Source organism: Magnolia sinica, chromosome 7 (genome assembly GCF_029962835.1).
Source record: "Magnolia sinica isolate HGM2019 chromosome 7, MsV1, whole genome shotgun sequence".
NCBI lineage: Eukaryota > Viridiplantae > Streptophyta > Magnoliopsida > Magnoliales > Magnoliaceae > Magnolia > Magnolia sinica.
In genome coordinates, this window is record NC_080579.1 from 57,707,847 (window position 1) to 57,779,935 (window position 72,089).

Below are 72,089 nucleotides of genomic sequence, written 5' to 3' on the forward strand. Positions count from 1 at the left end.
TGGACCTTCATTTGATCGACTCGAATCGATGACCTATCAATTTGATTGACAGTTCTCTAAACCTCTTACGAGCTAGGGAGAATTTGAATATTCCTCAGCTTGGAAGATCTAAACATTGATTTTCCTATAAAGTCTAATCATGTAGATGGAAGTTGTTTTGGAAATAAGGGGTCTTCAAGACTTAATGTTGCACACCTTTAAGTCATCGATCTTTCAATGTCTTCCAATGGGGGCTCAACCAACTCAAGACATACAAACTCATATTATTAACAAACCAAGGCAATAACACTTCTAATATGTTATTTTTTCCTTCGAATTAAGGACTTTACTTTTGATCAGGCGCATGATTTTCTTTACATAGTTTAGAAATAGAAGAATATAATAAAAATAAATAATCTGAGCTAAAGCAGATCAATTAAATAAATAAGTTTTATCTACAATTTGCTAAAAAGAAAAGAAAAAGAAAACTAACAACAATATGTTCATAGCGAGACGATCGTTAGGAACTGCTATTTGTTCTTTACAAGAAGGTTGTCAAGCACAAAAATTGGATTGCCTACTCAATTAGCATCATAGTTGTGTGGTCATTAAGAACCAAAATTTTTTCATTAAGTGTTAAGCTTATTTATGTAGGACAACCGTGGTTTACGAGAAGGGTTATTGTTTATTCATCCTTCGATTGGCTTTGTAAATGGACAATTAATATGCAAATGTGTATTTGTTGTACAGGACAGTGTTCTATAACAAGATGCGCAATGCTAGCTAGATCTTCAATTGTTCATTCATCATATAATGAGGTTTCATGGCGAGACGGTCTTTGAGAAATGACAGTCCATTTGTTACTCCACAAGTTGAGCTTTGTGGGCAAGTTGGTCTATGTTCAAACAATTTACCACTTAACACTTAGCCATGTTAGTTTGTGGCAGGAAGGTCAGTGGGGTGACAACCTGATTGTCGCTTTGGGTCTTTGCTTCATAGTGAGATGGTCATGGGAATGACTATTTGTTTGTTGCTTCAATCCTGACTCCATGGACAAGGCTATCATGTGATGCATGCCTGATCGTCAGTCGACTGGGCTCCATGGCAAGACAATGTATTGAAATGGACAACTGTTCATAACTTGGTCAAACTTTGTGGTGAGAGGGTCAAGCCAAATCTCTAGGCATGTGGCAAAATGGGCCTGCTTGCCATCTGTTCGAGACCTAGATATCTTCCTAGGTCAGACTATGTCATCGATGACATAGAGTGCCTGACTAGCGTGTTCTAACATACTCAATTCTAGCTAGTTTTGCACCATTGTGGTAGTTTTGGCAATGGATGAGTTAGATTTAAGATTAATAAGAATAATGATAAGTGTTCATAAAAAAACGAAGGATAGGCAGCGTTGTGCTGAGAAGTAATGCTGTGTTGAATTGGAATGACGTGGGCCCTAAGCTCTTCATTCTCTTCTGAATTTATAGAGGTATAAGGTGGCTTGCAAGAGACACATATTAGAATCAGCCTCTAAGATGTTTTCTTGATCGATATTTGCAGATGTGGTCAATTACAATTCCAACTCCAGATGAGTTTGCGGAAAATTTTTCAGATCAGAAAATCAGCAAGCAAGAGTAGTAGATCCTATTTCTATCTTGAGACATGTCATCATAATTTTCGATAAACACGCTTAGCCAATCAGGTCGCAATGTGTGTCTCTATTGATCACCACCTTAGTTAATCACTAAACTAGAAAAAAATAATCCCGTGCTCACAGGTGCTCCTAGTCTCATCAAGAATGTTTCTAATACAATCAATCAATGCAGACTTTCCATGTGATTCATAACAGATACGGAATTCACACTAAACTAAAAAATAAAAAATAAAAATAAAAATTGGATGGTCAAAATCATCTCTCGTGGAATAGTTCCAAAAGAAAATAAATCAAAAACTTGTTTGGTTGCTAATTACAAATGAGTTCACCTCATTTTATTTAATCATAATTATGCATCAGATATATATATATATATATATATATATATATATATATATATATATATATATATATATATATTTGGAAATCTCATTTTTTAAAAAAAGATGTATATACATCAAATACGATACGTAAGTATGTAGTTGATTTTCATTGAAAAGAGATGACCTCGTTCTAAAGTATCAAAATTTTCAGACATCTATCCACAGCTTGGAAAACCGATCGGCACAAAAAATAGGATCACTTCATAGATATATAAGACTTTCTTCCTATTTTCTCAACAGAGAGACCATGAAATATGTGGAGTGTACATATGTCCTGATGCAAACTAGAAAACTAGAACATTTAGTGTTCAGAGAACACCGGGTCTTGTCTCTTTAAAAAGTATAAATAGAAATTAACGAGTCATTTTGCTTAAGGTGAATTCTTGAGGCATCCTTCGAGCCAGATAGGCACTAGGGAGGAGTTTCAAGAGTGGTCCCACGAGGGGGCCTTGGAGCTTTTACTGGTCCAGCGCCACATCCAGGATCAGTTCCCTTGTCGCGAGCAGGATTGTCCACGAGAACGCGTCCTTCCTGAAATTCCAAGAGCACAGTCAGAAGCAATGAAGTGGATTACCCATGTGTTACACGTTTGAAAGTGAGACGTGCTGACCCAGAGCACCTCCATGTCTGGCACCTGTTGGGTTGGACCAGGACTGAGGCTATTGGACGTCTAGGCTAGGCTCGAGCAGGAGATTTGAGGCCAGATAACTAATCACGTTGGGACCAGAGTTCTAAAATTGGGTGAATGTACTCCAAACTCAGCCGAATCCAAGTCTTCGTGGAACTACCTGGCAAGATCAACTTTGTTGAGACATGGCCAGACTCGTTGAGTTGGCTCAATGAGACTCAGCACCACTTGAATCTCTGAAATTTTAGAAAGAGTACTTAAGCAACTCCACCACCAAAGTTCACAATTCGTCGAAGACATTTTATTTCAATTTTCTATTCATAGTTATTAAATAGGTATGATTACTTCAAAATTCTTATTAAGTTTAGAATTCAATATTAAGTCCAATCCCATCTTGAACCTGACCCGACTTGCGTGGAAATCATGTTGAGTTTCAGATTTTGAACTATGGTTGAGACTAGGCTTGAATGGACAGCTCGCCCTCTATTTCATGATATTGGAATGGATACGCTGCTAGTGAGTCATATGGGATTGAATGTTGATGCTTGTCTTGACTAGTCAACCTCTTTGGCCATGTGCCCATGTGCATATATATATATATATATATATATATATATATATATATATATATATATATATATGAAGAAAGGTGGAAGCTCGCAACTTATATAACTCTGTTGGTTATCAGAAAATATATAACCTTTAGAGTGGGAACTAAAAAAAAAAAAAAAAACAATTGAGCCCAACACCAACTCTATAGCAACACGACAAAACAGCCCCCATCAACCTTTAAACAAGATCTGCAATAGCTATAAAAAAAACATCTTACGCTCGGCGGGGCACAGATTTACAAGTCTATTCGTAAAGTCAGAATGATGCCACTACTATTTATGCATTAGAGCCTGAAATTCTGAATGAATAGAAGATCTCCACAATCTATTTTCTTTAGAGTCGAACTGCTATATTTTATTACAAGCATCCATTTGATGCTCATATTTGGATGGTTTGGATTATCCGCATGGGTCACATGCGTTGGGCAGTCCATGTTGGGAGGCAAGCTTGATGGGAAGTGCGACGTATAAATTGTTGGGACTCGTGGAAGCACGCAGACCAAAATCAAGCAAAGTATTAAGATCGCACAAACAAACCTAACAAGAAGGCAATCCTAATTTTACATGGAAAAATCATTGCGGGAAAAATCATGGCACAATGCGATGAGTAACACACTATTAAAGGAATATTATAAGAGATAGTAGATCTTACTGATTGGAACAACTCTCGAATCTCCTTTGAATCCCTATGTATTCCCTTAAACCCTTTAGAACAACTTACAAAGCCCTAATCCTCTTAATCCCTTTCCTAATCCTGATTACACCTGGTATATATACTATCCGACCATAATAGGAAACAAATTGTATACTTATGCAATTTTACACGTGCCTTTGATAGGTCCTTCGATGGCATTGATAGCCATCGAGGACTAGCCGATGACATCAAAGATCCATCGATGCCTTCAAGTAGCAACCTCTAAAACTGTCTAACAATTAACTGGGATTTTTCCTTATTTTCTTGATGGGACCGAGCATCTGTCGATGGCATCGACATCTGCTCAATAGGATCGAGTGGTCCATCGATAACATCAATAGACTTTGTTACAGACAAATTTAAGACATTAAACAATAATGTCCACCATATCTTGAATCTTCATTCTCCATTGCTCCTTTGTTATCACCATCTCTAATTGCTTTCTATCATAGCTTCATCGTCGCTTCTAATGCATACCTCGTCCTCACTAAGGTATTGTCAAGCCTAGAAAAGTTACACAAAACTTGAACTTCTCTGTGGGAACCACCTTTGTAAGTATGCTAGCTGGATTCATACTTGTTTGTATCTTCTCAAGAGTCACGCCTCCCTCCTCAAGCACTTATCAGATAAAATAATGATGCACGTCAATATGATTAGTACATGAGTGGTAAACAAAGTTCTTTGCGAAATTAATCATGATTTTTCTATTACAATTAACTGGCATAGCCTCCTATTGAAGACTCAACTGATTTATCATTCCCCTCGAGCAAACTGCTTCTTTAAATACTTCTGTCACTCCCACATACTCAACTTCGGTTATGTAAAGAGCCACTACTGACTAAACCTTAAACATCCAACTGATCGCTCCACCTGCTAACACAAATAAATAAATGAAAGTCGACCTTCTTTTATCCATACTGATGCATAATCTGAATCCACATAATGTATTCACTTGTCCCCTGATTTTTATAATGTCAAAATATAGTCCTACATACCTCTAATATATCAAAGTAGTCATTTCACTACCTCCTGGTGTTGCTTAGCAAGGTTAGATATATATTTGCTAACAAGAAATATCTGGTCTTGTATAAACCATGTCATACATCAAGTTGTCAATTGTGCTTGAATATGACACACAAGAAATAATTTTCTTTTCTTCATATGTTTTAAGACATTCTTCAAAAGAAAGCCTAAAATGAGTTACATTGGGAACATTGACCGACTTTACCTTATCCATCTCATACATCACCAATACCTTCTTAAGGTATTTTGCCTGAGATAACAATTAGCTTTCTCCTCTTCTTGTCTATGTGTATATCAATGATGAGAACCCTCTTTACAGCCCCCAAATCTTTCATCACAAATGTTCCCTGATAGCTAAGTCTTCAATATGTTGATCTAAATCATGTTATGACTAGTGACAAGCATGTTCTCAACTTACACTACCAAGATAATGAACTTCTCATCAGTAAGTGTGTTGTAATAAACATAATGATCATAGTCACTCCTGTAAACCTCTGACTCACCATGAAAGAATCAAATTTCTTATACCACTACCTACATGACTGTTTCATGCCATACAATGACCTCTTTAACATGCAAACCTTGCATTTTGCCACTTATATTTTGAAATCTTCTAGTTGCTTCATGTAAATATGTTTTTTCAATTCCCCATGCCGAAAATCAGTCTTCACATCCATCTATTCCAACTTGAGATTGTATTGGGCAACCGATGCCAATATGAATCCGAGAGATACTTGCTTCACCACAGGTGTGAATATCTTAGTGAAGTCAATATCTTCTCTCTAAGTATATGCCTTCACTACCAACCTTTCGTTGCACCTATCATGTTTTTTTCTTGAAGATCCAGTTGCACTCAATCACTTTATGGCCGATGGAAACCTCCACTAGCTCCCACTTCTCATTCTTGTATTGGGAGTCCATCTCATTATGTATCATCGTTTTTCCCTTTTCAGTATCTACATCGTCAAGTGGCTCTTGAAAAGTAGATAGATCTGCCTCATTTATAATAAGGGTAAATGCAAAAATTGAGTCATACATGTATCTCGTTGGTAACATATGATCCCGTAATGAATTCCTTCTCATATGTAGCTACTCCACCTACTCCTGTACCTTTGCCGACATCTCAATATTAACCTATGTCTCATCTCTATCTATCTGAACACCCACAACTGACTTTTCATCCTTCTTGTGTTCATCCATAAGGACCAAGGATCCTTCATCAAATTTGTCGTCGCAATCAAGGATGTTTTTCGTGTGATCTGGTCATCTAGTTATAACCCTTCACACCATTACCCTGGACAACAAAGATGTATTTTTGTTTAGTCTAGCTTATCTCTCTCAATTGATGATACATGAAAGCAACCATCACAAACAAATATGCACACCCCGAGTAGTCTACTTGTTGACCACTTCACACTTCCTTTGCAATTTTATAATCTATAGACATAGAAGGGGACTGATTCACCAAGTGAGAAGCTATATTAATGACATAAGTCCAAATTTCCTTGCCTAACCCATCATTACTGATCATGCATTGGGTCCTATCCAAGAGAGTCTGATTCATCCGCTCAGCCACACGATTCTTCTCAGTTGTCCGATCCACTGTTTTGTGCTTCACGGTCCATTCATCTTTGTAAAATCCATTGAATTCACAGAAGTAAATTCTCATCGATATCTGTCCTCAAAACTTTCACCTTTCGCCTTGAGTGTTTTTCCACCATCACCTTCCACTTATTTAAGTTGGTGAAAACCTTAGATTTACTTTTCATAAAATAACCCACACCTTTCTGGAGTTGTTATCAATGAATATAACAAACCATGATGATCCTCTAACATAAACTACGGGCGATGACTCCCATACATCAGAATGCACATAATTCAGAACCCCCTCATATAAACATTTTCCAAACTTAAAAGACAACCTTGATTGTTTACCGTATATACAGTGCTCATATATACTAAAATTAATGCTTTTAAAAGTTGGATTTAAACATCGGTCAAAAAGAACATGAGTCATATGGCCTAAGTGCACATGCCACATACGTACAAATGTGGAATCTAGTACTATAACTATTGTTACTCCACCCAATGAAGTGCTTCCAATTAACTTGTAATGGTTACCATACCTTCGTACTTTCATGACTACGAGTGCCCCCTTTGAAATCTTAAGGACATGATTGAACCCTGTGAATTTACACCCAAGTGCCTCAAGAGAACCCAAAGATATCAACACTTCCTTAAATCAAGAATTTGTCACATATCAGTTAAGATACACTTGATGTCATTAAAGATCTTGATGCACACCGATCCAACACCAACCACGTTATAGGCATTGTCATTACCCATTAACACCTGGCCACCATTGTAATTACTATAACTGGTGAACCAACTCGTATGAGGGGTCATGTGATAGGAAGCCCCCATATCCAAAATCCATTCATTAGTAAAATACCTAGATTTTGATATGGTCAGCACGTCACTACCACTTACCTCCACATTGAATTCCATATTATTAGCCTCTCTAGAAGAACTCTTTGATTTATCATTCCCTGACTTAAGATTCTGACAATCCTTCTTCATGTGCCATGTCATGCCACAATTCCCACAGTTCAATTTGCCTTTGCCTTAGATTTTATGGGATTTTTTTTTATGGTTCTTGTTTTACAACTTTATCGAATGTATTCATGTTTAAATACTTGCCTTTGTATCACTTATGTGTTCACGTTACCATCAATTGAAATAAAAAAGTATTTTTTTAACTTTTTTTTTTTTTTCTTCATGGTATCAGAAAGATTCTTTAAATGACTCATACAATTCTAGAAGACAATTTAATATAATACATACTTGGTCTTCATCATTCATTGTCTCATCCACATCCAACAATTTACAAATAAGCCTATTGAAGTTATTATTGTGGGCCTCAATGTCAGCCCCTTCCGTCATCTTCAGATTAAACAACTGTAGCTTCAAATACAAGTCATTCTCAAGAGACTTATTCACATAGATGTTCTCTAATTTTGCCCATGTATCTGTTGTAGTTTTCTCTCTTAATATTATAAAGGACCTCATCCATTACACACAACTAGATTGAGATATTGGCATTTTTTCTAGCTTATTCCAGTCTTCTTTTCCATAGTTTCTTGTCTCTTTTCAATGAGTGCATCTTATAATCCTTGTTAAACTACCATGGCATTAATATTAACTTTGCATAGTTTAAATTGTTTTTAATGGAATACTTCTCTATATTAAACTTCATGTTAGATGCCATTAATACCTTACTTTCAATTTTAATCTGCTTCCCAATGTTAGCTCTAATACCACTTGTTGGGACCCGCGGAAACACAGAAAGTAAAATAAAATAAAGTGATCATAATCGCACAAACAAACCCAACAAAAAGGAAATCTGAATTTTAAGTGGAAAAACCCTTTACAGGATAAAACCACAGCACAAAGTGACAAGTAATGCACTATGAAAGTAATATTATAAGAGATAGTAAATCGTACCGATTCGAACAACCCTTGAATATCCTTTGAATCCTAGCTATCCCCTTGAACTCTTTAGAAAAACATAGAAAGTCTTAATCCTCTTTATTCTTGCCCTAGTCTCGATTACACCTAGTATATATACTATCCAACTAGAATAGAAAACAATTCGTGCACTTACACAATTTTGCGTGTGCCTTCAATGGGTCCTTCGATGAGATCGACAACCATCAAGGACTAGTTGATGATATCGAAGATCCTTAGATGCCATCAAGTAACAACTTCCAAAACTGTCCAACAATCAACTAAGAATTTTCTGGATTTTCTCAATGAGATTGAGCATTTGTCAATGGCATCGACACTACTTGATGAGATCGAGTGGTTTTTCAGTGACATTAATAAATTCTGTTAAAGACATAGTTAAGACATTAGATAACATAAATTGCATGTTTTCTTGGTTGCAAGTGGCTGGGAAGATTGGATTCTCTCTTTCCAAGTAGTATACATAAAATGCATAAATAGAAGTAAACGACTCATTTTATTGTAGATAAGCTCTTAAGAAACTATGGATTCTCAAGGGTCCTTATTGGGTTGTGGCACTGACCATTTGATATGCCCACCATCCTCTTTGGGATCTAAATATTCTGAAAGAGGAACTCAACATGACCACTTGCTTGGAATTTCAAGAGCACGATGAAAAACAGTGATATCGAAAAATGGTACCACCAGTAGAAGAGAACTACCAAGAGTAATACGATATGTAAGCTGCATACGAGGGAGGCATGATACATATAAACCCAAAAAATTGTACATAGCATATATCAACTCAAAAAAAAAAAATGTGTAGCCTGTTGAGGGTCAAATATTGCATATTATCCCCCATTTATATCTTGGTTTTATGAACATGATAATGCTTAATGTTTTATTTTACTCATGTTTGTATTGCAAGGTGAATTTAAGAGCTTGGATTGAAAAGGGTACTAAAAACATTAATTTGATACTCAGGAATCACCAAGGCAAGAGATGGATCTTAAGAAACAATGATTGAAGAATTCACATGCCAAAGATTTAAGAAAACTAAGTGAGGAATGAAGAGAATCAAAGATTTAAAGTGAAGAAAGGAATTCTGAAATCGTCTTAAAAAGGCATATTCTGAAACACTGGATTATTTTCTAAAGTTGTGCATAATGAAGTCTATTTTGGAAAACTGCGCAAAATGAAGTCTATTTTAGCAAACTACGTAAATTTGAGGTGGTTTTTAGAGTTTTCTAGCTAGGTGTGAAAGTTGGAGTTTGACAACTATAAATATCACTCCTTAGGATGCTCTAAGGCATCTTCTAAGGTTTAAGGAGTGGAGCAAAAGGGTGGAGAAGTCGTCGCTAAGAGTTTTTCTTCTTCTTCCTTAGTTATTTTCATATTTTTCTTAATAGACTTTGATCCAATCATGTCTATTATTGGCTAAACCTCTTAGATAGGGCTAAGAGGTGAAGCTTGTAGTATGATAGGATGTTTCTATTACTTTGATTCATGTTTATGTTGAAATCCATGGATTCTAATTTGATATTTTAGGAATACTTTCAGTTTTTAATGATTTATTGAGACTCAAATTATAGTAAATCTGCAATAGCTTTGAGTGTTTTCTTTTCCTGATTCGAGATTATGAAATTAATAAGTCCTGTTGTTTACCATCGTCCCTTGGGCATGGTAGGGTGATGGAATCCTTCCTAATCTTCACAATTCTCCTACTTTGAGATTAAAGGATTGGTAAATCATGTTGTTTGTCATCGTCTCCTGGGCATGGTTAGGTGATGGAATCCCTACCAATTATCATATTTCTCCTTCAATGAGAATTAGGTCAACAGAAGTTCAGATTTGGTTTTATCGATATATTTTTCAATTGGATAGGATAGGACTCCAATTCTAATTGTATTACTTGAATCACGCAAGATGATTCCCTGATCACTACAAGTGGATCCTTAACACCCTAGTTCCCACCTTTGAATTTCTTAAGTTTCTAATTAAATCTCTCACAATTACTTCCTTTTATTTCAGATTTAGATTCACATCTTTTTCTAGTTCTACTTGTAGTTGCTTTTAGAATACTCAAGAGATTAGTCCTTGTGGATTTGACCTCAGTCTCCCTGAGATTATTACTACACCATGACCGTACACTTGGGGTTTTGAACACAGCCCACTATCGCCTAGTCACAATCCCAAGATCAGATTTTATTAACTAAAAAAAAAGAGGCTAGATATGTTGTATTTGATGCCTTAAATCAAGTCAAATACAGGGTCTATCGATGCCATCGACTGTTTATTTGATGGCATCGAACAGTGCTCGATCTCATCGAGATATTTCGAATTTTCTCTAATTGGTCGCTGACCTTTCTGGGCACTTTTTTTGATGCCATCAATGGATGTTCGATTGAACCTTCGATGGCATCGAACATGGATTGATGCAATCGAGATTTTATGGAAAATCAGGTTTTACCTCTGGACGGTTTGGGTGTTAGTTCGATGCCATCGAAGGATAAGCTTCGATAATATCAAAGGGCGTTCAATGACATCGAATGTTTTGCGCAGAATTTTACGGATCCGCCGGATCTGTGAATTTTGTTTTCGATTTTATTTGGGATTCTCCCATGGGCTATAATTATGGGTGTAAATAGGATTGGGATGTATTCCAATGGTTTCTAAATAGTTCTATGTTTTTAAAGGGGTGGAGCAAAGGTGAGATTTTAGATTGTTCGAATCAGGTAAGCCTTATCTCTTTGTAATTTCTACTTTCATAGTGAATTTTTGTTGCTCTGTGCCATGGTTTTTTTCCAAAAGGGTTTTCCACGTTACATTATTGTGTTCTTCTTCCTTTTGTATTGGTGATTTTGGATCGCTATCCGAGATTTTTCTGTGTGATTCCACCGTTCTCTCAACAAGTGGTATCAGAGAAATCGTTGGGGCCCAGGCTTGAATCTGCATGATTAACATTAATGGGAAACACTAGGTATGACATTGAGAAGTACTCAGGTAAAAATAATTTTGAGCTATGGAAGATCAAGATGATCAGTTCCTTAACCAAGTAAGTTGAAGATGGTGCTCTTGAGTAGCAAAACCCGTCTATGAGTGATGATTATTGGAATACTCTTAATAAGAAGGTCTTATCCTCGATCCATTTGTGTCTCACGGATGAGGTTCCTATAATGTTTTGAGGAAGAAAACTGCAGCTGGTTTTTGGACAAAGTTAGAGGATATTTATATGAAAAAATTCACTAATAATTGCCTACACTTGAAGCTACAATTGTTCACCTTCAGGATGGCAAAGGGTGGAGATGTGGAGGCCCACATTAGTAACTTTAATAAATTGATTTGCAAGTTGCTGGATATGGTGGAAGTGGTCAAATATGAAGATCAGGCATGTATGTTGTTGAATTCTCTACCGACATCGTATGAGTAATTCAGGGACTCATTGTGCACCGAAAATAAAACCCTAAGTGTGGACACCATTATCTCAACCTTTCACGGAAAGGGCATGAGAAAGATAAACGGTGGCGTAGGGACATCTTCTGATGCACTGTTTACGAGAGGCAGTAATACTTATCGATGTACAGGATCTTTAAGAACTAGATCCAAATCCAAGGGCAACGACAAAGGAAAATAAAGTGCTAAAACGGTGGGATGACTGGACATGTGAAGAAGGATTGTATAAATCCTAAAGCGAAGAACAAAAATGAAGAGGCTTCTTTTAGGGAGGCCAATGTTGTCACATTTGATAAAGAGACAAGTGGAGGTGATGTTCTGTCTATTTTTATGATCGAACACTTGTACAACAATCGTAAAGATGAGTGGATCCTTGACACAGGAGCGTCATATCACATGACTCCTCATTGGAGTTGGTTCGCTAGTTACAGAGAATGCGATGGTGGACAGGTCTTTATGGGCAATGCAAATGCTTGTAATGTTGTGGCTATTGGGATGGTGAGCATCAAGATGTTTGATGGGATAAATTGTACTTTGACTGATATCAGGCACGTTTTAGATATGAAGAAGATCTGATTTCTTTTGGTGCACTCAAGGCTATAGGGTGCAAGTTCACCGGTCATAATGGTGTCCTTAAAGTTTCAAAAGGAGCAATCGTGGTTATGAGAGCGCAAAGGCAAGGAAACCTTTATAGGTTGATCAGGAGCACTTCAACAGGTGAAGTGGCAGCAGCTATTACAGATTCCATGACTGCTAGTATATGGCATGCTCGTTTGGGCCACATGAGCGAGCGGGTCATTAAGATACTATCTAATTGTTGTCTGATTCCAACTTTTAAGAATTTTGATCTACATATATGCGAGCATTGTATATATGGTAAACAATCTAGATTATCTTTTAAATTTGAAAAACACATATGTAAATGAGTACTTGATTATGTGCACTATGACATATGGGGCCCATCGTCAGAGGTTTCAATGGAGAGGGGGGGGGGGGTCGTCATAGTTTGTTTCATTCATTGATGACTACTCTCGAAATGTTTGGGTTTACTTCATTAAATGTAAATCCAAAGTTTTCACCATATTCAAACAATGGAAAGAAATGGTGGAAAAATAGTCAGGGTGAAAAATAAAGGTTTTAAGGACTGACAATGGTGGAGAATTTAGTTCCACTGAGTTTAATGAATATTGAAAGAATGAGGGGATCGTTAGGCTCAACATAGTGCGCCACACGTCCGAACAAAATGGTGTGGCTGCTCGGATGAATCGAACTCTCTTAAAAAGGGCCCGATGTATATTAAATAATGCTGTGTTGGGCAAGGACCTATGAACATATGTTGTTAACATGGCCTGCTATTTAGTGAATTAGTCTCCTTCTACGACAATTGAATGTAAAATTTCAAAGGAAATATAGAGTGGTCATAAGATGGACTCTCGAGATTTGTGCATATTTAGTTATGAGGCTTACTCGCATGTGCCGTTAGTTGAGAGAGATAAACTGGACCATAGAGCCAAAAAGTACATCTTTATTGGTTATGGTGTTAATGTGAAAGGTTATAGGTTATTCGACAAGGTCACACGCAAGGTCAACACTAGCCGTGACATCAAATTTGATGAAAGATCTATATTCCACAATAATGATCAAGAGCAAGATGAACCAGAAAGGTTGATCGTAAACGTCCAGATTGACATAAATGATACTTGGGCAGAGATAAATGCGCAGACAGAGGTATAGGAGCAGGTGGAGGAATCACCTGTGAGAAGGAATCCACTGCGTGATCAGAGGTTACCGACAAGATATAAGGATGACTCTAATATCGCATATGCCCTCATTACAAATGAGGGGGACCCATGTACTATTCAGGGGGCTCTTGATGAGTCTGATATAGAAAACTGGAAGGCAACTATGGATGAAGAGATGGACTCTTTGTATAAGAACCACGTATGGGTGTTGTTGATGGAGCTTCCAGTGGGATGGAAAGCGATCGGATGCAAGTGGTCATTCAAAAGAAAACATGATAGATACAAAACGAGGCTGGTAGTGAAGGGGTATGCTCAGAGAGAAGAAATCGACTTCACAAAGATTTTCACGTCAGTGGTTAAGCAAGTATCTATAGATTTGTGTTGGCGTTAGTAGCCTAATACGATCTCGAACTGAAACAGATGGATTTCAAGACTGCATTCATGCAACGGGAGTTGGAAGAGAAGATCTATATGAAGCAAATGGAGGGCTACGAAGTATAGGGGTAGAGAAAAAGGTTTGCATGTTAATGAGGTCATTGTACGGCCTAAAGCAGTCACCTAGGTTGTGGTAAAAAAAATTGATTATTTCATGTTAAGTTAGAAATTTACTCGAAGTGAATGCGATCACTGTGTTTATTACAAGACACTGAGATGAAAGATCCTAGTATTTTACATTGATAATATGTTAATCGTCAGTCATGATATGTCAGAAACCAACGTACTGAATACTCAGTTATCAGGGACTTTCGAAATAAAAGATCTGGGAGCTGAAAAGAGGGTTCTTGGCACAAATATTCATAGAGATATGAAGAGGAGCAAGCTTTGGTTATCACAGGCAGAATACCTTGAAAATGTAATGATCATGTATGGGATGGACCAGGCAAATCCGGTGAGTGTTCCCCACATAGCTCACTTTAAGCTTTCCTCAGAACAATGTCTTAAATCAAATGAGGAAAAACAGGTTATGTCTCATGTGCCTTGTTCGAATGCAGTCAGTAGTTAATGTATGCCATGGTTTGTATGAGACCAGATATTTTACAGGAAGTCGGTGTTGTGAGAAGATACATGTCAAACCCCGGCAAGCAACATTTGGAAGTGGTGAAATGGCTACTTCGATATATTCGAGGTATAAAAGATTACATCTTAACTTTTGAGAAGACAGGGGCAAAGTTGGTAAGGTATATGGATTCAGACTATGCAAGTAGTGTAGATCCCAAAAAGTTGACTTCAGGATACTCGTTTGTTATAGCGGGTGGAGCAATTTGTTGGGTGTCGAAGCTTCAGTCCATAGTGCCTCTTTCCATGACCGAATAAGATATATGGCAATGATACAAGCATCTAAGGAAGGTGTTTTGTTGAGAGGCATGATAAATCAATTGGGGCTTCAACAGGAAGTTGTGCTAGTTAATCGTGACAACAAAAGCGCTATAAATTTAGCTAAAATTTTTGTTTATCACTCTCATACTAAACACATTGATGTTCGTCATGACTTTATCCGATAGGTGCTTGAAGAAGGAGGCGTGACTCTGAAGAAGATTCACAACAGCATGAATCTAGGGGACATGCTCACCAAGGTTGTTCCTACAAAGAAGTTCAAGTTCTTTACAAATTCTTTAGGTTTGGTGATGACGTAAAAGGAATACGGAGTGTGCACGAGAAGAGTTGATGGAGCTATGATGAAAGGTAGAGATAAGAGGAGAGGACAAGATGCTACACGTTTGAAGATAGAAGACATTGTGGAGATTGTTTTATTTAATATCTTAATTGAAGTCAGATACATGGTCTGTCGATGCTATCGACAGTCTGTTCGATGGCATCAAATAGTACTTGATCCCATCGAGATTTTTCAGATTTCTCCAGTTAGTTGCTGACCTATCTGGGCACTTTTTCCAATGCCATCGCTGAATATTTGATTGAACCTTCGATAACATCAAACATGGATCAATGCAATCAAGATTTTATAAAAAAATGGGTTTTATCTCTAGACATTTTGGGTGTTAGTTCGATGCCATCGAAGGATGTTCGATGACATCTAACGCTTTACACAGAATTTTGTGTATCCGCCTAATCTGTGAAATTTGTTTTCGATTTTATTTGGGATTCTCCCATGGGCTATAAGTATGGGTGTAAACGAGATTAGGATGTATTTCAAGGGTTTCTAAATAGTTATATTATTTTAAAGGGGGTAGAGCAAGGGTGAGATTCGAGGTTGTTCAAATCGGGTAAGCCTTTCTCTTTGTAATTTTTACTTTCATAGTGAATTTTTGTTGCTTCGTGCCGTGGTTTTTTTCTGAAAGGGTTTGCCATGTTAAATCGTTGTGTTCTTCTTCCTTTTGCTTGGTGATTTTGGATCGCTATCATAGATTCACCTCTATGTGATTCTGTCATTCTCCCAATAAGATATGCAGCTCACTATCGCCTGGTCACAATCCTAAGATGGGATTGGTTGAGCATCCTAACCTCAAATTCATGGACACTTGCTGAAATAGGACTATTGGATATTTTTCATCTTTAACCGCATAATAAACGTCCTCCAAAGCATTGTTTAGATAATAAAATAAGCTTAAAAGTTGGTTCATGATACATCTACACTGGGTACCATAATTTGGATGGTTTAATTTGACTACTTGTATACCATGTATGGAATTTCTAAATCCATGCATATCACCTACTGCACTACCATAGTATCAAAGTTTTTATAGATAATTCATCTGGTTAAAAATAGTCTTGATATGAATAAATCCTGAATTGAGAGCCTGTATTTTCATGTCTAGACTGATCTATTTAGTTATTGGAATGGATATTAATGGATACTCGGCTAGTGGGTTAGCAGGGGGTGGGTCTAGATGTGTACCTAGGTGGGGGCATGTTTGACCTAGCGATGGTCATGATGAGATCGATCATCGTCTTCGTCAAGGAGATAAGTACTCCGAATCCACATAACTTTCATGTACTCTTCATAGAGATTCCTCGAATCCACCATGAGAGATAAAAAGTAGAAATAAAATTTAAATAAATTCGAAATAAATTGATTGATAATAAAAAATGACTTTACAATCCCTTAAATAGTGATATGAACTGTAGGAAGAAGTTTTAGAGTCCCTTAAATAGTGACCTAGTAAACTTACTACTTATGGAAGGTCATGATTTCCACTAGACTTCATGGTTTTTAGCCAAAAATAGTGTCCCATTTGGCTTAACCATGTTATTCTCTTAAATTTTCCAAGCACTTTTCATTTTGGACACAACTCCTAAACTCAATGGATCAAAAGTTATGACTGAATTAAAACTTATTATAAATTGTAAAAACAAAATTAAAAAGGATTTTTTTACCGTTGATATGATGGAATCTCAAAAGTTCGGCTAGGGAAACCCAGCCTAATAGGTTGGGTGGCTAAAGTATCTTCTCCTACCTCAAAATCATATATGGTACGATGAATAACTCATTATGGATTGCGAGATACACTTGTTTTACAGTTCTTACAGTTCGGATAACTTCCGCCTTCGATCGGGTCTTCTCTAGTCCATCTTCACCATGAAAGTGTCTGCGACCTACTCTACATCAGTCCCCTCTACTTCAAAAGAACTCGTCCTTAAGTTCTCTTCCCACTTCGGTGCAAGATACTCGGTCCGGTCTGTGACATTGAAAGTATGCAAGATCACCAAGTTATCCGGAAGATCAACAATGTAGGCATTATCATTGATCTTTTGGAGGATTGCCAATGGTCCAATCTTCTTGTTCTTCAAGTTGTTGTAAGTCCAGGTCTGAAATCTCTCCTTGCGTAGATGGACGATAAGTTGGTTACTCACCTCGAATACTTTTTGTTGCCGATGCTTATTTGCTTCTTGTACTTGTTGTTTGAGGCATGCAAATTAACTTGCAACTCCACATTAATGCACATGATTTTGTCCTCCATTTGTTCTGCTACAATGCTCATACCTGGGAGCTTGGGCAAAGGGACTGTGTCAAGTGTGTGGCGAGGCACTCGACCGTAAACAATCTGGAATAGGGACTTCCCTATCGAGCAGTTCACCTTGTTGTTGAATGCAAACTCTGCTTGAGATAAGGCCAAATCATACTACTTTACTTTTTCACTTGAAACACATCGAAGGAGGTTCCCAAACATCCAATTCATAACTTCAGTTTGCCCATCGATATGTGGGTAGTAAGCACTACTGAACTGAAGTTGTGTACCGAACTGATTCCAAAAATTTTGTCATAAGTAGCTAATAAACTTCGTATCATGGTCAGAAGTAATGGTCTTGGGAATCATGTGTAGCCGCCAGACCTCACTAAAGAATAGATTCTCCGTGTGTGTCGTATTGAGGGTTTTCTTATATGGGATAAAGTGAGTCATCTATGAGAAATGATCTACCACCACGAACACTGAATCCATGTCTTGCTGTGTTCATGGGAGACCTTACATAGAGTCCATAAATAAGACCTCCCAATGGCCATTAGGTATAGGTAACGTGGTCTAGAGACCCGTATTTTGAGACTGCCCCTTAGAGATCTGGCAAACTTGACAGTACTGCACCGATCTGCCCACGTCACGTACTAACTATGGCTAGTAGTACCATTCCTCAATAAGAGCTCACATCTTGTCCTGCACAATGTGTCCACCAAGGCCACCTCCATGTAGCTCTTGGATAATCCACTCCCTGAGTGATCTTGTGGGGATGCATAGTAGATTCCCTTTGAAAAGAAAATTGTCTTGCATATGTAGGTCACTATAATAACCTTCTTGCCATCTAATTCATGCATCCTTGTAGTCGTCGTTGGCATATATGCCTTTTAGGTGCTCGAACTCGACAACCTCATTGCTCTTGGTGAGTAACAAAGTTGCACGATGGCTAAGTGCATCGACCCCTTTGTTCTACTTCTCAAACTTATGTTTTAGCACAAACATGAATTCCAACCAGAATGAAATCCACTTAGCATACACACGATTCACGTTAATTTGGCTATTAATGAATTTGAGAGGTTAATGGTCTGTATAAAGAATGAACTCCCTTTTAATTAATTAATGTCATCAATGTCATGGTGCCTAGACCACTGTGTACAATTCGAGCTCATAGATTGAATAACTTTTACATGCATAATTAAGCTTTTCATTGTAGAAAGCTATTGACCTGCCTTCTTGAAACAAAACTCCCCGATTCTAACATTTGAAGCATCGTATTTGAGATTAAACAGTTTGTCGAAGCTGTGAATTACAAGAATCGGGGTTGTGAACAGTTTGTGCTTAATTTCAGCAAAGTTCATGTAAGCTTCATTAGACCACTGAAATTACCCATTTTTCATGTAATTCGTAATTAATGAATAATGATGAAAAAATTCTTCATGAATCGACGATAGAATGACATTAATCCATGAAAACTTCATACTTCGTGGATTTTTGTAGGAACCAGTCATTCCTTAATGACTCTCACATTTTCGTCGTCCACCTGGATGCCCATGGATGTCACAACAAATCCCAAAAATAAAAGGCTATCGGTCAAAAAGCCGCATTTTTAAAAATTGAGATACAGCTTGTTTTCGGTAAGCACTTGAAGGACTTTCCTGAGGTGTTCCATATGACTTGCTTCATCCTGATTGTATATAAAAATATCATCGAAGTAGACCATAACAAACCGCTCAATTAATGGCTTTAGAACTTGGTTCATTAACATGAATCTGCTAGGCACATTTGAAAGACCGAAGGGTATGACCATCCAGTCATATAACCCTTCATTGGTCTTAAAAGTTGTCTTCCACTCATCACCTGACTATATTCAAGTATGATGGTACCCACTCCTTAAATCCAATTAAGAAAACAATTTTGTACCCTCAAGCATGTCCAACATATCGTCTAGCCGTGGTATGTGAAATCTGTATTTTATGGCAATCTTGTTGATCGCCCCACTATCGACACACAAGTGCCAACACCCATCTTTCTTAGGAGTTAATAGGGTTGGCACAACCCATGGGCTTATGCTTTCTTGGATAAGACCCTTATGGATAAATTTCTTCACTCACCCTTGCAGAATATCATGCTACTTCAGACTCATCTGACAGTGAGGACGATTGTGTAAGCTAGACTCGGGGAGAAGGTCGATATGGTGCTGAATATCTCACATAGTAGGCAATCCATCGAGAAGATCATTGGGCTAAATTTCTTTGAATTCATGTAGTAAGGGTTTTATTTTTTCAAGGATGATGTTGGGCTCAAGTTCCCTCCTCTTTACAATTAATATATAGGCTTGTCATGTTTCTTTAGATTCCTCTACAAAGTCCCGTATGGTTAAGAGAAAGCATTCCTCCACTTTAGAAGTTTTGGGTGGCTCCTCTAGATCCATAAGGGCTAATACGGTTTCTTGGCCTTCCTTGACGAAGATGAACACATTATTTCACCCTGTATGACTGGCATCACGATTAGATCTCCATGGTCGACCGAGTAGAATGTGACAGGTCTCCATGTCAACAACATCGCATACTACTTGGTCTTTATAATGTTTGCCAATTGAAAAATATATAGTACATTGTTCAATTACCTTCATCTCGCTAACCTTCTTAATCCAACCGATCGTGTATTGGGAGGGATGACGCTACGTTTTTAGTTGTAATTTCTCCACCATGACCTTGGAGATGATGTCTCGCTACTCCTACCATCAATGATCATATCACAGACTAGTTGATTCATCGTACACTTAGTTCGGAAGTTGTTATGCTGTTGTGGGTGTACCTCTTTTGTTGGTGCATGCAATAGTCGCCTCACGATGAGTGACTCTCCATGATCCTATGGAACCTAATATGTATCATCCACTTCATCCTCTACGGCGTGCTCCAATCCATCAACATATAGGTCTTCATCAGAATCTTTAACACTACCATCATTGATGGCAAGGTTCGCCACTTATCGTTGAGGGCAAGTATTTGATGGGTGACATGGTTGGCCACAACAATAACAAGTGTTCAGCCTTGGCCGACCATAAGGATTTGAAATCTTACTCAGGCCCGCTATTGTGGGTGTTACATGTTGAGTCCTAGATGGGCCACTCTTTGTGTCATGGTTTGCGGTTGAAGGAGGTTTAGGACATCTTCCTATTGGTTATTTTTCCTAAATCCTGCGTCGGATCTGTCATAGGTGCCGAGTAGGGACTTTTGCAAGTTGTATTTCTGTCTTACCTGTCAACTAAACCGCTTCATCCACGGTCCCAACCGAGTGTATCTGAAATCTATCCTGAATCGCTTATCGTAACTCACCGATTAATCTTGTTACCTTATGTGATTCAGTTTCTGACAGGTCATTCCACGTTGCCAACTGTTGAAATTCTTCGATGTAATCTGTGATGGTTCGATTTTCCTGTTGGTAATTTTCATATTATTGGAACAATATCTACTCATAATCACTAGGAATGAATCATGATTGAAGGAGTCTCATTCGTGGCCATGATGAGATGGGCGTCTTGTTTTGTCGGTCACATGGGAGTTGTAATTACTCCCACCATGCTAAAGCACCAAAGTTTGATTTGAATGCTACTAATTTCACCTTTTTATATTTCGGCACGTCAACATAATCAAAATATCATTCTACTTCGGCTAGCCAATAGAGAAATTATTCTATACATAAAAAAACCATTAAAACTAGGAAGTTCGGCCTTACCTCGATAGTCTCTTTCAGCACGATCTACTTGATCTCCTCCATGGATTGGTTGTCGGGCAAAGATGTCATCAATGTCCTCGTCGCTAAAGCTCGACTCATGTTGTATAGCCCTATGATTCACCACTAGTAGTGCCCTATGGAAGTCTAAGTTGTATCGTACAACAACCACAGGTGGCTGGTCATCGCCTTGGGCTCATAGCGGAATTAGAGTATCCATAAGACAATTGAGGGTTGTATGTAGCCCTTGGATGGTCAACTGACTCTCCTGGTGGAAAGCTTCCATTATTTCTAAAAGATAACGAATCCCTGGATCACCATCCACGGGATTTTGCTCCATACTGTCGTTATTTACCATCGGCACGAGGGGGATCCTCGCTCTAATACCGAACTGACGTAGGGATGGCATGATGAGGTCGATCACCGTCTTCTTCAAGGGGATAAGTACTACGAATCCACAAAGCTTCTGTGGAATCCTCACAGAGATTCCTCGTATCAACAAGGAGAGATTGAAAATAAAAATAAATTCTAACTAAATCTAAAATAAATTGATTGATAAAAAAAAAAAAAAAAAAGAGTTTACAATCCCTTAAATAGTGATATGAACCCTAGGAAGAAGTTTTAGAATCAAGATATAACTCAAACTCCCTAAAATCATGACTTATTATAAATAGTATACTTACTATTAATGTTGAAATTTGGTCATCCATGTTAGACTTATTGAGTACCTGCAAGAACCAATCAACAATGGGGACCCTGGCTATGGCAAGGGGACCTTCCGATGCTTAAGTTAAAACTAGGGATATGGGAGGATATGGGTCAAGTCGACTTAGGGTTTTTGTGCATACCTCTCATTGTAGATGGGGTCTCTATTTATAGCTTTAGTTACGTAGATGGAAAACTTTCCCTTGTGGTAGGTGCATATCATAGAATGGATATTCTTCCTGACTTTTCACCTTTATCTTTTCGAGATCTCGAGCGAGGATTTTGGGGAAATCTTGCTGTAACAATATCTCTAAGTGGTCAGCCTCTGAGGAGTTCAAAATTAATGACCGAGTCTGACATCACAGGAGGGTCATCGAGGTCCATGGTCGGCCATCAATGACTGAGATTGACCTTGAAGTCAAGTTGGTGGAGGTCCTATAGACTGAGCAAAATTACTGATCCTGGTCGGGATCCTCCCTTAAGGTTGAGTCGGTACACAGTCACTGGTCGCGATGGTCGGGTGTTGCTAGATACCCCATTGTGCTCAGTCCTTAGGCCGGTTGTCGGGGTAATACTCGGTAGCAGAGACCAACCTAATCTCCTCTTCCATGGTTTACCTTTCTTTTATGTTGGTCGATGCTCAGCTTGGATAAGAGTTCAGTCGGTGGCAGGGGGTCGAGCTCTTACCCAACCTCCATTACTTGTGTTTTGCACTCTTCTACTTCGGATGTTCTGGTCGGCCCATCATTACCCATAACAATAGCCCCCTATTTCCGAGTGCTCTTTAGAGGCTCTGGAAGTATATGCACTATACGGTATCGCTTGAGTGCAGGATCTCGTGCGTAAGTGGTCGGAGGTCGGAAGATTTCATTATCATGATAGAAAGGCGGTGGGCACGGGAACTAAGGCAAATTCACTAATGATAGTCGAGTAGCTCGAGACGGAACATACTTCGACGTCCTTTCATTTTTAAACATGTAATGGGATGACACTTGTCTTCGCCTAGGTACTGGACCGGTCCGTGAACTGGGGGTTGTCACGTGGTCCACAGGGGCGCTAACATACGACGCATCATCTCCTCAAATCTCATCATTAATTGCTAGTCATTAATGGATCGACCATGGAATTGGTTTAAAAGGAGCACGGAGCGACTTGCCTTCCTCATTTTCTCCTTGCCTTCCCCTGCTTCTTTGTTTCTCCATCGGACTAGGCGATTTTCAGTAACTCAGAAATCCCTTTGTTAATGCTTTTTCAGTCTGTTCTTCCTCTTTTTCAGCTTTCCTCCTTCTATTTGTACTCTGCCCCGGATGTCATACCTCTCGGATAGGTAGTTGGTGTTGGGAGCATTTCATGGTGAATCTAATCCCACCATCGAGGACTCCCGATTAAATAGACCCTCCCCTCCTTCCTCTCAAATACTGGAGGGTGAGGAGGCGGAGACCCCTCTCCCACCAACTAGACTAGATGTCCCAACAACTATGGGACCCCAAGGGGTTGGGACATTTGGGTTAGTCATAAGGGATGCCGACTTGATTAGGGTTAGGTCAAAGTATCATATTCCCGAATCGGTGGTGCTTCGGGTGCCTAAACTAGGGGAGCTCCCATGCCATCTTCACGAGGGAGAGGTAGCCATATATATAGTGACTATGCAGTGTGGTATTCGGCTCCCTTTAGATCCCATAGTACAAGGAGTCACAGCTGCTCTGAAATTGGCTGTAGGCCAGTTGATTTAAATGCCTGGAGGGCATCTAGGCTTGTATTACTTTTTAGTTTGGGCAAACCAAGGCCAGGCTCTTGTCACCGGTAATCCTTCTTCTAATAAAAGGTGGAAGAATAAGTGGTTCCTCGCACTAGGGGAGTGGGTAGCCCCAGCGAGTGGTGTTCCCACCAAATTCACGAATCTAGGTTGGGAGTTGTCGATTTTTACAAGATAAGTCAGAGCATGTATGCTTTTATTCATTAATTGGTGCTTATCTACATGTAGTCCTTCCTTGTTCACAACTCGAGGCTTTGTTCGTGTCAACTCGAGCAAATTACTCGTGCAAGGCTATGGGGCGCTACCGGGAGGAGTTGGAAGAGACTGATCACTCCTCAATCCCTTTATCAGAACGACCTTTCTTCAGTTGCTCTCAGACTAATAGCTACGATGTACTTGGTCAAGCTCTTCGCTTTTATATTTGAGATTTTATCCTACATTTAACTTGGTTATCTTTTTTGTAGATATGTCTGATCGTCCTTACCCTACAATGAACGTGAGGCTCCCTCCTTCAGCCGAGATGGAACAACTAAAGAAAGCTATAAAGATGGGGGGTGCCTCTTCCCCAACTCGCCAGGGTGGGATGTATGACGATGCGGTGGGCAAGCCCGCTCCAGTTGTTGGAGTGCCGACCACTGATGAACAGTTCATGGTGGCCATAGACGAGGCGTTCCTCGAGGCCTTTGTTCGTGTTGTCTCTCCTCCACCTGCGACGGATAAGGAGGTGGTCGACTTGAAGCATTCCTCTGTTCGGGGTGAGGCTCCAGTGGAAGGGGTTCCTACTGCCCTGGCTGCCCGTGAAGCTAAGGAGGCCAATAGGTCGAACTCCTCGCCGGGCCCTTTGGCTTGGCTAGTTGAATGGGTTCCCCACCACATTCCGAGGAGGACATTGTAGCTCTTTCGGCTCTCCATCAGATGGATCTGCTGCGCAATGTGGCGGCCTCTCTCATGAAGGTATGGCAGGGATTATGCTTTTCAATTATACTTTCCCTTCGTTGGTGGATTCTTGACTTTATTTTTATCTTTAGGTTACTCCTGATCTCATGACTGCTTGTCGGGTCTTCCGAGTGGTCGAGCAAGGTTTTGAAAAGTTGGAGGCTGACCTCCAAACCAAAGTCGTTGAGCTTGTGACTGTCACGTCTAACAGGGATGTGACTATGGCCCAGGTGAAAGCCCTATAGGGGGCTTTGCACATATCAGGGGAGGATTGGAAGATTTTAAGGGCTCAATTGGAACCTTCGGGAAGGTGCATCGAAGCAATCTGCACTAGAGGATTTGAGGTCATTCTTTTCTTATCTACCCGATTAGCCAAGGTTGAGGCCTCCATTCCTATGGTATAGGCGACAGTGGTGGAGGCGTTCAAGGCCTCAAAGGAGCGAGCAGAAGAGCCCGAGGATCACTTCAGCATGGGTTATGCACGATGCAAGGAACTTGTAAAGTTGAAGTATCCAGAGCTCGACCAGGATGGCATTAATGACGAAGCTATTGAAGCCCCCACTCCAACTGAAGCCAGGGCCAAAGACCTCCTGTGAACGCTCATTGTCGAAAACTCTCTTTTATATATTTATTTTTGTTAGCACTGTAATCTCCCTTTCTTTTTAACGAAAAGATACTCTTTTTGCATTGATTAATCTTGAGTGTTATGTGGATGAATTACTTGGATGAGTTCATTAGATCAAGCAAAGTAAAACAAATAGGCCAAGCAATGTAAGATAAGTTGATTGATAGAATTGATTAGCCAATTACATGACAGTAAACAAAGTAGTAGGTCGAATATCAAGGACTATCCTCCTTAGTCCCTCAGCTCAAATGGTCAATTTTTGAATGAAATTCTTCTCTTAATATGTGGAAGCTTCTTTCTCGGTAGAACTTATTATAGGGACGAGTAAACAGGCTAACCACTCAATAGCTGATCGAGTAGTAAGAAGATTCTTTTTCTCTTGCACTAAAGGAAGTCCTCAGTTGAGCACGTAGTTCAAGTAGTAGAAAATGCACAAAAATAATTCTCCCCTGACCCGAGGAAGTCCCTTTATTGTAGAATTTGTAAAGTAGATAATACAACCAGATCATTAGGAGATCATTTTTCCCTTTGAGAGGGGGAAGTTTCCCTAGTCGAGTAGATCGGCCGCTTCCGGTCGAAGGGTTCATGCCTTCACTGATAGTAGATCTTCAAGTGTTAGGCTTTCCATGGGTGCTGCAAGGGTTGTCCATCCATATCCTTGAGTGGATAAGATCTGGGCCGCATAGTACCAGTGAGCTGATGGATCCCTCCCAGGTCAGTCCTAATGTGCTAGAACCATGCTCCTTGGTGTTCTGGGAAGTTTTACGTAGGACAAGGTCTCTTACTCAAAACCTTCTCAGTTTGACTTGGGAGTTGTAGTATTGAGCAACTCGTTGCTAATGAGTGGTTATCTTCAATTGTGTTCGCACTCTTTCTTCCTCGAGCAGATCTAGTCCTAGAGCCATCTACTCAGTGTTTTGGTTTTCATTAAAGGAAATGACGCGAGCAATTGAGAGTCTTATTTCAACCGGTACTACGGCCTCCACACCGAAGGCTAGCTAAAGAGAAAGGAGTCTCTCTTATCGAAGTTCCACCAATAGTTTGATACGCCCATAGGAAGTGTGACAGTTCATCGGCCCATGCTGCTTTGGAATTCTTGAGCTTAGTATTGACGTGGTTTTTGATAATCTTGTTGACCACCTCAACTAGCCCATTAGCCTAGGGTTATCGAGGTGATGATTGACATTTTGAATCTCGTGGCAGTCACGCATACCTCGGAATCGCGCAATTTTGAATTGTTTCTCGTTGTCCAAGACAATAGTCAGTGGGACCCTATACCTACAAATGATATTTTTTCAGACAAAGTTGGTAATATTTTGTTCAGTAATTTTGGTCAATGGTTCGGTCTTAGCCCATTCAGTGAAGTAATCAACCACGACAGCAGAAAACTTGGTCTGCCCCTTGCCCATTAGCAATGGGCCAATAATGTTGATTCCTCACTAGGTGAGCGACCACGGGTTGGTCATGGGAGTTAGCTGCTCGAATGGTCACGGGATTTGGCATTTTCTACATTTCCTTGCATATTGTTTAACATTCTCTTGGATGGTCGGCTAAAAGTATCCTTACCAGATAACCCTATGAGCGAGGCCTCGGCCGCCAGAGTGGTTACCGCAGATTCCTTCGTGGATTTCTTTGAGGATGTACTCGGCTTCTTCAGGTCGGAGGCACCTTAGGTATAGTAAGGAGAACCCATTTTTTGTAAAGGATGTCTCCTATTATAATATATTGGGCCGTTCTGTTTTGAATCCTTCGTGCCTCAAGCTTATCGTCGGGTAGCTTGCTCTCCTGAAGTTAATCAATGATTAGATCCATCTAGCTCGGAGTAGATGCAACGGGTAGGACCATTTCCGAGTCAGGCTTGTCAATGCTAGGCTCTTGTAAAAATTTAATGGGGATTGACTTCGGGATGTCTTCATCGGCCATTACGGCTAGTTTTGCCAGTGCATTTGCCTTAGAATTTTCTGCTTTGGGGACCAGGATGACCTCGTATCTATGGAAGTTATTGATGAGTTCCCTCGCATTCTTAAGCCTCCTACTTCGCTTGATATTTGCTAATGACCTAGTTGACAATGATTTGTAAGTTGCTGTGGATTTTCAAAGTCCGAGCTCCCATTGCCACTACCAACTTAAGTCAGGCGAGTAGTGCCTCATATTCTGCCACATTGTTGGATGTTGGAAATCTAAATCTCAAGGCATATTGTGTGCAGGTTTGGTTGGGTGCTTCGAGAACTATTCCGGCCCCACTGCCTTTAGAGTTGGAAGACCCATTGACATGTAAGGTCTAGATCTTCTGGTTGAGCTCACCTCTTGTGTGGGTAGGTTCTTACAAGTGCTCACCATTGGTGAATTCAGCAATGAAGTCGGTCATTGCTTGGCCCTTGATGGGGGCTCGAGGTTGATATTTGTTGTCGAACTTAATGAGCTCGATTTCCCATTTCATCAGTCTCCCAAAGACTTTGGGCTTTTAAAGTAGTTGATGAAGAGGCTGAGTGGTTGGGACCACAATAGTATGGGCCTGGAAGTAGGGGCAGAGACGATGCAAGGACACAACCAAGGCTAAGGCAAGATTCTTGATGTCAGGGTATCTAGTCTTGGGCGGGACCAGTGTCTTGTGTCCAACCTCTGGAATGAGGGCTGAGATTACCACTACAACAGAGACAGCTAAGTAGAGTAGTAAGGGCTCTCCTTACTTGAGCTTGGAGAGCATCTAGGGCAAGTCCAAGTATTGTTTCAGTTGTTGAAAAACTCGTTCGCAGTTCTCGGTACATACTATTTTCACCTTGCCTTTCAACCACTTGAAGAATGGGAGGCACTTGTCAATAGCTTGGGATACAAACCTGTTGAGGGAAACAACCTTGCCCATGAGGCACTAAATCTCCTTCATAGTCCTGGGTGAAGTCATGTTCAATAGTGGGGTTTGCTACAATCCCCCTTTGATTGACCATGAAATTGAGGAATTTTCTCGTGCTAATGCCAAATGCACATTTATCGGGTTTAGCTTCATTTGGTATTTTTCCAGAATAGTAAACGTCTCCTCGAGGACAGTTACATAGTTCACTGCTTTGACACTCTTTACTAGCATGTCGTCGACGTAATCCTCCATGGAGTGCCCAATCTGCTTAATCGAACATCTTGTTAGCAAGTCACTAATAAGTCGCTTTAGCATTCTTCAGTCCAAAGTGCATCACCCTGCAGTAATAGAGCCTTATGTCAATGATGAAGGTCGTCTTCTGCTTATCATGCAGCAGCATGATGATCTAGTTATGGCCTGAATAGGCATCCATGAAGCTAAGGAGCTCATGCCTTGCTTTGCTGTCGACCAGTTCGTCGATTCTTAGGAGAGTGAGACTATTCTTGAGACATGCCTTATTCAGGTCTGTGTAGTCAACACATACCACCCATTTTCCATTCGACTTATTTACTAGCATAGCATTTGCGATCTAGTTAGGGTAGTAAATTTCTTCAATGAAGCCAGCTTTAAGGAACTTACTCACCTCTTCTCTTATGATGGCATATTGCTCTGATTCGAAGGCCCGTCATTTCTACTTCACTGGTTGGTGGTCGGGATTATCGTTCCACCTGTGAACCATGACCTCTGGCTTGATGTCGGGTATATCTTGATGGGACCACGTGAAGACATTGGCGTGTCACTTCATAGACCGATGATCTCCTCTCATTAGCTTAGGGATAATAATGAACCAACCTGAACCACATGGGACGAGTGTGCTTCATTAATGGGGATGGTCAACATGTCTTCCATGGGAGATCCTCTCTCCTGTGATTCTTCGCGAGGGTTGAGGGAGGTGATAGTCATTGTATGTTGTCGAGCTTGAACCCTTAGTGCTATCGAGTAGTACTGTCAGGCTTCGTGTTAATCACCTTTAACTTGTCTAACCTAAATTTCATTTCTAGGTGATATGTAAATACCACTACTCTCATATTATTGAGGGACGATTGTCCTAGGATGACATTGTAGACTAAGGGATAGTCAACGACAAGGAAGTCGACCATCAACGTCATCTAGTCCGACCTTGCCCACAATCATGGGCAGTAATATGCTCCCTCCTGAGATTACTCTCTCTCCTACGAATCCATGCAAGGGAGTTTGGACTGGGTGTAGCTGAGACCTCCTAATCCCCATTTTGTCGAAGCCGGGGGTGTAGAGGATATTGACCGAGCTACCAATGTTCACAAGGATCCAGTATAGCTTATGGTTTGCCACTATCATCATCATGACAAGAGCATTGATGTGAGAGTGTTGGATTCCTCGAGCATCTTCCTCAATGAAGGTCATGCCACAGGGAAGTAATTTTTGCTCCTTGAGAGACTTTGTTGTGAGATTGATGTAGTGTTCCAAGCCGTTGTTGCTAATACTTCAGGCATGGGTTCTGCGGGCTCAGTTCGAATCTCCTCCTCCTGCAGGCTTGCTGAATATGGTGCGGATTTATTAGGGGTGCACATGGTTCGGTTCGGTCCAGTTCTAGGGTTAAACCGAAACCCAACCATTCCTTATGGTTCTAGGATTTTCGGATCCGGAACTAGATCGTTAGCACCCTAGAACCGAACCAAAACCGGACTGTAAAAACTGGTTCAGTTCCATGGTTCTGGGCTTTTTATAATCCATCCCAATTGCATGTTCTATTTTATAATTTAGCCCATGGCCATTCATGTTCTGATCCATTTGATGAATGGTTTAGATATTGTATATGGCGTGAAAAAATACATTTATGAAAACAATCAAAGGGTGCATTGTAAACCATAAATCATGAGTCAAATATACAACTAAAATATATTGTAAATACATGGTTCCAAGTTCGATTCCATAGTTCGGTTTCAAGTTCAGTTCAACAGTTCAAATTCACAGTTCAAATCCACGGTTTGAATCACGATTCGATTCGGTTCTACATATCTCAAAACTGTAACCGAACCGAACCAAACGGTTCTTTAATTTTTGGAGCTGGACATGGAACCGGTGCACTCTAGAACAGGACCAAACCGAACCGTTTGGTCAGTTTCGGTCCAGTTCTACCGGTTCGATGTGCACCCCTAGGATTTATCATGTGGCTTCATTATTGTTCCCTTTGCCTTGTTTCCTATTCCTCTAATTTAGTCACTCTTTCCTCCTTCTGTTGACATACTCTTCCAGATGCCCATCATGAATGAGGGCTTCGATCTCTTCCTTGAGGTCAAAATAATCACTGGTAGCATGGTCGTGGTCACGGTGGAAGTGGCAATACTTCTGTTTATCCCTCTTGTCGGTGTTAGTCTTCATCCTATTCGACCATTTCAAGATTCTCTTGTCATGAACTTCCATGAGGACTTGTTCAAGTGTAGCGTTCAAGGAAGTATAGGAGCAGAATCAGCTCTACGGTCATCGGTTCGGGGGTTGACCTTTGCTCAGGTCATCGTCTCTTCTTGTCTTATTGCTAGTCATTGAGGGTTGTTCCTCCTTGCGCTTCTTGTCCTTAGTTGAACTCCCAGTGCTTCGGGTGGCTTTCTATAAGCTGAAAAGCTCCCTGTCGTTCTAGTATTTCTGTGTTTGGTTAAGGAGACTAGTCAATGTTGTCAGAAGGTTCTTGCCTATTGAGAAGAGAAATATGCCCTCCTTTAGGTCAAATATCATGGCGGCCAAGACAATTTGATCCGAGTAACCTTCCACTTGCATTGCTTCTTAGTTGAAGCGTATGATATAATATTTTAGTAGCTCGTCCTCCTTTTGAGTAATAGTAAGGAAGTGCGCCGTAGGCTTTTGCATGTCTTTCCCTCCAATGAACTGGGCAATGAACGTCTTGCCAAGCTGCGTGAAAGAACTAATGGACTTTGGCATTAGTTGTCGATACCACTTCCATGCCGCTCTTGGTAAGGTTAGGTAGAATGCTCTACACATTGTCGAAGTTAAAGCACCGTGGAGCTCCATTGACACTCTAAAGGATTCGAGGTGCTCAGCTGGATCACTAGACCCGAAGTAGGGGGCAATTTGTGGCATCCAAAACCTAGACGGGAGTTAAGCTCCCATGATATCATCGATGAAGGGTGGTTCTATTTCTTCCATCATGGCATTAATGGAGGTTGGGAATTGCGTGCGGTAGGTTTGGCGAATGTCATCAATATGATCCCTTAGTTTTTTGAGTTCTACCTCCTAGGGGACTTCGTTTTCCCCTATCACTTCGAGGGCTTTCCCACATCTTTTGTTATCCAGCGTATGATGCAAACCGGAGTTGTCGAGATCAGTAGTTCTCATAATGTGAGTAGGTGCATAGTTGTGCTACCCTAGTTGTATTCTGGCTCCACGGAGGTTCCATGGGACCCATGGAGGTCAGGACTGCTTGGTGATAGCATCAGCCTCTGCCTCGTGGCTGAGAGGTGGTTTTTGTCTCTCCAGGATATGCATCAGTCGGTTCATATATATTTCCATTTAAGGGATCAACCTAGTTTTCTAGAGAGACAAGTCGACCACCCCAGCTACAGGATATGGGCGTGGGCACTGTGGGGGCGCAACCCACCTGATGCTAAGAGTGTGGATTTCGAATGTCGATAGAAAGATCGACTGAAGCCGCTGCAAACGCTGTAATGACAGTCAAGGTCTTCTTTTTGCCTTTCGTCATGGTGTGGTTAGAGTTAATAAATGAAATGGGAATGACTTTCCTTTTTGTTTCCACAAACATCGCCAATCTATTAATGCTGAAATCTGGTCATCCATGTTAAACTTGTTTAGTACCTGTAAGAACCAATCAATAATGGGGACCTGGCTATGGCAGGGAGACCCTCCGTTGCTTAAGTTAGCATCGAGGATCTGGGTCAAGTCGAGTTAGGGTTTTGTGGATACCTTTCTCTATAGATGGGGTCTTTATTTATAACTTCAGTTACGTAGATGGAAAACTTCCCCACTTAGCAAGTGCATATCCTAAAAGGGATCTTCTTCCTGACTTGTCATCCTTATATTTTCAAGATCTCAGGTGAGGATCCCGAGGATATTTTACTGTAACAACATCTCTAAGTGGTTGGCCTCTGAGGAGTTTGAGATTAATGACTGAGTCCGACCTCATAGGGGGGGTGGTCAAGGTCCGTGGTCGGCCTTCAATGGCCGAGGTTGACCTCAAAGTCAAGTTGGTCAAGCTCCTGTGGGGTTGACCTCGAAGTCAAGTTGGTCAAGCTCCCGTGGACCGAGCAAAATCACTGATCATGCTCGGGATCCACCCTTAAGGTCGAGTCGGGACAAAGTTGTTGGTCACTATAGTGGGGTGTTAGTTAGACACCCCCTCACAATTGGCCCTTGGGTCGATCGTGGAGGCAATGCTCAGCAGTGGAGACCAAGCTGATCTCCTTTTCAATGGTTTACGTTTCTTTCATGTTGCTCAATGCTTGGCTCGGATAAGAGTTCAGTCAGTGGTAGGGGGCCGAGCTGTTACCCAACTTCCATTACTTCTGCTATGCATTCTTCTACTGAAGAGGTTTTGGTCGGCCCATCTTTGCCCATAACAATTTCCACTAGACTTCATGGTTTTCAGCAAAAAAATAGTAAGTGTCCTATTTGGCTTAAGCATGTTATTCTCCTAAATTTATAAGAACTTTTCATGTTGGACACAACTCCTAAAACTCAAGAGATCAAAAGTTATGATCGAACTAAAACTTACTATAAATAGTAAAAATGAAATTAAAAAGGAATTTCGACCATCAATTTGATGGAATCTCACAAATTTGGTATGGGCAACCTGGCATAGTGGGTTGGCTAGCTAAAGTCTCGCAACTTTGGTGTGGGCAATCCGGCATAGTAGGTTGGCTAGCTAAAGTAGCTTCTCCTACCCCAAAATCATATAGGGTAAGTCGATTAACTCATTCTGGTTTGCGAGATACGGCTATTTTAAGGTTCTGACGGTCCGGATTACTTCCGCATCCGATCGGGTCTTCTCTGGTCCATCGTCTCCGTGAAAGTGTCTGCAACCCACTTTACATCGATGTTTGGACATAGGCTCATGTATTTAGACGATGGAGCAGGATTGGAAGAATCTTAGCCAAGCGCTTCCCGGCCCATTTATAACCATCTTGTTACCTAAACTACTCAAGGAAACGAAAGTTCGCAAAGAACTTTCCTTTCAAAATGGTAGCAGGTAGTGCTTGGGATTTCAATTCATATGCCCATGGCTGCCCATTGTTGTAAGAACAAATCCACTGATATGATGATCACTATTGTAGATGTTATTGAAATTGAAATCTCACACGTTAGGAGATCCAGCCATGTAGTGGCCTTTTTTCATTTTTCTTCTTCATTCTTCTTCTCAATTGAATGTCGACAGTTGCCTTATTTTCATCCTTAGGTTTGTTACTGCTGATCGCCAATTTAAGTATTAGGATTTCTAACTTCTCCATGGTTTTTGGTGCATAGTTTGTCGACTTTGGAGTCCACCATATCAATGGTTTGGATTCTTAACTATGTTTTCACTTGCATAAACTGAGAATCCAAGACCATACTATGCGGATCGGACACTGTAAACCCCGACCTAACCATTTATTAGTGAAGGTAACTTCTCAGACTGTCCATGCCCTAGAAAAACAAACGTACATGTGTTTATAGTTGCATAATCCATCGACTCTTCTAGGTTCCATTGCCTGCGAGTTCCAAAAGTGGACCACGTCAACAAATTCTGTGGGGCTGACATGATGTATGTGTTATATCCACACCGCCCATCCATTTGGCAAGATCATTTTAAGGCATTTGCAAGAAAATGAGACATCCAAATCTCGAGTGGACCACACTACAGAAAGCAGAGGGGACGAGGATTCCCACCATTGAAACTTCTTAGGGCCCACCAGAATGTTTATTTACCATCCAACTTGTTCACGAAGTCGCACAGACCTCCATGAAGGGAGAAAATATGAAATTGACCCAAAACTTGTGCCCTCTAATCAGAAGTTTTCATTGGTAGACGTTCAATCCCCCGTTGCTTTCTTTGGTCTCGTCACTCGAGCTTCGGCTCTGCCTCATTTTAGGGGCCAAGCTCTAAAACGATCTAAAACAAATTTGATGGACGAAGTGGATTCAACGCATAAATCATGGTGGGGCATACAGAACTTGGTAACGTGATCACATCAGAGGTCCATGGTGTGTAGCACACAAGGCAAAATGCTTCCCCAAAACTGGGGCAATGACTAAGGGTGGGCTACCTAGGCTATGGTCATCAGAACCGTAGGTCTGTGGCCTTGTCAAGTGACAGGACAGCTGATATACTACCTACACAGAAATCCTGTTTATAGTCGATAGAGGACGGGGAGCCCATTACGTGTGGCCCGGCTTAACCCGAGATAGTGTGGGCCTTACTGTGGAGGCCACCTTAATGTATCTATTTTATATCCACGTTGTCCATCTGTTTTAACCGAGCAATTTAAGGAATTAACCCAAAAATTAGCAGATCCAATCTCATATCATAGGAGACAGTGGTGATTGATCATAAATAGGCGACAAAAGTTTCTAATAAGCTGATATTTGTTTTGCACCATCATCCAAGTTCATGTGTCCTTGTTAACAGGGTGGATGGCAAATAAAAATTACAGAAACTTCTGGTGGGCACCAGGAAGTTTTTACTTGTAAGCCTTTCAATCGTCGCTGTTTCCTATGGTATAGTACACCCAAGGTTCGGATATTCTTCATTTTTCACTCATGTCCTAAAGATAATCGGTTAAAATGGATGGATAGGATGGATAACTACATACAACAAGGTGAGCCACAAAATAAAAGCGGCAGCTTCCTGGATGAGGCCGGACAGCTCCTAATCGGCTCCCACACGGAGGGAAGGACATTTCACTTGGGCAAATTTCAACCCCTACATTTAGGGCCTGTTGATTTTTTAAATCCTCAGTAAATAGGCTGTAAATACACGATTATTATCATCTTAGCTTGTTTGAAAATCAGGATTGTAAAAGGCATGACATGACTTGTATTGACCTACCATTGATCTGGCCAACATGCCACCTATTTTTGGGAAAATTGTGTCTTGCCCCCCAATAAACATCAATCTTCAAAAGAAAGTTTGAGTTGTAGATTGGCTGCTGTTCATTGGCACCAATTGTGTGAGCCATGTGCTGAGGTGACGGTTGCGCCAGTTTTGCACAAACAATCTTTATGGTGGGGCCTACAATTCTCCCGGTTTGGGCTAAACATGTTGCATGTTGGTGTAAAAATGGTAGAACACGCTGCAATCTGGTGGTATAGATGTGGAACATTCGTACAGAGCATCAGATTGGTCCTAGCATTCGGATGCCTGTTCAACCTCTGCCACCCATAATCAGGCCTGCCGACATCGTACCCAGCACCGATCTAAGTGCATATGCAGGACCGGAGGCGGCCAGCCCGAATGACAACATAAGATGATTCATTTGATGTAAAAGAGGGGGAATGCTGCCGCCCACACATTCCTCACGTCTTGGCTGTATGCACGAGGGGTTTGCAAAACTCCACAGCATCGTATCAACCATATAACGTTCTCATACTTACCTTTGCCTTGCACTGAGGGGCCACCACTGAGGAAAAAAGCAGCATATGCACAAGTAGAAGAGCCACCATGACTGGAGATGCCTTACACGAAACCATGTCTCTGTTATACAATTAGATGGTTATGAGCTTAGCGAGAGAGCTGAGGGAGGGTTGGAGAGAAGATTCTACGCCATTCCCATATTGAGAGAGAGAGAGAGAGAGAGAGAGAGAGAGAGAGAGGGAGAATAGAAGAGTTTACTATAAGCGCATTTATAGAGGAAGGAAAACTAGCGTCATACACCCATACTTCAGACCTTTTTTATTATCTTTTGTGCTTCATATTAGTCTCAATAATGCTAATGTGCTTGCTTTTGAAAAGACTAACATTGCCAGTAAATTCATTTTCTGTAGTCCATGCTGCTGACCTGATCTAAATTCATTTTCTATGGTCCATGATGTTGACCTGATCTAAGTTCATTTTCTGTGGTCCATGCTGACCTGTTCTAAATTCATTTTCTATGGTCCATGATGCTGGCCAGATGGACACAAATGTACAACACAAGTAGCAGAGAACGATGTCTAGCAAAATACACCAATTAAAGATGCATTGGGAACCCAAGATGACCCAAATGGTGGGACTCAAAGGAAGATCTGGCTGTCAGTTCCCTTGCCTAGCAAGAGCTGGAAGAAGAAAAATTCTAACATTTTATTCAAAAACCAATGCCTACGGTTACCTAAAGGTTTCTGTTTGTTAATAAGCAATAAAGTTCTTCCCCTGTGTAACTTTCTTTCCACATCCAAAAATTAGAGGGCATACACTCTCCATCAATCAAAACCCTGTTCAAATCATAAGGACCAATACACTCCATCAATCAAAACCCTTTTGAAATCATAAGGAACAATAAAAAATAAAATATTATAACAACTAAAAAACTAAGAAATAACTTATAAAAGGAAGGAAATTATGGAAGCGGCCATCCATAAGTCGGTGTTGTCATGCCCCAAACTTAGTGAACGAGCTAACAAAATTTTTGATCTTCAAATCTAGTGATGACAACCTCTACCCAGACTTTGGCTCCCACTTCTCATATGCCATGTTCTGAAAGAGGAATCCCAGAAAGAAAATTTTCAATCCCTTTTCTTTTTTTTTTTTTTCTTTTTTTTTCTTTTTTTTTTTTTTTTTAAGGAACATAATCACAAGTGTATCGAAACCAAAACATAATCACACGTCCACTATATAACTAATTTGTATAATATTGGAAAAAGAAATACAAATATATCAAAACTCTAAAAGATCAAGCACACCCTATAGCCTCATGTTGATGATACAATCTACCTTAACCTGCAGTATAAATAGACGTGCATGAGCTTCCTACGAAGCTTAGTAGAGTGCGTGTCTACGTGCACAATGCATATGACAAGTATATTAATATTAGAGTAAACAAAAATGATGTGAAGCTATGCTGTCACGTCCATGAATGCTATTACCCATACCAAGGTTATCTAATGCAATGGCCTACAAGGCCAAGTGTCATATAGTATAAATGCAACAAAAACATGTCAATCCTCAGCTAATCCATAAATTAGAACAATTTTCAACTGAGCCGAGCTGGCCAGTTAGGCTCAAGGAGCAAGCCAAGCAGAGTTCGACCTGGGGTCAGCTAATGGTCAAACTGAGTCGAGTGTGTCAAGCTCACCTTGGTTCGACTCGTGTAGAACTCTATCCACAAAGGGTCAGGATTGCCATGCATAATGGGTCATGATTGAGAGAGAGTTAAGGGTCGAGATTTTCATCCACAATGGGTCGTGGTTGTCAAGGAGTTGAGTAAGGGTCGAGATTGTCATCGATAATGGTCGTGATTATCATCCACAATGGGTCATGGTTGACAGGGAGTTGAGTAAGAGTCGAGATTATCATCCACAATGGGTCATGGTTGATAGGGAATTGAGTAAAGGTCGTGATTATCATCCACAATTGGTTGTGATTGACCGGGAGTTAAGTAAGGGTCAATATTTTTTATCCACAATGGGTCATGATTATCATCCACAATAGGTCATAGTTGAGGTGGAGTTGAGTAAGGGTCGAGATTGTCATCTACAATGGGTCGTGATTTACAAGGAGTAAAACATTTCATTATGGATGATAATATCGACATTAATGAATAGTTTGTTAACATCAATCCTTAGTAGATGATAATTTTGATCATTAGTGAATATTTTGATAACCTCAACCCTTACTAGATGACAATCTCATCTCTTTGTGAATGATAATATGAATCTTTAGTGAACAACTTGATAAACTTGACCCTCAGTTAATAGTTTGATAACCTCGACCCTCAGTAGATGATAACCTCGACAGTTAGTGGATGATAACCTCTACCCTTAGTGAAGATTTTGATAACCATGATCCTTAGTGGATGATAATCGAGCCGAGCTGGCCAGTTAGGCTCGAGAAGCGAACCGAGCAGAGTTCGACCGAGGGTCAGCTAATGGCCGAGATAAGTCGAGTGTGCCAAGCTCAACTTGGTTCGACTCATGTAGAACTCTATCCACAAAGGGTCAGGATTTTCATGCATAATGGGCTATGATTGACAGGGAGGTAAAGGTCGAGATTTTCATCCACAATGGATCGTGGTCGTCAGGGAGTTGAGTAAGGGTGGAGATTGTCATCCAAAATGGGTCGTGATTATCATCCACAATGAGTCGTGGTTGGCAGGGAATTGAGTAAGGGTCGAGATAATCATCCATAATGGGTCGTGGTTGATAGGGACTTGAGTAACGATCATGATTGTCATCCACAATTGGTCATGATTGATAGGGAGTTGAGTAAGGGTTAATATTTTCATCAACAATGGGTCATGATTATCATCCACAATAGGTTGCAGTTGACAGAGAATTGAATAAGGGTTGAGATTCTCATCTACAATGGGTCATGATTGACAGGGAATTGAACATTTCATTAGGGATGGTAATATTAATATTAATGAATAGTTTGTTAATCTCGATCCTCAGTGGATGATAATTTTGATCCTTAGTGAACATTTTGATAACCTCGACCCTTACTCGATGATAATCTTATCTCTTAGTGAATGATAATATCGATCCTTAGTGAACAGCTTGATAACCTTGACCCTTAGTGAACAGTTTGATGACCTTGACCCTTAGTGGATGATAACCTCGACAGTTAGTGGATGATAACATCAACCCTTAGTAAAGATCTTGATGACCACGACTCTTAGTGGATGATAACCTCTACCCTTAATGAATAGTTTTTTAACATCGATCCTTAGTGAATGATAATTTCAATCTTTATTGGATGATAACCTCGACCCTTAGTGAATACTTTGTTAACCTCAAACATTAATGGATGATAATCTTGATCATTAATGGATGATAACCTCAACCCTTATTGATTACACAATGGTAACATATTTACTGAACGATGACACATCATAAGACAATATTAAATGACATCACAAAATTTTCATTACGTGTGATTACATCAGACAAAAAAATTCCAAAAAAAAATTGTGAAAAGTATTGAAAATCTCAAAAGTCTCAGCCTATAGGGATGAAGGTGCATCGATGCTGATTGTGACCTATTCGCTTCCATCTCGAGTATTTATGTGGTGTCCTATCTTCTCCTTCAGATGTAATTCGATTTTTTTTTCGGTCTTCTGGCAGATCTTCTCGTTTATGGGGGGTTTCATATTTCTACTTCGTCTAGAATATTCAATTGTGTCCCATTAAGAACTAGGTAAACCGACTCATGGTATGTTCTACGGAAAAATTCCTTCGTGTAGAATGGAGAGTAATATCTATAAATATTATGTTAAAACTTATCGCAAGCCGCTATGACATGCACACAAGGTAGCAACATAAAACTAAACTCACTGCAAGTACACTTTATCTTTATTATCTTCACTACATCAGTAATGCCATTTGATGTTACTTAGAATTCATCCGTAGAAATCATAGTACCTCGTGTCCTTCGCACTTCTGAGTGATAAAGTTTGCTCAATCTTTTTTCTGCCCAAGGAGTCAAAGTTTCCTTACATGTTGATGCATTATCTCTTCTACAAAGGAAGTTATTGGATTTTAGTCCTTACCGCTTCAAGAAGTTTGGTCATGGGGTACTCTTGTACATCTACAAACAATGCTCTCGACGATGTTGGTGGTTATGATGTTATTTCTTTTACCGAGAAATAATACAGATGCCCATCTTTCCTTATCTATACCATTAAGAAACTGATATATAGTGGGGTTCATCATTTGAATGCATCACATCATATCCCAAAAAGTATATGTCATGCATGTCTTAATAGCACTCCAAAAGTAATCCTTCACTAAATCATCTGAACACACATTCATATTTTCCAAAATATGATGTACACAATATCCATGGATTGTATAAGGGAAGATGATAGGGACTTCACTAACCAACCATTTGTGACAATCTAACATAATAATAAGTCATGCAAGGATACCAATTACTTTGTATAAATTGTGAAGGAATCATCTCTAACTACTATTGTTCTCCAATTCTTTGATCCATATGCTACTAGGAGGATTTGATTACTTCCATACAGTGTTGTAGCCAAGAAGAGAACACCCTTGTACCTTCATATCAAATGTGCTGCATCAACACACAAAACCCTTTTAATATGTAACGGGATGCTTTAAATACATTGTCCAATTGCAATGTATCATCTTTTGAAGCTGTTTGTTTCTTTATTCACCTATAATTCCATCACAATTCCAAAATTTGCCTTTCTTAACTCATGAAGATATGTCAGAAGTTCATTATAAGACTCCTCATAAGATCCTAAGACTTCTTCAATTGTGATATCCTTACATTTCAATGCTTCTTGTAGCTGATTTCAACCATGTATGTCTCATTCATTCGATATTGAATATTTTTTGGCATGCAGGTCAATCCTGAACTTTTACTACTAACGATAAATTTACTACTTATCAGACTGATGGCTTGGTGATAATCTCTTCCCTTCATCTTCGAAGTTACAACATCCTATCTATTCTCTTTGATAATTGTTGCGCAATGGTGTATCGCCTTAAATGATATGCTATATGTATGCTTGAATTTGTAAGCCTTTATTTTGAACATACCTATACTGTCCACTTTCGATACTTACATCCTCCAACTACAACTTTTTATAATGCATCTAACTGTATATATCAAAATGTTTGAATTCAGGACCTTATAATGAAATTTCTAGTGCATTGCATATTTACTCATAAAATTTTGTAATTGGCCATTGTCCTTAAACATTTGTCCGATAGATATTTTATTTGGTTCATCCACTATTTCTAGATATCCTTGATGATTTTCTTTAACAAAGCTGCATCAGTTATACGTGTATCAAGTGCAATGATATCAGATGGAGAAAAGAAAGTACCCAGTGATCCAGGAATATCTCGATATTCTTCATTGACCAGTAAACGTAAATTTAAGTTTATAAGCCATGGATTGAACTGAACCGAGGTATCAAGATATGTAGCATTGGCAGAAGAAATAGGGATGTTACAATTGTCAACTTTTCATTGACATTGATCATTACTCGAAGGGTCAAGTATATCATAACCATTGAGTCCTCGATCATGGTATGTATCATTCCTTAAAATGTCGGGTGTATCACAATCATCTAGTCGTCGATTATTACTTGAAGGTTGGAAATCAAGAGACCATATGTTTGAATGTAATGTAGAGTGTATGTTAATTTCTTGTGTGAGAGGTGTATGCTTCACTTTCTCTATATAAAGTGGCATTTGAGCAAGCCAAAGAGCATATATGCCTCGAGATCTTCATTATCTTTGATTTTATGTGGTGGGAGTAATCCACGTACTGCCTCACTATATATAACATTCATTATCAAATCAAAATCATCACAACAACTCCTTTGGAGTCCCCACTTATACATAAAAAGTCTCATTTTTGTTTGCACACTCTCTATCGTAATTGCATAGGATGGGACGACAAGCCATAATCTTCTAATATGAATTAACATGTAATAAAAATGAATGGGTACAAGTTGTCAAATGTGAAGGGTCAAGCTTGTTAAAATGTTAAGGGTCTATGTTGTCATCTGTTAAGGGTTGTGGTTGCCAAATGTGAAGGGCTAAGGTTGTAGTTGTCAAATGTGAAGGGTATAGGTTGTTATCAACCAGGGGTCACTGTTTGACAATGTGAAGGGTCATGGTTGTCAACTGTTAAGGGTTGTGGTTGTCAATTGTTAAGGGTTGAGGTTAACAATGATCGAAGTTTGACAAAGTTAAGGTTTGTTGTTATCAAATGTTAAGGGTCAAGGTTGTTAACTTTTCCAGTTGTTAACCTCGATCTTTCATGCCTCCTAATCTTGACCCTTCACATTTTGACCATCAAGCCTTACTCGATGATAACCACAACTCTTAGTGGATGAAAACCACTTCTCTATTTCAATTCTCCCTAACACAATGTGACAATGACAAGATTTAAGGTTTTATTTACTTTTAAAAATGACTAACATATTAGGGACACTGGAGAATTGCTAGATAGACATGGGAGGATGCCAGAGAATGTTAAATTTGTGATGGAAGAGGCTTATAGATTTGAGAAATTATAGAGAAAAATGGAGGGAAAGTGGCAGTGGGTCCCATGATGTTCACTTTTCCAAGAAAGACGAAAGAAGGAGCTCTATAAAAGTGAATAAAGGCAACACTTGGCCCTTTCTAAAGGCATTCCTACACCATTTATGGGGTCCACCATCACGTATGTGTGGAATCCACTCCATCCATTTCATGAAAGGTCATGGTTAGAAAAATGATCAAGATCTACTAGTCACATTGACCACATCATAAGAAAATAGTTTCTTATCGAATAAACACTTTTATAGGTTATCAGGTTTTGTGGGCCACATAGAAATGGTGTTAGCAAGATGTTAGCATCTTCCTATATAAATAAAGGGCTACAATGAAAATGAATGGATTAATGGATTTAATTCTAATAGGCCCAATAATAACTTTCGTCTACGTCACTTTCTCAGGTTTTTATAAAATATTACTTTTTTTTTTCACTCAAAAACCATACAACTACTAATCCAAGGACAAGACAATTAGGTCTGAAAAACTTTTCAAGAACTATCGGATAACTACGCTCGGAATATTTGAAACTTTATTTCGATTTCAAGAATTCCACCATATCGTAATGATATTACCATCAAAATCCCTTATTATTATTATTATTATTATTATTATTGTTGTTGTTATTATTATTATTATAGTATCTATTAAATACGGACAAGTCCCCTCGCTAGTCAATCAAATAAATGAAAATTTTTTATTGTGGACCTTACAAAATGGGCCCCCCAATTTCGATGCTTAGTTTGAAATGAAGTTTCTTTGACATGTTCAAATGTGCATGCATGCCGATAACCATCACACTTTACCACGTGTTTTGTTTTCCCTTTCTAGATTAGCAAGTAAGAAACATATTCTTTTAGTAGTTTACCACCATTAGGTGACTCATCCACATTACCCGTAATAATCTTGTATGCCTGTCTTGGTCACTAATATTGTGAATCATGTTTTGTACGGACCAAGTCTCAACCGTCTCACTTGAAATAATTTTGACCACTCAGTTGATTAGATGGATGATTAAAAGTAAAATGTGTTCTTTAAACTCTAAGGGTTAAATTAAATTATTACCATCATTTATTTATTTATTTTGGCTAGGCTCCATTTATAATTGGGTCAATGATTTGAACAGTCTGGATTGCCACAAAAATTTTCCATGTGTTTGGTGGAAGGGTTACCACTATTTTTTAAATTGCGGTGAACCGCCCTGAAATTGGGATTGCTATGATGGTTTATGGACATTTTGTAAATGGTAAGTCCATGACCCATCTCTATTCAAGCCATGAAAGTTGTGGGCAAATTTTGTATGGAGCATATTTTAAAAATGACAGTCATCAATTAATCCTAAGCAACCAATTGATGGTTCTTAAATGGATGGTTATAAGTAAAAAAACACAAGGAACTCAAAATCTTCTGGTCAAAATCAGGTGGCTAATGTCATCTGGTTGGTCTAATTTTTAGAACATGTTCCATCCACAAATGGTCTAGCAATAGGCGTAGCTAGTAGTTTAACTATGCCATATGTACAATAGATTGGAAGATTCTATCTTTAATATAAGTTCACTCATACCAATGAGATTTTAGTACATTCTGCATTAACAATACGGCTAAAAAAATGCAATAGTGCAGATAACTACAAAATACTGACCGTTACAACATTTTTAAACAAAATTAGTTTTTGGATGAAATCAGTTTTTAGAAGCTGCAACCCTACAACTGCTTCTCCGTCAATACAGTTTTTGTAAAGTAATTTCTTAACTAGTGTCCAAATGAGGGCAAAAGAGAAATTTCAAACATACCCATCTTCATTATCACAACACAATTGCCTCCCATATAATGCATTATCTTCAAGTTTGTTTTTGGTAAAAATGGACTGATTAGATGTACATACTGGATGACTATCGATTAATTGAGGTCCAGGAAATCACTCCGACCTTTGGTGTTGGCTATTTTTTATCTCGACCTCAGTTACAAGCATTGGATACTGACCTCACCCTTGTAAACCGAACCCAGGTGGTACAGACTTCCGCCTCGCGTACCAACTTCGGCCTCAACCAATGATGTTAACTTTAGGGGTCGGCCTTAACCAAAGACCTCGACCTCGGTTACCAACTTTGGAGGTTGGCCTCGAATGCTGACCTCGGCCTCAGGATAGAAATACACTTATGATATATAAAGATAAGATTATCTTCCGATATATTCACTATAAAGATATGTGAAATGGCCAAGCTATATGTCCTGGGGGGGGGGGGGGGGGGGGAAAAGGACAATGCCAAATTTAAACAATAACAACGGAATATAAATGAATAAAAGATAAAACTATTAATAAATCTCTATATTGGAATATAAAGCAACCTCAAAAAGAGAGATTGATATCAATGTTGTTCTAAGGAAAAGCTTACACCATAAAAACTAAAGGTTTATGGCAGGACAACCTTATTTGTAGAACAAATTGAATATCAAAAACTCAAACAGAAAGGAAACAAATGAAATAGCGAGAAATAAATTCTAAACTATTACAACATTCCCCACAATGCTTGAAATGTAAATATTACAACATTCACATTCACATATACATCCCACAAATCTGAATGATCAAAGATAGAAAATATAAATCACACATCCATAAAACACAAAGAGTTATAGTGGTTTGCCTGTGTGTACACCAACTGTTAAAAACTAGCCACACAGATTGCTACTCCACTCCTAATATCCTCATATAGGGGATATTAGCGTTCACTATCAAAGTAGGCTTTCACAGGTTCACCCAAAACCTTCACAATTGTGTCTTTTTAGAAAAGGGATTACACAATTCAAAAACCCTCACTTATGAGTTTTCTGGCTCTCCTCAGATAACCAACACAATGAGATTTTTCTGGTTTAATCTCAAATAAAACCAAAATGAAAATTTACATAAATGTAAAATACCTAAATTTCTCCTTTTATTGCAGCCCAGAAGAACCAATAGGAGTGGAAGATCAAATGTAGAAGTTCAAAGTCTAATACTCACTTTAAAATGGTTCTAGGTTCTAATTGATTTTGACTCTAAGAAGAAGGAATATCATAATTCCTCTTTTCAATTAAGATTGGAATGTAGAAACAAAATCAAATTAATAAAGCTAATAAAAGAGGATATAAATTATGTACAAAATAGCTTAAAATGAACACAAACTTATCTCAGAGTGATCCCTTGATTTTTCTTAAATTTAGTTATTAATCTTTGAAATTCGTGCTCTATTTAAGTTGCAGAAACTCGGTAACGACTAGTCGTAGGAGAAACAGATTTTTGAAATTTTGAACGCGATCAGATAAAACCATTCTATGACTGGTTGTAGGGTGTCTACGATTAGTCATAAGCCCTCTACGACTGGTCGTACCATACCCACGACTGGTCGTAGGACTCCAAAATTGGTTATTATAATTTGAGTCATAGAACCAGGACTGGTCATAGGACGAGTTGACATTGCTCACACGACTAGTCGAACAGAGTCAAGGACTAGTCGTGGACAAACAGAATATTTCAAAAAATTGCAACCAACTTAGGACTGGTCTTGGAATTTCTTAGACTAGTCGAGGCAGTGCTAAGACTAGTCGAATAAGGTTTAGGACTAGTCTTGGAACAGTCCAATTCCATGTAAAATGATTCAATTGAATTATGTATTCAAAATGACCTACCCTAAGGAAAATCTAAGGTCAATCATACTTTGAAAGTGAGGTATGAACATCGAGACTTCATATCTGCAGATGATAGATGACCTTTGAAGATTGTGAAGCTTGAGATCTCTGAACTTGATGTAACACTGAACGTGAGATCTTCTATAGCTTGAATAATAATTCATCTTGTGTTGTACACTGACTTGAATCTTGAACGAGATCACTTCTACTGTTGTAGCTTGTACTTACATTCTACTGTAGCAGCTTGTACTTGCATTTCTTGAAGTAGTTTGAAGTAGTTATACGTTCTTGACTTGAAGTAAAGTGCTTAGAGCGGTGATGCAATGTCTTGAACATTTATAACAATGAACTACGAAAGACATAGATTGAGGTTTTGGCACCAAAAAAATTGACAACCAAAGGAGCATAAAACCATAGCACTTACAATCTCCCCCTTTGTCAAATTTTTGACAAAACACTCAACAATAATATAACCAATATGAATACAAAAAAAAGCACATGTTATAAAAGAAAAAAACCAGTTATAGCCTAGTTAAAGAATCATGCACCAGTTGTTATCACACATCAAGATGAAGTAGGTAGAACACCTCCTTACTTACTCCCCCTGAGTAGTACACATATATCCAAAAAAAATGCTACTCTACTACAGTCCATATTCCATCAACATATCATATCAATTCAAATGCAAAACCATATAAATTCTCTCCCTTTTTGTCACAATATGACAAAAGAAGAAGAAAAATGGAAAAGGATAATAAACAGGAGTAATCAAGGAGTCAAGATATAAGCAAATTAAAGTCTACATACCATGAACTAGTTTAAACAAAGTCAGTAAGCTACAGTCAGTAAACCAAATAAAGTTTACAACCCAACAAAAGTAGACTTAAAGTTACTACAGACTAAAGAGTAAATCACTCAATCAAATTTTAAGGAAGGAGTAAGTATGGTAGGATCAAGTTGATGAAGGCCCTTCTTTAAGCGCCTAAGATACTTGCGCATATATTTAAATCGTAAATCATGGGCGACATTCATATTCTCTACCTTCTCCTCAAGTGCACGTAGACGCGCATCAAACTCAGATGGTTCATAATTAGGATCATTAGCAGAATCAGACTCAATTTCATTAAAAATATCATCCATGTTTATGTCATCAGGAGGAAGATCATCAGCTTCCTCTTCATTCCCAGCTTCAGCTCCATCACCACCAACATCCACTTGGCCAGTAGCCAATTCTAATTTCATCTTATTTATATTTGAGTTGTTAAAAATAAGATGATGGATGGGAGTCTCTCCAACAGGCATAGCAACCAACATATGAGAAGCTAAAATAGTCATAAGATAGGCAAATGGAATATCACTATGACCTGGATGGAGACGAAACTGAATGATGGAATGACATATTAAAGATGGAAGACAAACTTTAGTACCAGAGACAACAGAGTGCAAAACACGAACCATAAAGGAAGTCAGTTATGTTTTATTACCAGAACGCGGATACATATTTGAAGTAAAGATTCTGTAGAGGACTCTGTATCTGGGTAACAAGTACTTTGAAGGGAGCGCATTCCCTTTATAAGTCCATTGCACATCCATATTACATAATGCTCTGGTGAGCATTCATTTTTCTGATTTTGAGGGTTTTTCAGTTAGAATATGAATAGGAATACCCTCATCATTAACAGGTATTTCTATAAGGCCAAATATTAGATGACAATCTACATCAAAAGGGCCTTCTCTAGCATCTATGTTAAATTCTCAAAAGAAAAATTAGAGATACAAGTGAACATGGACTGAACAATAGATTGGTATGCAGGCCCACCCCAATGTAAGATGTTATCCCATCTTATAGATTAGAGGAGTGGAATGATACCAAAAGGAGCAATGTGGTTAAGATCAACAACTCTTTCAACAATAACCTTGCGCAAACGCAAATCCCGTATATATGAGGGATCATTTTCAGGTGACCAAAGATAGCGCCGAATTATTGGAGTAGATCTAGAAGAAGATGGACCACGAGCTGTTTTCTTTTTCCTTCTAGCATCCATTGGTAACAAGAAATTCAAAAAACTAAGGAGATGCAAAAGATGAGAAATGAGTTTTCTCAAAATTAAAAATTTGAGAAGAAAACCCCAAATAACTCAACAAAGCTTAAAATCAAGCACTCCAATGATGAGATTGAAGCAAATGGACCATGAATCTACAAGCAAGACTGATAAAATGCACTAACCTTGACAAATCACACTGTAGGGTTTGACTAGTCGTGCCACGGCTTGTTGGAGAGAAAATTAGAAATGAGGAAGATGAAGATTTTTCCCAAATAAAAGAGGACAGTGCACTCCACGACCAGTCTTGAGCTATCCTCGACCGGTCGTACTAGGACTGATCGAGTATAACCACGATTAGTCAAGTATCAATAAAAATATGCATTTTTCATAAAAATTTTAAAATTTAACCAAATAAATTATCAAATATATATACACTATGATACATATATGCATGAATAATCAATTTTAAATGCACATACCAAGATCAAATTTTAATTTATTAAACTTGCTTTTGTCAAGCGGTTTAGTAAAATGTCAGCAAGTTGAGTCTCGGTCGGAATGTATTCTAAAGAGATTATTTTTTCTTCCACTAATTCACGAATATAATAATACCTAATATCAATGTGCTTGGTACGTGAATGTTGGATTGGATTTTTTTAAATATTTATAGCACTGGAATTATCGCAATATAGAACCATTAAATCCTATGTAATTACATAATCACTTAACATGCATTTCATCCAAATAAGCTGAGTACAAGCATTCCCAGCTGCGATGTATTCAGCCTCAGCCGTAGAGAGTGATATAGAACTTTGCTTCTTGCTAAACCAAGAAACTAAACAATTTTTTATATAAAAGCAACCACCACTGGTTGATTTCCTATCGTCGATATTTCTAGCCCAATCAGCATCAGTGTACCTTGCCAACTGAACACTAGTATCATATGGATACCAAAGACCAAAATTAACTGAACTTGTGACACATCGTATAATCCGCTTGATAGCAATTAAATGAGACTCTTTAGGATCAGACTGATATCTAGCACAAATACCAACACTTAAAACAATATCTGGTGTACTAACAGTTAAATAAAGTAAATTGCCAATCATACTATGATATAACTTCAGATCAAAATTTTTACCTATAGAGTCCTTTGAGAGTCTTAAGGTTATACTCATTGGAGTATCAAAATTTTTACCATTCTCAAATCCGAACTTCTTGATTAAGTTCAGAGCATATTTGGTTTGAGAAATAAAAATACCATCAGGTTGTTGTTTTACTTACAACCCAAGGAAATAGTTCAATTCACCAACCATGCTTATTTCGAACTTAGATTTCATTAAATCTGCAAACTCAACAGTCATTGTAGAATAGGTAGATCCATAAATAATATCATCAACGTAGATTTGAACCATTAAGATATCATCGTTATGTTTCTTAATAAACAAAGTTTTATCAATACTCCCCATTTGAAAGTTATGACTTAGTAAAAACTTATTCAACTTTTCATACCATGCCCTGGGAGCTTGTTTTAAACCATAGAGAGCCTTTTTTAGGCGATAGACATGATCAACACTTTAGGGTCTTCAAAACCCATTGGTTGTTCAACATACACTTCTTCATGCAGATCGCCATTTAAGAAGGCACTCTTTACATCCATTTGATAAATTTTAAATTTTCTAAAACAAGCAATGGATATGAATAGTCTGATTGATTCAAGACGAGCTACTGGGGCAAAGGTTTCATCATAATCAATTCCTTTAATTTGAGTGTACCCTTGTACAACCAGTCTAGCCTTGTTTCAAATTATATTACCAAGTTCATCAGACTTATTTTTAAAAATTCACTTGGTACCAATAATATGTTTATCTTTAGGTCTAGGAACAAGGTACCAAACATCATTTCTCACAAATTGGTTAAGCTCTTCTTGCATCACAACTATCCAGTTTTCGTCAATAAGAGCTTCTTTTACGTTAGCCGATTTCATCTGGGATGTGAAACATACGTAATTACATATGTCTTCAAGTTGTCTACGAGTGCCACACTAGTGGAGGGTTTCCAAGAATCTAAGTGGTTGGATGATCTTTAACAGTCCTCAATTCAAAATCAGTTTGATTTGATGAAGTATCTGGTTTGTCAATTAAAATAACTTCATCATTATCTGAACTTAGGGCAGGTGTATTCAAGTGATCGTATATGACCACATTTATAGATTCTTGAATAACACCAGTCCTTTTGTTCAGTACTCGATATGCACGACTGTTTAAAGAATATCCTAAAAAGATTTCTTTATCACCTTTAGTATCAAACTTTTTCAGATTTTCATGGTCACGTAGAATATAACACTTACTGCCAAAAACTCGAAAGTATTTGACAGTAAGCTTCTTATCAAACCACATTTTATAAGTCATTTTATTATTAGATTTACTCGTATAAACCTGGTTAATTATATAACAGGTAGTATTAATAGCTTTAGCCCAAAAAATTTTAGATAGCTTCATAATATTCAACATTACATTAGCCATTCCTTGAAGCACTCTATTTTTCCTTTCTACAATTTCATTTTGTTGAGGAGTTTTAGGCGCAGAGAATTCATGCGATATTTCTTGATCGCTACAGAATTTCTCAAAACTGTTATTCTCAAATTCGGATCCATGATCACTACGGATCTTACAGACTATAGAACATTTTTCCATTTGAATCCATTTGAGAACTCTTTTTATTTCATCAAGGGTTTCTGACTTATCTTTTAAGAAAGCTACACAAGTGAATCTGTTAAAATAGTCCACTATTACCAAAATGTATTTTTTACCACCTCGACTTTCTGTCCTGTTAGGTCCTATAAGATACATATGGAGAAGCTCGAGTGGTCTTGACGTGGCATTGGAGTTTACCTTCTTGCGAGAGCTCCTTGATTGCTTGCCTATTTGGCATTCACCGTATATTTTGTCTATCTTTTGTAATTTAGGTAGACCTCTTATTAGTTCTCTTTTGCTCAGTCTATATAAATTACGGTAGTGTACATGTCCAAGAGGTTTATGCCACAAATCAATCTCATCGGTATGGACCATGTAACACGTTTGACTAGATGAACTGGATTCACTAACAATATAGCAGTTTTCAGAAGTTCTGTGACCATTTAATATTATTGAACCCTTATTATTTAGAATTTCACAACCTTGGTTAAAAAATCTTACACTATGATTGGTATCGCATATTTGAGATATGCCTAATAAATTGTGTTTTAACCCTTTAACATATAAAACATTTTTAAACAAAGGGAGGTTATAGAGTTAAACCATACCTTGGCCAATAATCTTGCAATTGTTGCCATTGCCGAATGTGACTAAACCATCAGTCATGTCTTTGAGATCGGTGAATAAACCTTTATCACCAGTCATATGTCTTGAACATCCACTGTCTAGGTACCACTTTGAATGGCTTGTAGCTTTGAAAGTAGTATGGGCAACCAAGCAAGGAACCTTAGGAACCCATTTCATAACTGTTTTGGGTTTAGGAGTATAGTGGGTCTTCTTTTGATTGTAGTTATTGTTAGAGTGACCCACTAAGTTAGATTTTAAGAGCTCCTTAAGAAGATCAACTATTTTCTCAGCTAAAGGGTTTCAGTTCTGATTTTTATAGCTGATATATATGTTTTTAGGTTTTTTATAAGTTTTAAAAATTTTAGAAAAATTTTGATTACTTTTTCCTTTTGAGTTTGAAGTTTTTCCTCTCACAAACTTGGGAGGAGTGTTCTTCTGTCTAGGAGGAATATTCTTATCGTAGCCCAAACCGGATCGGTCATCACGTTTCTTGATCTAGATAAAAGTTTTTCTAACTTTGGATCACCTTGGACATATCTCCATATATCCTTTAAACTCAAAAGAGAAGAGTCTTCAAGTTAAAGTTTTTCATTTTCAGATTTCAGATTTTCAATCTGGGAGGTTTTGAATTCCAAATCGCATTTGCATTTTTCAAAACAATCTGAAATATGAGATTATTCCAAAACAAGATACTCAAAATTTTCTTTAAGCTTTGAAAATTTTTTCTTTTCGAAGTTTAAGTTTCACAGCAATTTTACAACTTTCCTTGTATAGGGCATTGTAAACATCTTGAAGATCATCTTCATTTTCACATTCACTGTTTAGATTTTCTTCACTTGTTGAATCATTATCTGAAAATGTGAATTTAACTAGAGTCATAAGGGCTTTAACTTCACTACTCGACTCGGTTTCAGAATATTCAGAATCAGAAGAGGCTTCAGAATCAGAGGATTCATCCCAAGTAGCCAACACACTCTTCTTTTTGGGTTTGTCCTTTTTAGGACACTTTCATGCTAAATGCCCATATTCTTGGCAGTTGTAACATTGACTATCTTTTAAAGATTTCCAAGTCTTAGGTTTAAATTTAGATATTTTCTTATCATTTACTTTTTTAAAATCAACCCTCTTTTTACTTTTGAAAATTTTATAAAACTTTTTTGCTAAAAGGGCCATATCGTCTTCAGAATTTTCTAAATTAGAATTGTTTTCTTGAGAAACATTTTTAGAAGACTTAAGGGCAATAGATTTTCCTTTAGGAGCTTTAAAATTTATCTCATAGGTTTGTAATAACTAATTCTTCTACCCTCGTAGTATTTGTATCACGAAGTTCCTGGATCACAGTTACCTTAGAATTAAACCGTTTAGGAAGTGAGTGTAATATTTTTGCACACACTTTACTTTCTGTGATTTTATCTTCAAGACCCCACATAGAGTTCACAATTTCATTTAATATAGTGTAGAAGTCCATAAACATTTCATTTTCTTCCATATGTATTTCCTCAAATTTGGTTGTGAGGATTTGAACTTTAGATTTCTTGACAATTGATGTACCCTCGTGTGTCATTTCTAAAATATCCCAAGCTTGCTTTGCAGAATCACAGGATATAATTATTTTGAATTCATCCGGTGATAGTGCGTAAGTGATTACATTTAGTGCTTTTGCATTTGCAGTACTCTCACTTTTATGAAGTGTGGTCCATGAGAAATAAGGTGTTACTCTCATTAATTTTGAACCAACGATCCCAGTTACTTTAGTGGTGGGAGGGGTCTATTCATTCACTGTGGCTAGCCACACACTTTCATCCATGGATTTAAGGAAGATCCTCATCCTGGCTTTCCAGTAGTCATAATTGGTGTCATCAAAAGGTGGAGGCCTAGTGATTGAAAGGCTATCAAAATTTGACAGCTTATACATATAGCTTAGATTGGTAAGCTCAAGAAATAAATCCAAATAACAGGAATTAAAACGAGCTATTAGGCTCTGATACCACTTGAAATGGCCAAGCTATATGTCCTAGAGGGGGAAGGGGGGGGGGGGGGGGGGGGTGAATAGGACATTGCCAAATTTAAATAATAACAGCTGAATATAAATGAATAAAAGATAGCACTATTAATAAATCACTATATTGGAATGTAAAACAACCTTAAAAAGAGAGATTGGTATCAATGTTGTTCTAAGGACAAATTTACACCATAAACACCAAAGGTTTATGGCAGTACAACCTTATTTCGAGAACAAATTGAATATCAAAAATTCAAACAGAAAGGAAACAAATGAAATAGAAAGAAATAAATTCTAAACTATTACAACATTCCCCACAATGCATGAAATGTAAATATTACAACATTCACATTCACATATACATCCCACAAATCTGAATGATCAAAGATAGAAAATATAAATCACACATCCATAAAACACAAAGAGTTATAGTGGTTCGCCTGTGTGTACACCAATTATTAAAAAATAGCCACACAAATTGCTACTCCACTCCTAATATCCTCACACAGGGGATATTAGCGTTCACTGTCAAAATAAGTTTTCACAGGTTCACCCAGAACCTTCATAATTGTGTCATTTTAGAAACGGGCTTACACAATTCAAAAACCCTCACTTCTGAGTATTCTGGCTCTCCTCAGATAACCAATATAATAAAATTTTTCTGGCTTTGTAAGACTCGTGTCCTAGTCCTTACTGTTCCGTAGGCTTCCGCGGTCCTTCCGGTCGAATTCCAGCAACTCTCAACTTGTATCTGATGTTTACGCGCGATCTTAAGTCAGGTCCCGCACACCGACGTCGGCTCGATCCGAAACCTATATCTTGGTGACCGTGCCGTCGCCACGGTTCCAACGCCGTGACTTGCGCACTGAACCGATACCCAAGCAAGAAGATGTCGATCTGCGTTTATTCCGAAGAAACACTGTGCGTTGCGAATTTTGAGGGAATCTCTATGATATGTCCCATCAATCAATGTCAAGTAAAAGCCATACTCTAAGTACAACAACCCATCCCTCCTTTTCCCAAAAGTCAACCCTCTCTCTCCCCTCATCATTCCTCTTTTACAAAAAATCTAACTCACCCATATCTCCCATCACCTTTCCTTACACCCACCACTCCATCCATCCCTTTCATCCATGAATTCTCCATTTCTCTCATTTCTTAAAAACTCTCTCCTAAGCAATAAAGCATCAAACGTCTAAGCCCTCCCAAGCTTTCCTAAATCAATAAGTGTGGCCTACCCTCTCATCCCTCATCCCCACCATCAATACTTAATTATCCACCGTTAAACATTGAGCATAAGTGCATACAAGCCTAAGGGAGCAAGAAGGAGGCCAATAAGGTGGGTGATCTACCGTTGTTTTCTATTTTAAGGGCCCACTTGTAATGGGACCCACATAATGTATGCATTATATAAGGGAGGGCCCATTAGTGGCGGGGGCCCTCCCCTTTCACGTCTCTCTCTCTCTCTCTCTCTCTCTCTCTCTCTCTCTCTCTCTCTCTTTATTCTCACCTAGAATGAAGTTGGCCCCATCGATTTGTCTTAAATCCACTCCATCCATCAAACGATGTGGCCCATCGTATTTTAGAGGAGATCAGCCGTCTATAGAATATATATAGTACATTATATTAATATATATATATATATATATATATGTGTATATCCATGCATGGTGGGCCATGTCCATGTGGGACCCACCATGAGGCTTGTGTGCATGCAAACCGTCCAGCGTCTAGGGACGTTGGACGTGGCTCGGGTAGTGAAGAATGAACTGGTGATGTGGTGTGTTGGTGACAGCGACAACAACAAAAAAGATAAAATAAAATATTAAAATAAAGCTTTAAGTGCACTATTCATGTAGGCCCCGCCATGTTGTATTAATTTAATCCACGTCGTCCATTCCATTTCTATGCTCATTTCAGGCGTTGAGCCGAAAAATGCACCCAATCTGATTATATGGTAGGCCATAGCATAGAAATATAGTAGATTCCACCACTAAAATCCACTTTGTCCTTTCTAAACACTGAAATATACCCAATATTAGGCTTGATAGGTCTGTTTAGAGCCATGGAAACTAATAGCTGGGTCCGATTTTCCTAATGTTGTAATAGCTTAGATTTCTTTCCTTACTTTTGATTTCTTTATTCATTTGTATCAGTTTGAGTTTTTGATATACAAACCGTTTTAGTAAGGTTTTCCTGCCATAAACCCTTGGCTTTTATGGTGTAAGGTTATCCTTAGAATAACATCTGTATCAACCTCTCAATACTCGTTCATTTGAGGTTGTCTTTAAATTCAGTATTGTAGCATTGTCTATTGCTATCTATATTTAATTTATTTAAATTTCACTGTTATTTTTTAAAATTTGGCATAGTCCTATTCACCCACCCCCCCCCCCCCCCCTCCCCCCTCCCCCCCTCCTCTAGGACATATAACTTAGCCTTTTCAGAAGAAAGTCATTAGCTCATTTTCTCACGATCAAACAAAGGGAGGAGGAGCTATTAAGAGACTACCTCATCCATTTAAACGTCGAAGTTGTCAAGGTCAACGATTATTCTGACCAAATATCTTTAACCGTCATGGTAGCCGGCCTCAAACAAGGCAAGTTCCTCTTCTGTATTGGTATAAACCCCTGACTACCCTCGCCGGCCTACTTAACTAAGCTAAAAAATATTCCAACACTAAGGGCGCTTTATTTCACAAAGAGCTACTCGAAGAGGAAATAACTCGACTGAGGATAGGAAGCGAAGTGAAAAAAAGGGAGCACTCCGCTATTAATGCTAAAAGAAAGAAAGGGGGCGACGAAGACTAAGGCAAGCATACCAACCGATATCCAGAAAGTTGCTTCCATCGGTATGTTCCCTTAAACACCAAGCCGGAGTAGGTACTAAAGGAAGCTGAGTTGAGTAAGGAAACCTGACAACCGAGCTAAACTGGTCAACCAAGCTTGGTAATGAAACTTGTCGGCCAACCCTGACCTACTCAGAGCGACCTCCATTTTAAAAGGGAAAAAGGTACTCATGATTCTACTATTGTGCTTTCTATTGTTCGATGATTTTTACAATAAAAGAACTTCTCTTAGTTAGAAGAAAGAAATTTCTTTTAAATGTGCCAATGATCTGAGCAACTAGGACTACCATCAATTGACGAAAAGAAAGTCCCTCTTATTGGAACTGCACGACCGACTACGAGGACTTCCCTTAGTGCAAGGAAAAAATAATCCTCAACTAGTCGTTTGACCCTTAGAGAAGAGGTCAGAACACTAATTGGTAACACTACTCCGACCTTATGATCGACTATAAGGACTTCCCTTAGTATAAGGGAAGAAAGTCCTTTTACTGAGTGCTCGACCTACTAATATGTGAATGACTGGGACTTCCCTCAGTTGAGGGGAAGAAAAGTCCCTCCTATTAATTCTACTGCATGCAATCTACCACTGAACAATCAACTTATCGATCCTACGATTGTTCACCCTACTTGCTCTAGTCTATCCGACCTCATGACTTACTAACCTCTTCGGTGTAAGGCATCACACAACATCAATCCACACTAACTTACTTCCCGGTCTCGTGAAGAATGCTCGGAAGTAGAGGGCTACTGTAATAGGTAAAAATGGACTGATCAGATGTACATACTAGATGACTATGGATTCATTGAGAGCCAGAAAATCACCCCGACCTTTGGTGTCGGCTATTATCTACCTCGACCTCAATGACAGATTTCGGATACCGACCTTGGCCTTATAGACCAGCTGAAATTACGACAAGGACCACTATAGTAGAAGTAGGAATAGGTCAAAGTGTCTTAGAGGGGGTGAATAGGACTTTTATAAAAATTTATGCCAATTTGAAATCCTATTAAGCTAATCTTGATCTAATATGCAATCATTAAGATATACTCATTTCAAATCTAATGGCTTCCAAGCCAAGTAGAGGATCCAATCACAAGACTTCTCAGTATTTAAAAAAAGATATAACAATTAGTCTATGATGATGGATGAATCATGTGAAAGTGTGTGGGATGTGATTCTTATCAGTTATAGATAATCATGATATCATGCTTCATGTGAACATTCAAAGTAAATATAGTAAAAGAATATGCAAGTAGTAGTCCCAAACATAGTCGTTTATATTAGTTCTGCTATGTGTCTACTCCACTCCCGGCGGACGCACTCATCCCATGAGTGTACCCGATTTCACTAACAAAGATTTCAACTCAGGTTCACCTAAAACCTTTACAACCTACACAAGGTTAATCTAGCACCTACACAAGGTACCTAAACATGCCTACACAAGGCAAATGTTTATGCCCTACATAAGAGAAAATGTCCTACATAAAGCACATAGGTTTTATGCCCTACACAAGAGCAAATGATTCACACAAGGAACCTAAGTTTAGACCACACAGGTCAAGGATCCACACAAGGACTAGTTTAGGCCACACAGGCCGAGGATCCACACAATGACCCTAGTTTAGGCTACACAGGCCAAGGACCTACACAAATACCCTAATTTAAGCCACACAGGCCAAAGACCTACATAAAGGACTTGATTTTAAGCCCTACACAAGAGCAAAGGTCCTACACAAAGAACCTAAATGTGTTCTCCTGTTGGAGGCCTCCTATAAGGGGTTGTGAGGGGTAAGATGTACCTGTTGACCTAATCTTACATAAGGAATGATCAACAGGGTCTCTGTACTCTAGTGACTTATAGATAAGTAGATGAGCCTCGTTCTACACGTTGATGAAGATGATCTCCCTTGATGACAGAGATTCTTCAGCTTCCTTGATCCGCAACACTGATGATGCTCCAATATAAGGCGATGGGTTGGGTTAAGGTTATGTTGGAATATACTTTAATGAATGTTGCTCATTTGAGAGACGGAGAGATTCCAAGTTCTTAAGCAGTCAAGAGATCCCAGCTCAATGATTTTCCATTAAGATGGTAGTTGGATGATCCTTGAATGAGGAAGTTCATTCACCAATCCACTTTATTGAATTTCAATGATGAGGGTGGATTGAAGGATGAACTCCCATGAGAAAAAGGGCTTAGGGTAAGTGATATGCAATTACTCTCTCAAAGCTTTCTCTCTTTTTCTAAATGCAACTACCAAGAACAAGCTCTTCTTATAAAGGAAAAAAGTGCTAATGGAAATAAAACTGTCAATTTCTGACTGAGTTCTATGTCATTGAACCTGATTTGATGTCATCGAACGTATACTTTCGATGCCATTGAATATTGATTCGATGATAAGAACTCAACTGTAAAACATTCCTGGAACTTTTTAATAGATGATCGATGTCATCGGGATTTGAACTTTAGTGCCATCGAATCGTAGTTCGATTCCTCGATACTATATGTGACTTTACACAAGAGCTTACTGGACAAATAAAAAGCTAACTATGATGTCATCAATCTTGATTCGATGTCATTGAAATTCAAATTTCGATGTCATCGAATAACAGTTCGATTCATCGATCTTTTCAGAAGATATTCCTTGAAAGCTCGCTGGACACTTTGTCCTTTTTCGATGTCATTAAGGCTTACTCGATGTCACCGAACTTTGATTATCAATGTCATCAAGGCTATATCAATTCCTCAAACATTTTCATTGTTTTTCCTCTAAAGCTTGTTGGACATACACTCATCTGAATTCGATGTCATTGTACCTTTCTTGATGATATTGAAGTTTGAATTTCGATGTCATCGAGTTCGTTCGATTCCTCGAGCAATGTCAGAATATTTTTCAAGAAGATTTTCTGGACAATGTCCTTTGATTTCATCGACTCTCCCTCGATGTCATCGATTACTGATGTTTGATGTCATCGAAGGGATGTTCGATTCATCGAATATTCTGTCCAAATACTTTGTGGTTGCTGGACATAAAAGGCCTCATTTCGATGTCATCGAAGTCTATTCGATGTCATCGAAGTCTATTCGATGTCATCAAAAATGAGTGTTCAATTTCATCAACCGAATCTTAATGTCATTGAACAAAGTAGAAAACTTAGAAAATTTTCCTGTTAGAGAATTAAGTTTTTAGACTTTTAACTCCTATGATGTTTTAAGGCTTTTTAAGGATTTATTTACCTGGGTATTCTGGGACATGGGATGTGAGACGTAATTTACTTATGACGAGCTCAGAACACACATCCGGTTAAGGCAATGGCTTGAACAATCTTCATATGGGGCTTACTTGACTCATCGACTCAACCCTCACGCTAATTGACAAAGCAAGGCACTTTCACACCGACCTCAGTGTAGACCTCGTTACCAACTTTGGAGGTCGGCCTCGAGATAGAAATACTCTTATTATATATAAAGATATGGTTATCTTCTAAGATATTCACTATAAAGATAGTATTATCCTCTGAGATATTCAATGAGGAGATAAGGAAATCAATCATGACACGTACTATAAAAGATCTCTTCCACAATACGCATCCACCAGAGAGAGGCATTGCCATATACACCACCACCCCCAAAACGCTATAAATACGGACTCCGCCTACAGTGAAAGGTACGCAAAATCTTTCACCCAAAACTCCTCGATACTACTAGACCTCGATTCCTAGTCTAACTTTGGCATCGAAGGGTCCCCTGATTTAGTCAGGGTCTCATTTGTCTTCTTCCTGTGTTGGTATTCGAAGGTCTAAAAAGGGTGGACAATATTTTTTCATCAACAAGGTGCATAAAATGAACTCTCATGAAATGACATGGCTTGAATTGTAGGTGAATTCACAGAAAATCAAGCTCATGCATTTATCAAGTGGCCCAGAAAGGCATGAAGAAATCGTCTATTAAAAATAAAAGAAGAAGAAAGAATAAGATAATACATAATAGTCAAAGAATAATATAGAAAGGTTTGTCCAATTATTGGTACTGAGTCACATGCTTGCCACTTTGACATATATGGCATGTCATATTTGTTGCTTGGTTACGTGTCTATTCAAAATAAATTTCTAGTGTTTTATTTATTTATTTATTATTTATTATTTATTTTTTTATTTTTTAAAGACCATCGAGGGACATTTTTGTTTATTGTTTTTTAATATGGATATTTTGCTTGAAATAAGCAAGGATTTCCTGCTTGTTGCAATGTGATTGGGCCATGTCATCATAAAGTGCATTTAATGCAATGATGTTTACAATGTCAGTGATGACATGTACCAATCATATTGCCACAAGTAGGATATCCCTGCTCATTACAAGCAGAGGATCCAGACTCATAATTTTTATATTTCTTTACTTAGGTTCTGTGACTTTTATGAAAACCAAGCACAGTTTACACTTTAGTTGGTTATGCATTTCTTAGTAATTCCATCTCCAACTCTTCCTTAAAAAATTTAATCCATCTTTTAACTAGAAAATGAGAAGCTAGGGAATTAAAACAAAAGTTCATTTATTTTTTATTTTTTATTTTTTACAATGTTCAATAAGCAGCATGATGTATTTATAGGCTTTTTAGGAAGTTTGCATATTTAACTGGATCCGCTAGATATGTTGGAGGATCCTGTATTGGCATGAAAATTTTATCTCAAGAATATTTCTGATTTTACCTCGATCGGCATGATTTTCAGCTAGGATCTCGTCAGATCGACCCTGCTCTTATGCTACACAAGATTCTCTCCAGATATTTATAATCCGAGGTTAAGGTCGGTCTCTGATGTCAAAGTCGGTCTTTGAGGTGTCGGTCCGTCTTCGAAGTCGAGATCAGTATATGTGGTCGACCTCGATTAGACAGCTTGGTCGAGATGATTAGGTCAGTTGGTGAATCTTATTGCCATACTCAGTTGACTGGGTAAGCTTGGCTAATGGTCCTTTATTGGAGCTCAACTCGGCTCCTCTAGTGGTAGACGCATCGTTGGCTCAGTAAGATTGCTATGTTGGTTCTTTGCCACATGTTTGATATGGATGGTCAGTTCGATTTTCCTCATAACACCTGGTATGTTAACCAAACCAAATGAAATATTAGGTCAACTTTATAATTTTATAGGAAATATAAAACTAGGAAATGATTTCCTCGGTGATGCCCTTGCCTAATAACTATATATGAAAAAGCTTTACATCCTATGGTATTGCAATACGGTATGTCCATAGTTAAGCCTTTGAATCTAAGTAATTTTCCAATGATTGAATATGTTTGAATGGTTAAATGCATATCACCTTATATGGTGGTGATTCAACAATTACAAGCTCTCAATTGGATTACTTCAATCTTTTGATAATTTGGCTCGTTAGCTTTGGGCTTGAATGGTCACCATAACCTTTGTACTATCAAAGGTTTGAAATTTGAACCTGAGATTTTTATCAGCCATTCCAAATCCAATTGGAGCCCTATCAAATAAAAGGCATAGGTCATTGAGAAAACTCAAATCTATCATTAATTTAGATCTATCAATAATTTTTTTTTTTTTAAATTAAGCTCATAAACTATCAGATTAATATGACATTTATCCTATGGTTAAAAATGAAAAATATGAAATGGTCTTATAACAAACAAGTGTAACCAATTGGATGTTAGGATCGTTCAAACAATTTAATTATGAAATATAACGTGGGTTAGACAATTTACTTTAATTTGATTCGATGGATGTGAGTCTACAGTTTCTGAGTACATGCATATTAGGCGTCACTGCCTGAGTAGCATATAACTCGCCGGACAAATGCACTAGGGTAGTAAAAAAATAGATAATAATAGTTCCCTTAATAAGGGAAACTGAGGTGTCCAAATCCCAGGCGACCATACAATCCAGTCCCATGCATGCCTTCATGTGTAAACTTAGTACATATGGAAAATCTGAGACTTACATTGGATATGCCCCACCATAAAGTCACCGTGGATAAAATCAGGTTAGTTCAAAGACCCAACGAGTAGATACAGCCAAATTTTTTTTATCAGTAACGATGCGCTGGAGCATAATTATGCGGATTTGCGTATGGAGCCGCGTATAATACACCCATGAGTACATCAGCAAACCTTGGAGAAGCTCACATCTTCATTAGGCGTGACAGCCGTTTGGTCAAAGCACGAAGTTTCCCACGAGCTAGAAACATCAATTATTAGGAAAATAAGAACATAGCTAACGTGTCACGCGCTTTTCAACAGTGTACAGGCGTTTTAAGTCAATGCACGAAGTCTCCATTAGGTGGAACATCGATGACGTGCGACATGTTTTTCAAGGGTTCCATATGAGTGGGCCATGTCGAGCTCTCAACAACCCTAAAAGATGTAAAACACTTTGGAATTTTTCTCTAAGCTGCCTTCCTCTTTCACTGTAGATCAAAAACTTTTACTTTTAAACTATTAATTCAAAATCACATGTTATTTGGACCGTTAGCCCCAAAATCGTTTGCCATCAGTCTTCCGTACGTTATGACCCAAGTATTTTCCAATTGACGAAATCACTGTCCCAATTTTATTTAATTTTTAAACACAAACCTTTCTTGAGGTACTTCTGACAAAACTATGTGAGACGGACTTTTCTAATGCATGTCACAGATCTGGACAGTCCACTATTTTCTCCAGCTAATTTTATGCAATGAGCCTAAAAATAAGGCAGATACAACGATTAAGTGGACCACACCATAGGAAAGACTGGGGATTAAATGCCTATCATTGCAAACTTCATGGAACCGCAAAAGTTTTAGATGAAGCTGATATTTTTGTTCTATCTTCATCAATGTCTGTGTGTCCCCATCAATATGCTGGATGCCAAATATACATCATGGTGAGGCCAGGAAGGTGTCAACCGTTGGCGTCATTGACCCGATTGGTTCGTCTTGTTGCCTTCTCAGGATTTGGATCTGCCTCAATTTTGGATTCATGTCATAAATTGATATGAAAAATATGGACGAATGGTGTGGATAAAACACATGCATTATTGTGGGGCCAAAAGACCTTTGCCATGTATACAGTCTAACTATGCAAACCGAGACTGAGATGTTACCTCTTTTATGCATCCTTAATTTTACTGGGTCCCACTTTCACGATGCTTATCACAAATCCAAACTATCCAACTTTGTCATCGCATTTTAGGGAGTGGTTCAAAATCCAGGCAGGTCCAATGCAAATGTGATGCAAGGGTGGACGTGTTGAGGTTCATCATCATCTTCTTCGAAAAATAAACACCTTGATTCCACAAAGTATAATTAAATCCACCAGAGACAATTGACCCACGAGAGGAGATAGAATTTTCTAAAAAGTTTTAATTAATATATAATAATAATAACGAGTTTAACACCTTTAAATAACCTTAAACAAATCATAAAAACGGAATCAAAGAGTTCTAATCAAACTAAGATACAAATTCAGAAAATCACGCAATTTTCCCACATTCCTTGACTTATCGTTGACTGGTCAAGTTGCCAGGTCAAAACAATAATAATAAAAAAAAAAAAAAAAAAGTGTCCATAGATTTAAATTGAAAATTTGATGATTTTCAACCGGTCAACCAGATCTGACGATCTATCGAACTGGATTTCGACCGGCTGATCAGATCTATCAACCTGTTGAAATAGAAAAAATGTGTCTAGTGAAAATTCTGAAAATTCTAGTAATTCTAACAAAATTTCAACATGTCGACAACAATGGTTGACCGGTCGAACTATGTTAAGTGTGTTCAATCATTCTTGGCTTCTTTTCTTCAGTCCGTCTTAGCCATGAATGACTCTACAACCCATTCTACATCAATACCCTCCACTTTAGAAGAACTCATCCTTGAGTTATACTATGAATGCAGTTGACGACATTCGTACAAGTCTGCCATGTTGAACGTGCGTGAGGTCTCCATATCTTCAGAAAGATCAACAACATAAGCATTATCATTGATCTTACGGATAATGGGTACTAGTCCAATCTTTTTGTTCTTTAATTTATTGTATGTCCCGATCGGAAACCTCTCCTTGCGCAAATAAACCATCACGTGATTATTGCCATTAATTACCTCCAGACATTGATTCGTGTTGGCCCTTTCTTTGTACTTGTCGTTGGATGCCTTCAACTGGGTGTAAACATTAGCTTGTACACTTATGATGATTTCCACCTAATGATCCGAGCAATGCTCATGCTTGGTAGCTTGGGCAATGGGACCAAATCAAGTGTATGTGTAGGTATACGCTCGTACACAACTTCAAATAGGGATTTTTGATCGAACGCTTTATCATATTATTGAATGCAAATTCTGCCTAAGCCAAGGCCAAATCCCACTATTTGGGCTTATCACCCGAAATGCATTGTATAAGGTTTCCAAGTATATGATTCACTACCTCGATCTTCCCATCAATCGTTACATGATATGCACTATTGAACTGTAACTTTTTTTCAAATCATCGCCATAAAGTTCTCCAAAAATCATTGAGGAACTTAGTGTCATGATCTAAGGTGATGGATTTTGGAATCCCATGTAGTTGAGCAATTTATCAAAAGAACAAGTTTACAACGTGTGTAACATTGGGGGTTTTCTTACATGGTATGAAGTGGGCCATCTTGAAAAATCTATCGACTATGACGATCATTAGGTCCATATCACCCTCGGTCTGTGGGAGACCTAACACAAAGTCCATAGATAAATACTCCCAAGGACCATTAGGGATAGGTAATTGAGTGTACAGGATAGTATTATGTGATTGTCCCTTTGATACTTAACATGTGTGGCAATATTGTACCACCTTTCATACATCTCGTTTCAACTATGGCTAATAATAATGTTCTTCTAGGAGAACTATTGTCGTGTCTCGTCCTAAACGATTGTCAAGGCTACTTTCATGTAGTTCTTGGATGATAGGTCTCACAATGAACTCGGTGGAATGCACAACTGATTTTCTTTGAAGAGAAATCCATCATGAATATGGAAATTATTGGGCTAACCTTCCTGACATCTAATCTACGCATCCTTAAAATCATAGCTGTCTACATAAAGGTCTTTGAGGCGTTTGAACCCGACAACCTCATTGCTCATGGTGGCTAAAAAGGTTGCACGTTGGCTAAGTACATCAACCACCTTTTTTGTTGACCAGATTTATACTTTAGTACAAATGTGAATTCTTACAAGAATGATATCCACCTAGCATGCCCACGATTCATGTTAGCTTGACTATTAATGAAATTAAGGGCTTGATGATTTGTGTAAAGAATGAACTCTCTCTGAATTAAGTAATGTCGCCAATATTGCAATTCTTAGGCCATTATATTTAATTCGAGCTTATATGTCAACCACTATTTGCTTGCATCACTAAGCTTCTCACTGTATAAGGCTACTGACCTTTATTCTTGTGAGAAAACTCTGACAATCCTGATATATGAAGCATCGCATCCAACTCCAAAGAGTTTTTCGACGTTGGGAAGTATAAGAAATGGTGTTATGGATAACTTGTGCTTGATTTTATTAAAGCTTTTGTTAGCTTTATCAGTCCACTGAAATGGCTCCTTCTTCGTATAATTTCTAATCGCTAACACAATAATGTCGAAATTCTTTATGAACTAACAATACAATGTTGTCAACCCATGAAAACTCCAGACTTCATGATGTTTATTAGAACAAACCATTCTCTAATGGCTCTCACATGTTCATCGTTTACCCAGATGCCTGTGAACTATTCACAACCCCAAGTATAGGGTTGTGATGTAGTAATAATCTCGATAAGACCGAGATCGAATCCATAGGGACTAAACTCGTACATTTCTGAAAGTAAGTAGAAATAGAACTAGAAGAAGATGTAAAACTAAATATAAAATTTTTGAGAGAGTAATTGTGATGATTGTAATTGAAACTTATGAATTTAAAGGTGGGAACTAGGGTGCCAAGGATCCACTTGTAGCAATTAAGAAGTTACCTTACTTGATTCAAAAGATCTAACTGGAATTAAAGTCCTATCTTATCCAATTAGAGAAAGAGATGATCAAATCTCTGAACTTCTCATTGATTCAGTCTCAATGAAAAATGATTGTGAAGATTTGGAAGGGATTCCGTCATCCAACCATGCCCCGGAGACGATGGAGAATAATAGGATTTACCCATCTCACAATCTCAATTAAGAAAAGAAGACACTCAAAGCTATCGTAGGCTTTACTATAATTTGAGTCACAATAATCCATTGAAAACTGAAAATATTCTTTAAAATCAACTAGAAATCAATGAAGTTTAACATAAACATGAATCAAAGCAAAGTAAACATCTTAATCACGCTACAAGCTTCACATCTTAGCTTTAGCTAAGAGATTTAGCCAACCATAGATATGATTGAAATAAGAACTCTTAAATAAAACATAAAAACAATTAAAGAAAAAGAAGAAAGACTCTTAGCGGTGGCTTTCCACTCTTTTGCTCCACTCGAACCCTATATGATACCTAGGAACATCCTAAGGACACCTATTTATACTTATAAGGCTGCACCTTACGCACCGACTTGGAATTTCTGTAAACCGAATTGAGTTACGCAATCCATAATTTTTTCGTGTTACGCTTCGGTCGGATAGAAGTCGAGTCTGAGTTTGGAAAGGATTTTGTTTCAGCAGTTATCCAATTTTGGTCGGACCAAGATGGGTTCGTTCGGACTAAACTTAAGTTGTCGGTCAGTCCAAATTAATCTTTGGTAGATGCGAATTAACTCCAAAATTCATCGTTCTTCGCTATAGCTTTTTGTGCACTTTAAGTCACACCGAATCCTCCATTCGGTTGGACCGAACTAGTCTTTAGTCGGACAGAATTGTCCATCGGTTGAACGAATTAGCTTCTGAATTCCATCGTTTGTCGCTGAACTGTTTTATGCAAGTTTGGTTGGATCGAACATGGGTTTGGTCAGACCGAACCTGTCTGTTTTATGTTACATATTCTACATTCTTTTAAGTCCTTTCTTTAGCTTTTGCAGTTGGTTTTCTTAGATCTTTGACATGTGATTTCTTTATTCTTATTCTCCTAAGTTCCATCTTTTGCCTTTGTGATTCTTGAGCATTAAATCCATCTTTTAGTATTCTTTTCAATTCAAGCTCTTAGATTCACCTTGCAACACAAACATGTATAAAACATACCATTAAGCCTTATCATGTTCATAAAACCAATATATAAATAGGGAAAATATGCAATATTTGACACTCAACACATTCCCCAACTAGCATTTTGTTAGTGTCAAGCAAAACATGTGTGAAGTGAATCTCAATTCTCAATGTTTAAACCTTTTTCAGAAAACAATCTTTTGTACAATCAAGTATGAATGAGTAGAATTAAGATGAGGAAGTGGGAATTTTAAAACATAGAGCTGAATCATATAAGCAAACAATCAAATTGGTTCTTTACCCATTAAATCAGAGTCTAAGTTCGTATATCAAGTTTTTCCATTTACTCGGTGAAAATCAACTTACTTCTCATAAGAATGCTATCATTTCATAATGTCAACCATGCTCACCATATAAAGATTTATTGAAAACTTTAGTAGTAATTCCGAACTTATCCCATTTTCCTTCTTTTTCCATTTTTTTTTTATTTTATATCGACGATCTCATTTTATTCATTCTTTTTTTTTTTTAATCAGACTTTACATTCTTTAATTCTTTTCCAGTCTTTTCATAGTACATGACCTTTTGGTCGATCTCCTATTTTTTAACTTGTTCTTTTCATCTTTTAAGGTGGATAAAATTCTCTAGACTGAATTCTTAACATCTATCAATGATTTACATAGTAACCATTAGAGATTCTAGAATAATTCATAGGAAACAAATGAATGTGTCTTGTGATTTAGATTTACTTAATATTAAAAACTTTCTCTTAATCAAATGAGTGTAAGATCTTAAGTGATAGTATACTTAGTTGATCAAACTCCAACAATTGAAAGCTCAATCTCAATTTTATCATACTAAACATTCTTAAGTGCACAAACTATCGCCTTTCAAATAGGTATTTGATTTGAGAGATTGAAATTTTTTTAAATTTTTACTCATCTCAAAGACTAAGAAAATACTAATTAGTTTACCTGATCCACACCCCCAACTTAAAATCTACATTATCCTCAATGTACAATATGTAAGTATTCAAAACAAATGAGACAATGAAAATTATGGAGAAGTGTAGGAACGGTAGTACCTAAAGAAGGCAAATTGTAACTCATTTAAAGTTCTTAATGCAGAGCTAGGTTAGCACAACGACTAAACAATTGAAAGTAGACTATCCTAGTCCTAAATCTTATGAAAGCAATAAATCTAACTACACCTCCATCAGACTAGGAGGTTAATCTAGTAAATAATATCAATCAGAGTTATGGACATGTCCTTTAAATCAAATTTCTCAACAAATGGCTTTAAACGATGTCCATTCACTTTGAAAACATTGTCATTCATTGGATTCTGAATCTCAATGACCCCATGAGGATAAACATTAGTAATTGTGAAAGGGCTGGTCCAACAAGATCTGAGTTTACTCTAAAAAATATGTAATTGAGAATTGTACAGGAGGACTTTTTGACGAGTCAGGAATAATTTCTTAAGGATGTTCCTTTCATGGAACACCTTCATCCTGTCCTTGTAAATTCTTGAGTTTTCGTATGCATCATTCTAGATTTCCTCAAGTTCGTTTAATTGAGGTTTGTGCAGCGAGCCAGCATTGTCTAAGTTAAAGTTCAGGTTTTTAATAGCTAGGCTCTATGTTCCAACTCTACAGGCAAGTGGCAAGCCTTCCCATAGATGAGTCTAAAAGGAGACATTCCAAAGGGAGTCTTAAAAGTTGTACGATATGCCCATAAAGCACCAATCAAGCGGATTGACCAATCCTTGCGACTGAGGTTAACCATTTTCTCCAGAATATGCTTAATATCCCTGTTGGAAATACCAGCTTGCCCACTTTTCTGTGGGTGGTATGGAGTGCTCTCCTTATGAGAGATGCCGTATTTCTTCATTAAGTTTGCAAATGGCCTGTTACAGAAATGTGAACCTCCATCACTAATGATGGCTCGAGGTGTTCTGAACCAGGAAAGTATATTTTCTTTTAAAAATTTAATGACCGTTTGAGATTCTTTGACCCATTTAGTGACATAGTTTACTGCTAGTAAAATGTATAAATTCCCAAAGGATTGGGAGAATGGTCTTATGAAATCGATGCCCCAGCAGTCAAATGCTTTAATAATTAGAATGAGATTTAAAGGCATCGTATTTCGACTAGACAACACTCTCAATTTCTGATAATGTACACAAGCTTTGCAGAACTCATGAGTGTCCTTAAACATAGTGGGCCAATAGAAGCCGCAGTGCAGAATTTTGGTCGTGGTCATTTTAGTAGAAAAGTGACCACCACAGGCCTGAGAGTGACAGAAGGAGATGAAAATTTATTATTCATTGTCTGGAACACATCTCCTTAGAATTTGATCTGGGCAATATTTGAATATATATGAGTCATTCCAAAAGAATTTGTGTACCTCGGCGAAGAATTTTTTCTCATCTTGCCCAGCACAATATGTTAACATGAAACCTGTAGCAAGATAATTTGCAATGTCAGCCAACCAAGGTAGGTGAGAGAGTTTAAACAATTGTTCATAAGGGAACATGTCATTTATGGCTGTTGTCTCAAGGAAATCAGGGAGGTCAAGTCTCGAGAGCTGGTCAGCCACTACGTTCTCTACTCCTTTTTTGTCTCGTATTTCTAAGTCCAATTCCTAGAGTAGGAGGATCCATCTTATCAAGCATGGCTTAGCATCGTTCTTAAAAAGAAGGTACTTAAGTGCCACATGATCGGTGTAAATAATGATCTTGGATCCAATCAAGTAGGACCTAAATTTGTCTAAAGCGAATACTACAGCCAAGAGTTCCTTCTCCGTAGTATAGTAATTTAGCTGGGCATGATTTAAAGTTCTACTTGCATAGTGAATAATGTAGGGCTTCTTTTCTTTTCTCTAACCTAACACCGCCCCAATAGCATATTAGACACATCACACATAATCTCAAAAGGGTGTCTCAATCAGGTGGCTGCATGATAGGTGCAGTAGTCAAAATACCCTTGAGCTTAGTGAAAGCTTCCTAGAATTGCTCAGTCCACTCATATGGTACATCCTTTTGAAGTAGATTACATAAAGGACGAGAGAGGTGACTAAAGTCCTTTATGAATCATCTATAAAATCCTACGTGTCCTAAGAGGGATCGCACATCTCGTATGCTTTTGGGTGGAGGTAGGTTTGAGATAAGGTTAATTTTAGTCTTGTCTACCTCAATTCATTTGGACGAAATTATATGTTCAAGAACTATTCCCTTAGAAACCATGAAATGACACTTTTCCTAATTTAGTACTAAATTTTTTTCCTCACATCACTTTAGCACATTTTTCAGATTTTCTAGACATTCGCTAAAGGATGGACCAAAGATAGAGAAGTCATCCATGAAGACCTCTACGTATTGCCCCACCATGTAAGAGAAAATACTTAACATACATCGCTGACAAGTGGCTAGGGTGTTTACACCCCAAGTGCAGGGTTGTGATGTAGTAATAAACTCGGTAAGACCGAGGTCGAATCCACAGGGACTGAAACCTGTACGTTATTTGAAAATAACCAGATATAGAACTAGACTAAGATGTGATCTGACCCAAATAAAATTTAAGGAATAATTGTGGAATAATTATCTAAAACTTAAGTAATTCAGAGGAAGGAAACTAGGGATTCAGAGGATCCACTTGTAGGGATCAGGGAGATCTTTTGCCTGCATCAAGAATCACGGAAATCAAACTGAACCTACTTGATCGAGTCTTCACAAGATGAAAGGTATATGAATTAGAATGGATTCCATCATCTAACCATGCTCAAGAGACAAAGCAAATAACATGATTAAACTAATTACCAACCAATCACAGTGCATGCAAGTTAGAAAGGGTACCATCATCCTACCATGCCCAGGAGACGATGGTGAACAACAGGGCTTCCTGACGTCATATACATCAAAAGGGAAAAGGAGATATTCAAGGCCATTGCAGATCCATTGTAATTTCAGTCACAACAGACCATTAAAGACTAAAAACATTCCTTCCATAATCAATTAAAATCAAGTTCAGTTCAGAAATTTAAAAGCATGAAATAGTATCTCCCATCTCGCTACAGGCTTCACCTCTTAGCCCTAGCTAACAGGTTTTGCCAACCATGATTAGGCTAATGACCTTAAGAGTCATAAGGGAAAGAAACCAAGGAAAAACAATAGCCATGGAAATAGAAAAGAAAAACTTTCCGTTCTCCTCCCTGTCTCCACGTTCAAGCCCAGCCTCTACCTCCTGTCTTCTCGTTCCAACCAAGCCGAGCTCACCTCTCTTTCCAGCCACGACTCCTCCTTCAATCCTCCACACGCTCCTCTCGGCCTCTCTCTCTTATCTCCTTTTATAAGGACTCGGAGTCGGTTGGAGAGAATCTTGCTGGAGGTGTGCGTAGCTCTCCTTGCGTGAGTTAGTTTACGCAGTCAAAAAGTCGGCGCGCTCAACTCCCTATTTTCCTTGCCGATCAGCGAAATAACTGCCACTTCTTGATCAGATTTTTCATCCCTACAATATGGACGGTGCTGATTCTTCTCAAACATCAAAACAGAGGCCCACAACAGGACTTTACGCAGCAGGATTTCTAGACACGCACTCTCTGCGTAAAACAAGTTGCGGTGAGTGCT

General features: G+C 38.4%; 1 long non-coding RNA gene across 1 annotated transcript; it reads right to left on the minus strand.

The window, feature by feature from the left end:
- Positions 1-2,190: 2,190 nt before the first annotated feature.
- On the minus strand, positions 2,191-36,061 carry LOC131251367 (uncharacterized). The gene is made up of 2 exons (XR_009173780.1): positions 35,820-36,061; positions 2,191-2,541 (listed from the first exon to the last, which is right to left on the minus strand). It is a non-coding gene; the product is annotated as an uncharacterized LOC131251367 (long non-coding RNA).
- Positions 36,062-72,089: the final 36,028 nt, after the last annotated feature.